Source organism: Saccoglossus kowalevskii, chromosome 12 (assembly GCF_978046115.1).
Source record: "Saccoglossus kowalevskii chromosome 12, keSacKowa6.1, whole genome shotgun sequence".
In the NCBI taxonomy this organism is placed as follows: Eukaryota; Metazoa; Hemichordata; class Enteropneusta; family Harrimaniidae; genus Saccoglossus; species Saccoglossus kowalevskii.
Window position 1 is genome coordinate 2407196 of NC_140652.1, and position 72089 is coordinate 2479284.

Sequence of the window (72089 nt, forward strand, 5' to 3'; positions counted from 1 at the left end):
AGAGAGAATACATTTTATATTGTATTTAGTATTCTATTGCACTCAGGACATAATTGTGCGTGGTACATCAGTACCACAACAACAACCCGGAAGTTGATGTGGTTGTTAACCTTAACGTACGCACGGGGAATTTAAAAAAAAACATGACGTTGGGTTCGATGGGAGGTATCACAGATATATTTATTCAATCGAGCATTCCATTTTATAATGTTACCGATTTTAAATGCACAGTATATTTCGGTCATGCTTTTCTTGTCTTGCGTTTGGTTATTTTGTGTCCTTTCAGTGATTTGTTATTTCATTACCTTAACACATTTTAGGTAAATTATTTAATGGCACAACTACGTATTTCGCTAGTCTAGTTTTTGTTTACTTATGTATTAATAATATCATGTAATGCCAAGTGTCGTAATTTGTGAATTTCGATAGACTCTGATGTTGTTTCTGGTAATTGCTGTTGGTTTCATAAAACCGCTGATACTGTGTGTATATTTACTATATGCATTCTTTAAAAATGTGTGCGCTGGGTAAAGTGCACATAGGAATAATTTCAATAATTGTAAATAGCATACTTTGTGCACAAATGCTAAAATATCACGAGTACCACCAGTACTAACCTCTTTTCAACAAAATTCGATTTACACCGAATATGTAAAAACCTAAAACAGCGGGTATTGCCGCTGGTGTATATACAATGCGATACGCGAGTATCATACAATCAATCGATCGCTCCAAGGATGACATGTGCATGAAGATACGGCGCTTTGGGTGGCATCATTATTTTCTGCACACATCCGAGGAAGGAAGGTCAGTAAATTGAAGAAAAGTGGCATATTGTATTCCCAGGTACAACCTTCAACAGTAATTATATAATAAATATGTTGCATAATAGTTTAGTTTCGATGAAAACATGTTTACTACACTACACTATGAGGTTATGACGTCAACAGTGACTGGGTGACAGAGCATAATCTGAAACCGACACACTACAACACCAGTTATTGTGATATGCCGCTATATCGTCAACAATGAATCAACGGCTACCGTAGTAGTTGTATTGCTACAACGCGCATTCGAAAGTAGAGTGAACACCAGTGCGTTCAGTAACACGAAACGTTTTCTAATTTTTTCGCTATTTTTGTTATCTGGCAAGGCAACACTTATGCTATGTAACACCCGTGGAAAAAAAATGTTCGATAGAAAGAAAAAACGTTCGGAACGCTCGCGAACGTTTTAATATTGAAACCAACCAATGTGCTATCGAATGTAATGAAGCTTGTTTTCTATTATTTCAATATTATCGATATGGAGCGGTGGGTGTTTGCCGATATGAAAGTCAAATGTATTATTACAAGCAAAGGACAGATACAGACACCGAGCCTTTACATTACTCAAGTATGGAATCCCAATTTTATTTTCAATGCAGGAAACTCTAGACCAGGTTAATAACAAATATAATATATTTTAATTCATGATGCCACACGCCCGAATTACACGGTCAACCGGTGTAACCAACGGTACGTTTACCACGGTAAAGTTACTAATCATCATTAGGAACACTCACAGCCAAACAAACTCAACTATTATAATACAGCGGTGTTAGGTCAGCTTTGTTGACACAGTTCAAGAATTTATTCCACATCTCACAAGACTGACAATATCTTTTCATACCATGAGTTTCAAAGAAAGCAGTTGTAACCAGCAAATGCAGCGAATCAATATTTCTATTAGCAGCCAATAATGAATATAATGAAATGTACATTTACAGCGTAATAAACATATTATGGGAAATGAACAGATAATGATATGTGAATTGAATGCAGCAATGTGCAGATGAAATATTCAATAAATAGTAATTGAAGAAGGAACGAGATATTTGTAATCTCCAATCAGTAATCCATTCGTGGAGGTGGGGATTATTTTATTTGTAATTATTAGACGAGGAAGTCATCAGGAATTAAACACAGCTTATTCAACTGTACTGATATAAACAGGAAACTAAAGATTGACTGCTAGTACCGCATGGATAAACACAATATTTTCTTGTGAGTTACTTGAACACAGACTACATTATTTATTTGTTGGAATGAATACATATTGGGCGAAAGACACCATACATCCTGGTACGCACATTAAACATGATATATTCATGTATGCACATTAAACATGATATATTCATGTACGTACATTAAACATGATATATTCATGTACGTACATTAAAGATGATACATTCATGTACGTACATTCCCGTCATACAAATTTGACAAGGTACGTATTCATAAATTTCTTATATCAACAAGAAAATTGTCAAAAGCAACTACACACATTGATATGTTCTGTCTCTCAACCCTGCCGACAAATCTAACTTTACAGATTACTACCTCCTTCCGCCCACAAAAAAGGATGCTGACCTACAGTGGCGTCTCTTGCACGCTGGATATCCTACAGGTGGCTTTTTATTGAAATCTCAAATACGTACGTTAGATGAATGTCTTTTCTGTAACGAACACGATGATTTGGTCCATATCTTTGTTGAATGTCCGAGACTGGCTCTTCGTTTTGAAAAATTCACTACAATAACTCACCAGCTACTCAACGTGGACACCATTCCATTGTCATGGTATATTCGTGGGCCACCCAGAAAGAAAACTATCACCCAACTCACCGATTGTTGTGCTACCTGATAACATCTCTGAAATGTGCTATTCATGTACCCGTTTTAATAAAATCAAGGGATAATCGCAAACAAACGTTCTACAGTGTTTTAAAGCCAGTATACGTTTCAGACTATCTAATGAGTTTAAGTACCTTCTCGTTACGCACACAATAAGTACTTTCACGGTATAATTTTGCATCAACGACGCCTTAGCCTCTGCTAACGAAGATATACTGAGATATCCAGAATATATGGACCTGACGTGACGTATCCAACTCCGCTGCGCCTTCATGGACAAATGTGTTTTGAACACAAGCTAGGACTGCATTGTCGACGCGACTCACCTATAATAGAACTTTGTATCGTCTCTAGGCGACCATCGATATATACTTTTGATTTTTGTAATGTATTATGAATGTATATTTACATTGCATAGTTTGTATATGAATTGATGTTATTTACTTATTTGCTATTTATAATATGGCAGTATCAAATTCCTTACTTTGTGCAATATTTCTTTCATTAAGCTTCATGTAAATATGTAAATTAGCAATGTAAATGTAAAACTGCGTAATAAAAAACAGAAACGTACATTAAAAATGATAGATCCTGGTACGCACATTAAACATGATATATTCATGTGCGTACATTCAAAATTATACATGCTGGTACGAACATTAAAAATTATATATTCATGTACGTACATTAAAAATTATACATGCTGGTACGTACATTAAACATGATACGTACTGGTACGTACAATAAACATGATATATTCATTACGTACATTGAAAATGATACATCCTGGTACGTACATTAAATATGATATATTCATGTACGTACATTAAAAATCATACATCCTGGTACGTACATTAAATATGATATATTCATGTACGTACATTAAAAATTAGACATCCTGGTACGTACATTAAATATGATATATTCATGTACGTACATTAAAAATTATACATCCTGGTACGTACATTAAATATGATATATTCATGTACGTACATTGAAAATTATACATCCTGGTACGTACAGTAAACATGATATATTCATGTACGTACATTAAACATGATGTATTCATGTACGTACATTAACAATTATACATGCTGGTACGTACAGTAAACATGACACGTACTGGTACGTACAGTAATCATGATGTATTCATGTACGTACATTCACAATGATACATCCTGGTACGTACATTAAATATGATATATTCATGTACGTACATTGACAATTATACATCCTGGTACGTACATTAAATATGATATATTCATGTACGTACATTAAAAATTATATATCCTGGTACGTACATTAAATATGATATATTCATGTACGTACATTAACAATTAGACATCATGGTACGTACATTAAATATGATATATTCATGTACATACATTAAACATGATGTATTCATGTACGTACATTAACAATTATACATGCTGGTACGTACATTAAACATGATACGTACTGGTACGTACAGTAAACATGATATATTCATAAACGTACATTCAAAATGATACATCCTGGTACGTACATTAAATATGATATATTCATGTACGTACATTGAAAATTATACATCTTAGTACGCACATTAAATATGATATATTCATGTACGTACATTAAAAATTATACATCCTGGTACGTACATTAAATATGATATAATCATGTACGTACATTAACAATTAGACATCCTGGTACGTACATTAAATATGATATATTCATGTACGTACATTAAAAATTATACATCCTGGTACGTACATTAAATATGATATATTCATGTACGTACATTAACAATTATACATCCTGGTACGTACATTAAATATGATATATTCATGTACGTACATTGAAAATTATACATCTTGGTACGTACAGTAAAAATGATATATTCATGTACGTACATTAAACATGATGTATTCATGTATGTACATTAACAATTATACATGCTGGTACGTACAGTAAACATGACACGTACTGGTACGTACAGTAAACATGATGTATTCATGAACGTACACTCAAAATGATACATCCTGGTACGTACATTAAATATGATATATTCATGTACGTACATTAAACATGATACGTACTGGTACGTACATTAAATATGATATATTCATGTACGTACATTCAAAATGATACATCCTGGTACGTACATTAAATATGATATATTCATGTACGTACATTCAAAATTATACATCCTGGTACGTACATTAAACATGATATATTCATGAACGTACATTGAAAATTATACATCCTGGTACGTACATTAAATATGATATAATCATGTACGTACATTAAAAATGATACATCCTGGTACGTACATTAAACATGATATATTCATGTACTTACATTGAAAATTGTTCATCCTGGTACGTACATTAAATATGATATATTCATGTACGTACATTACAATGTATACATCCTGGTACGTACATTAAACATGATACGTACTGGTACGTACATTAAATATGATATATGCATGTACGTACATTGACAATTATACATCCTGGTACGTACATTAAATATGATATATTCATGTACGTACATTCAAAATTATACATGCTGGTACGTACATTAAACATGATACGTACTTGTACGTACAGTAAACATGATATATTCATGTACGTACATTCAAAATGATACATCCTGGTTCGTACATTAAATGTGATACATTCATGTACGTACATTGAAAATTATACATCCTGGTACGTACATTAAATATGATATATTCATGTACGTACATTGAAAATTATACATCCTGGTACGTACATTAAATATGATATATTCATGAACGTCCATTGAAAATTATACATCCTGGTACGTACATTAAATATGATATATTCATGTACGTACATTAAAAATTATACATCCTGGTACGTACATTAAATATGATATATTCATGTACGTACATTAAAAATTATACATCCTGGTACGTACATTAAATATCATATATTCATGTACGTACATTGAAAATTATACATCCTGGTACGTACATTAAAAATGATACATCCTGGTACGTACATTAAATATAATATATTCATGTACGTACATTAAAAATTATACATGCTGGTACGTACATTAAACATGATACGTACTGGTACATACAGTAAACATGATATATTTATGTACGAACATTCAAAATGATACATCCTGGTACGTACATTAAACATGATACCAGTATATTCATGTACGTAAATTGAAAATGATACATCCTGCTACGTACAGTAAATATGATATATTCATGTACGTACATTCAAAATTATACAAGCTGGTACGGACATAAAACATGATTCGTACTGGTACGTACAGTAAACATGATATATTCATGTACGTACATTCAAAATGATACATCCTGCTACGTACAGTAAATATGATATATTCATGTACGTACATTCAAAATTATACAAGCTGGTACGGACATAAAACATGATTCGTACTGGTACGTACAGTAAACATGATATATTCATGTACGTACATTCAAAATGATACATCCTGGTACGTACATTAAATATGATATATTCATGTACGTACATTCAAAATTATACATCCTGGTACTTACACTAAATATGATATATTCATGTACGTACATTAAAAATTATACATGCTGGTACGTACATTAAACATGATACGTACTCGTACGTACATTAAATATGATATATTCATGTACGTACATTAAAAATGATACATCCTGGTGCGTACATTAAACATGATATATTCATGTACGTACATTCAAAATTATACATGCTGGTACGTACATTAAAAATGATACATCCTGGTAGGTACATTAAATATGATATATTCAAGTACGTACATTGAAAATTATACATCCTGGTACGTACATTAAATATGATATATTCATGAACGTACATTGAAAATTATACATCCTGGTACGTACATTAATTATGATATATTCATGTACGTACATTAAAAATGATACATCCTGGTACGTACATTAAATATGATATATTCATGTACGTACATTGACAATTATACATCCTGGTACGTACATTAAATATGATATATTCATGTACGTACATTAAAAATTATATATCCTGGTACGTACATTAAATATGATATATTCTTGTACGTACATTAACAATTAGACATCATGGTACGTACATTAAATATGATATATTCATGTACGTACATTCATAATTATACATCCTGGTACGTACATTAAATATGATATATTCATATACGTACATTGAAAATTATACATCCTGGTACGTACATTAAATATGATATATTCATGTACGTACATTAAAAATTATACATGCTGGTACGTACATTAAACATGATACGTACTGGTACGTACAGTAAACATGATATATTCATGTACGTACATTCAAAATGATACATCCTGGTACGTACATTAAATATGATATATTCATGTACGTACATTGAAAATTATACATCCTGGTACGTACATTAAATAAGATATGATCATGTTCGTACATTAAAAATGATACATCCTGGTGCGTACATTAAACATGATATATTCATGTACGTACATTCAAAATTATGCATGCTGGTACGTACATTAAACATGATTCGTACTTGTACGTACAGTAAACATGATATATTCATGTACGTACATTCAAAATGATACATCCTGGTACGTACATTAAATATGATATATTCATGTACGTACATTGAAAATTATACATCCTGGTACTTACATTAAATATGATATTTTCATGTACGTACATTAAAAATTATACATGCTGGTACGTACATTAAACATGATACGTACTGGTACGTACATTAAATATGATACATTCATGTACGTACATTAAAAATGATACATCCTGGTACGTACATTAAATATGATATATTCATGTACGTACATTCAAAATTATACATCCTGGTACGTACATTAAATATGATATATTCATGTACGTACATTGAAAATTATACATCCTGGTACGTACATTAAATATGATATATCCATGTACGTACATTGAAAATTGTACATCCTGGTACGTACATTAAATATGATATATTCATGTACGTACATTACAATTTATACATCCTGGTACGTACATTAAATATGATATATTCATGTACGTACATTCAAAATTATACATCCTGGTACGTACATTAAATATGATATATTCATGTACGTACATTCAAAATTATACATGCTGGTACGTACATTAAATATGATATATTCATGAACACAGATTGAAAATTATACATCCTGGTACGTACATTAAATATGATATATTCATGTACGTACATTAAAAATGATACATCCTGGTACGTACATTAAATATGATATATTCATGTACGTACATTGAAAATTGTACATCCTGGTACGTACATTAAATAGGATATATTCATGTACGTACATTAAAAATGAAACATCCTGGTACGTACATTAAATATAATATATTCATGTACGTACATTCAAAATTATACATCCAGGTACGTACATTAAACATGATACGTACTGATACGTACATTAAATATGATATATTCATGTACGTACATTCAAAATGATACATCCTGGTACGTACATTAAATATGATATATTCATGTACGTACATTCAAAATTATACATCCTGGTACGTACAATAAATATGATATATTCATGTACGTACATTGAAAATTATACATCCTGGTACGGACATTAAATATGATATATCCATGTACGTACATTAAAAATTAAATATGATATATTCATGTACGTACATTGAAAATTATTCTTCCTGGTACGTACATTAAATATGATATATTCATGTACGTACATTACAATTTATACATCCTGGTACGTACATTAAAAATGATATATTCATGTACGTGCATTAAAAATTATACATCCTGGTACGTACATTAAATATGATATATTCATGTACGTACATTCAAAATTATACATGCTGGTACGTACATTAAACATGATACGTAATTGTACGTACAGTAAACATGAAATATTCATGTACGTACATTCAAAATGATACATCCTGGTACGTACATTAAATATGATATATTCATGTACGTACATTGAAAATTATACATCCTGGTACGTACATTAAATATGATATATTCATGTACGTACATTGAAAATTATACATCCTGGTACGTACATTAAATATGATATATTCATATACGTACATTGAAAATTATACATCCTGGTACGTACATTAAATATGATATATTCATGAACGTCCATTGAAAATTATACATCCTGGTACGTACATTAAATATGATATATTCATATACGTACATTGAAAATTATACATCCTGGTACGTACATTAAATATGATATATTCATGTACGTACATTAAACATGATGTATTCATGTACGTACATTAACAATTATACATGCTGGTACGTACATTAAACATGATACGTACTGGTACGTACAGTAAACATGATATATTCATGTACGTACATTCAAAATGATACATCCTGGTATGTACATTAAATATGATATATTCATGTACGTACATTGAAAATTATACATCCTGGTACGTACATTAAATATGATATAATCATGTTCGTACATTAAAAATGATACATCCTGGTGCGTACATTAAACATGATATATTCATGTACGTACATTCAAAATTATACATGCTGGTACGTACATTAAACATGATTCGTACTTGTACGTACAGTAAACATGATATATTCATGTACGTACATTAAAAATTATACATCCTGGTACGTACATTAAATATGATATATTCATGTACGTACATTAAAAATTATACATCCTGGTACGTACATTAAATATGATATATTCATGTACGTACATTGAAAATTATACATCCTGGTACGTACATTAAATATAATATATTCATGCACGTACATTAAAAATTATACATGCTGGTACGTACATTAAACATGATACGTACTGGTACATACAGTAAACATAATATATTTATGTACGTACATTCAAAATGATACATCCTGCTACGTACAGTAAATATGATATATTCATGTACGTACATTCAAAATTATACATGCTGGTACGTACATTAAACATGATTCGTACTGGTACGTACAGTAAACATGATATATTCATGTACGTACATTCAAAATGATACATCCTGGTACGTACATTAAATATGATAAATTCATGTACGTACATTGAAAATTATACATCCTGGTACTTACATTAAATATGATACGTACTGCTACGTACATTTAATATGATATATTCATGTACGTACATTAAAAATGATACATCCTGGTGCGTACATTAAACATGATATATTCATGTACGTACATTCAAAATTATACATGCTGGTACGTACATTAAAAATGATACATCCTGGTACGTACATTAAATATGATATATTCATGTACGTACATTGAAAATTATACTTCCTGGTAGGTACATTAAATATGATATATTTCATGTACGTACATTGAAAATTATACATCCTGTTACGTACATTAAATATGATATATTCATGAACGTACATTGAAAATTATACATCCTGGTACGTACATTAAATATGATACATTCATGTACGTACATTAAAAATGATACATCCTGGTACGTACATTAAATATGATATATTCATGTATGTACAATGAAAATTGTACATCATGGTACGTACATTAAATACGATATATTCATGTACGTATATTAAAAATGAAACATCCTGGTACGTACATTAAATATAATATATTCATGTACGTACATTAAAAATTATACATGCTGGTACGTACATTAAACATGATATATTTATGTACGTACATTCAAAATGATGCATCCTGGTACGTACATTAAACATGATACCAGTATATTCATGTACGTAAATTGAAAATGATACATCCTGCTACGTACATTAAATATGATATATTCATGTACGTACATTCGAAATTATACATGCTGGTACGTACATTAAACATGCTACGTACTGGTACGTACAGTAAACATGATATATTTATGTACGTACATTCAAAATGATGCATCCTGGTACGTACATTAAACATGATACCAGTATATTCATGTACGTAAATTGAAAATGATACATCCTGCTACGTACATTAAATATGATATATTCATGTACGTACATTCGAAATTATACATGCTGGTACGTACATTAAACATGATACGTACTGGTACGTACATTAAATATGATATATGCATGTACGTACATTGACAATTATACATCCTGGTACGTACATTAAATATGATATATTCATGTACGTACATTAAAATTTATGCATCCTGGAACGTACATTAAATATGATTTATTAATGTACGTATATTAAAAATTATACATCCTGGTATGTATATTAAATATGATATATTCATGTACGCACATTGAAAATTATACATCCTGGTACGTACCTTAAATATGATATATTCATGTACGTACATTGAAAATTATACATCCTGGTACGTACATTAAATATGATATATTCATGTACGTACATTAAACATGATGTGTTCATGTACGTACATTAACAAATTATACTTGCTGGTACGTACAATAAACATGATACGTACTGGTACGTACAGTAAACATGATATATTCATGTACGTACATTCAAAATAATACATTCTGGTACGTACATTAAATATGATATATTCGTGTACGTACATTGAAAATTATACATCCTGGTACGTACATTAAATATGATATATTCATGTACGTACATTAACAATTATACATGCTGCTACGTACATTAAACATGATACGTACTGTTACGTACAGTAAACATGATATATTCATGTACGCACATTCAAAATGATACATCCTGGTACGTACATTAAACATGATACCAGTATATTCATGTACGTACATTAAATATGATACATCCTGGTACGTACATTAAATATGATATATTCATGTACGTACATTAAAAATGATACAACCTGGTACTTATATTAAATATGATATATTCATGTACGTACATTGAAAATGATACATTCATGTACGTACATTAAATATGATATATTCATGTACGTACATTGAAAATGATACATTCATGTACGTACATTAAATATGATATATTCATGTACGTACATTAACAATTATACAACCTGGTACTTACTTTTAAATATGATATATTCATGTACGTACATTGAAAATTGTACATCCTGGTACGTACATTAAATATGATATATTCATGTACGTACATTGAAAATTATACATGCTGGTACGTACATTAAACATGATATATTCATGTACGTACATTGAAAATTATACATGCTGGTACGTACATTAAATATGATATATTCATGTACGTACATTAAATATGATATATTCATGTACGTACATTCAAAATGATACATCCTAGTACGTACATTAAATATGATATATTCATGTACGTACATTGAAAATTATACATCCTAGTACGTACATTAAATATGATTCGTACTGGTACGTACATTAAATATGATATATTCATGTACGTACATTAAAAATGATACATCCTGGTACGTACATTAAACATGATATATTCATGTACGTTCATTCAAAATTATACATGCTGGTACATACATTAAACATGATATATTCATGTACGTACATTAAAAATTATACATGCTGGTACGTACATTAAACATGATACGTACTGGTACGTACAGTAAACATAATATATTCATGTACGTACATTGAAAATAATACATTCATGTACCTACATTAAAAATGATATATTCATGTACGTACATTGAAAATGATACATTCATGTACGTACATTAAATATGATATATTCATGTACGTACATTCAAAATTATACATCCTGGTACTTACATTAAATATGATCTATTCATGTACGTACATTGAAAATTATACATGCTGGTACGTACATTAAACATGATACGTACTGTTACGTACAGTAAACATGATAAATTCAGGTACGTACATTCAAAATGATATATCCTGGTACGTGCATTAAACATGATATATTCGTGTACGTACATTCAAAATGATACATCCTGGTACGTACATTAAATATGATATATTCATGTACGTACATTAACAATTATACAACCTGGTACTTACTTTTAAATATGATATATTCATGTACGTACATTGAAAATTGCACATCCTGGTACGTACATTAAATATGATATATTCATGTACGTACATTCAAAATTATACATGCTGGTACGTACATTAAACATGATATATTCATGTACGTACATTAAAAATGATACATGCTGGTACGTACATTAAATATGATATATTCATGTACGTACATTGAAAATTATACATTCTGGTACGTACATTAAACATGATACGTACTGGTACGTACATTAAATATGATATATTCATGTACGTACATTCAAAATGATACATCCTAGTACGTACATTAAATATGATATATTCATGTACGTACATTAAAAATTATACATCCTAGTACGTACATTAAACATGATTCGTACTGGTACGTACATTAAATATGATATATTCATGTACGTACATTAAAAATGATACATCCTGGTACGTACATTAAACATGATATATTCATGTACGTTCATTCAAAATTATACATGCTGGTACATACATTAAACATGATATATTCATGTACGTACATTCAAAATTATACATGCTGGTACGTACATTAAACATGATACGTACTGGTACGTACATTAAACATGATATATTCATGTACGTACATTGAAAATGATACATTCATGTACGTACATTAAATATGATATAGTCATGTACGTACATTCAAAATGATATATCCTGGTACGTACATTAAACATGATATATTCGTGTACGTACATTCAAAATGATACATCCTGGTACGTACATTAAATATGATATATTCATTTACGTACATTGAAAATTATACATCCTGGTACGTACATTTAATATGATATATTCATGTACGTACATTAACACTGATACATCCTGTTACGTACATTAAATATGATATATTCATGTACGTGCATTCAAAATGATACATCCTGGTACGTACATTAAACATGATACCAGTATATTCATGTACGTACATTGAAAATGATACATCCTCGTACGTACATTAAATATGATATATTCATGTACGTACATTCAAAATTATACAACCTGGTACTTACATTAAATATGATATATTCATGTACGTACATTGAAAATGATACATTCATGTACGTACATTAAACATGATATGTTCATGTTCGTACATTAAAAATGATACATCGTGGTACGTACATTACATATGATATATTCATGTACGTACATTAAAAATGATATATTCATGTACGTACATTAAACATCATATATTCATGTACGTACATTAACAAATATACATACCGGTATGTACATTAAATATGATATATCCTAGTACATACATTCATCACAATATATGCCCGTAAGTACGATCAGGTCTGGTTCATATATTCCTTACGAACAGATTGCCATAAATGAGTAAAACATAATGGCGGTTATTTTTTAATAGTGCGTGTATGTCTGCGAACGCAATGGTTCATAGTATAACATTTGTTGAGACCTATCTATATTATTATATATTATTATTATTATTATTTGAGAGATGCCATATGACAGAATATCATGGTTTTCGTCGTATATTACTTTCTCTTCTGTGTATCTTTGTAAAACTTTTTACACAAAAATACCAAGAATACACTTCTGTACGTCACACGAGTAAGAGCATTTTCATATGGTCTGTGTGATAACAATTACACATTGCAGTTGTTGGTCTGGTAAACAATACTAAAATATATATATTCATTAAAATGTGACCAAATATCTTTGAATAATTTACTGGAAACAACGCAAAGGGCGACGGACTCGACGGACCCTCAACATCGTCTGTTATTGAAGATCTAGCAACAATCGGTTTATTGTTCTAACAATTAGGATAAGAAATACTGCCATCTTAATTAAATCATTATTTTTAATGTAAGCGATGACAAACTAAATTTCGAAGGTTACTTAAATTTGGCGTTACTTACTATCAAATGAATTTATATGTCAGAACATGTCAAGTATAACAAACAAACTGAAGACAATTTAATTCATTAAATACCACCAACACGAATATTTTAGCATAAACATTCATACCCATGTGCTGCTGACTATCAATATTTTTTTATTTAGAAAGTGTGCAAACATTTATAACATCTGAGTCAAACGAATCAAACACTCACTGTATGATGCAGTCAAACACTCACTGTGTGATGCAGTCAAACACTCATTGTATGCTAAGTTTCACATCAACATTGTGATGCAGTCAAACACTCACTGTATGCTAAGTTTCACATCAACATTGTGATGCAGTCAAACACTCACTGTATGCTAAGTTTCACATCAACATTGTGATGCAGTCAAACACTCACTGTATGCTAAGCTTCACATCAACATTGTGATGCAGTCAAACACTCATTGTATGCTAAGTTTCACATCAACATTGTGATGCAGTCAAACACTCACTGTATGCTAAGCTTCACATCAACATTGTGATGCAGTCAAACACTCACTGTATGCTAAGTTTCACATCAACATTGTGATGCAGTCAAACACTCACAGTATGCTAAGTTTAACATCAACATTGTGATGCAGTCAAACAATCACTGTATGCTAAGTTTAACATCAACATTGTGATGCAGTCAAACAATGACAAATGTGCACATATATTACTCAATGTAAACCAAATGTAGCGAAGTAACCCAAGGCAGACTGGTCAATATATCAGACATATCAACTAGTTCAAAATGATATATATATCTATAGCTTCCTGTCCAATACAGTTCGTACTTGAAATTTATTTTGTTAGTGGTCGTGTCACTAGAAATCACTGAAATATTTATAGATCGATTCAATAGCTTGTGTTGCCCTATTGCTGCTTGCAGCTATATTAATATATCTCAATGCACTCAATTCTCAGTATTTATATACAAGGTCAGAGCGGGAACTATGGGTAATTTGGTAATTTAATCGACCACTTTTATATACTTAGATTGAGTGAAATACACACATAATTGGACCAATTTGAACACTGGAAAGCTGCTGTGAAATTGAACTTCCATGTTTGCCGGAAATTGTGTGAAACGAGAATGGCATGTTCATTGCTGAGGACTTACAGTTGCTGCAAATATCAAATAGTACTATAACATACTACTGTTACTGGAATACACTGCTCTACATAATGAAATATAAGGACCAGAAGCAACGCAAATATTAAATGTTGTGTACAAAAACAGTATTTATTTTTTTAGAAGGCATGGTTCGATCAAATTGCGGGCTGTAAATTGTGTACATACTCACATAAAAAACACAGTAAATTACATAAAGTAATGTAACTATTCACAAAGAAAACAATTTTTACAATTTATGTTTAAATAAATTAATAGTTTTTTTTTGTTTTTTTTTTTACATTTACTGCTATCTTTCGGCAAGTTCATGTTGTGATCTGGAAAATCTATTTAACAACGATTACGTCATATCATTGACATGCGCCCGCTTAAAATTATCCTAGCCCAACTGTTTTGTATTTTTTATAATTTATTAGCGTATTTACTAAAAAATATTAAAATGAAGCAACAAACCAAAATAAGATTTTGCAATTCAGGACATGTATATGAAATCGAGTGGTATAACCGCCTACGGTGGTGGTTTATTGTGACTATTAAAATGTTAACATGACAATTTTAATACATCACAAAAACCATGTAAAATATGATACAGCACCAACATTTTCTACATGCAAGAATGGTAAAATAATCCCTTAAATTAGCATACATCGATTTTAGACACACCGATCGGTAGAGAAATTTTCCAGCCCTATTTCGGAATTGCTTCATTCGAGTAGATTCTTCGGCAACTTTGATATATGTAAAATCGTCTCAATCAACATAATTTTAAGACAGTGCCGATTAGTGGCGTGGACCAACACTTGCGAGCCACTACACACTGTAATCTGCAATTCTGGAATACATTTTCTCATCATTCTATTTTGAGCGCAGAATACATAATTCACGTTTGGGGCCTACTTACGCTCTCACCCAATCAACGTGATAGGATAATTCAATTGCTGGTATAATGTAACATAATATGGAATAAAATAACAATTTACAGGTCTATCAAAAATCGGATTTTCTAATTTATACGTAAACATTGGTTTATCTCTTACTCATGTTTTTAATGAGAACTCAATTTTAAATTGTAATCCATAAAAATCTTTTGGTATTTATACATAGTAACTTCAATGGGGCTAAATTCATAAATATTTCTATCAATGTTGTAGTTTACTTTGCTGGTGCCGATTAGAAGCGTCATCTGCATAAAGTTAAGTTTTCCTGCAGGTAAATAGTCAGAGTAAATAAACTAATTTAGGTCATTGTCATTAGCTTTGTTAAATGTCTCTGTGAGTTAATGAGACACTATGCGAGTTAGGCAGCTAGAATCCGTATTTGATTAGATACAGTCTGTAATATTTACAAGGATTAGAAAAAGTAGAATGTTCTACGTGCAATTCAAATCGTGGTTTGCCATGTGAATGTATAGCAAGTTATGCACTGCTCCCTTAACTTAACACTTGTTCAAATGGCAATTGGTGTGAAATTGGGAGGATTACTACGTTGCTTCTCTTTGAAGAAGGAACTCACTTTAAAATATTTCACAGTCTGACTCAGTTCGGTATTTTAATTGCTAAATTGATGCATTGTAAAGGTACTTAAAAGGACTGAGATGACGGGAGCTGATTCCTTAAGTAAACGGACTTGAATGCAATCCAAACATCCAACTATTCTAATTGAGAGAGAGAAGGTAGTTGTTTCTCATAAAATCTGAGGTAATAGGTTTAATATAAATTGAAGAGCAGATTGGTTTAAGGGTTTTTAGGAATGTTTTTACTTGTTGAACCAATTAGTTATCTCAGATGGGTTATCAATCGTCTGTCCGTTACAATTCAATAATATAGAACAAGTAGCTATTTTGTCAGGTAATATTTGTTTACGAGTATTCCAGAGTTAATTCACCATTCTGCTTGATAACATTGTAAAAGTAATTCGTTTTATTTGCCCTAATTAATTTAGTAACAATATTTCTACTCCCCCTACATAGTTGTCAATCAGTATAATCTTTAGAATGCAAAACACGTGTGTTAAGTTTATCACACTTTAGCAAAGTTTTACTGATCTTCCCATTGGTATATGGATACAATTGTCCACGTACACGTCGTAATTTTATTGGAGCATGTTCGACACAGAATGTCTGGAATAAATTTTAAAATGCAATCATTACATCATTAATGTCAGTGAAACATATCATGGACTACATACATAATGGTTTGATCCGATATATTAACATCAATAAAATTTGACTGTAATACGTGAGATTTATCAAAGATATAAATGCGATCAATTACCGACTCAGACAGACTCACATTTTGATTTTTTTTTTTTTTTGATTTTTCATTGTAGTTAAAGGTTCTGGATATATAAACACCAACGCTGCAGTCAATCCGATCCGATCCGTCAAATCCTTATTGAATATTGTTATCAGGCCAGGATTCAGAAATTGATAACATGTCGAATGGTTTTTTTCATCAATATGTTTAAGTATATTTTTGAAGATCAAATGGAAAATCTTTAAGCCCGATCGAGTTTCACTTGTAAGTCTTGTTGTTGGTGGTGTATTGATACTGTTCGGATTGGTATCGTTCAATGAGTTGGTAGAGTTAATAGATCGATGAGTTCATGAAAGGCAAATTATTTATATCAAGCATTACATGTGTCTCCATCAATGCACACACTCCAGTACACATTATATAACACTTTAAAACACTTAAATTGGGGAAATGGTTGGCAGCATTAATATTCTAGTAATGTGGATAAAATTTACAAATACAGTATAAACTAATTACGTTTAGAGGCGTTATATACATATACATGTATTAAATGTTATGCTATGATAGAACACCATGGCCTAGCCCTGACAATTGTGGGGTATGTAAGCTGTTTTCAAGAGCGAGGCGAATGTAAATGCAGTATGATGACCAAAAATCATTTATTGCTACATCGATATTATTATTTTAATGTTAAGTACAAAACACATTTTTAAAGTGAAAAATGGGTTTCAAACCCAATCCACGCCAATTTGTTTTATGTGTTTAAAAGCGATGCTCTTCATTAAATTCTCATTCGCATACTCAAATACCCCGGTCTGCGTGCATTTCCGATAATGTATATAAGGCACATTTCTTATTCAATTGTCTTGTCTTTGACTACATTTCTACTATTTCTCGAGGAAGAGGAAGAGTGGACCATAGAGAACACATATTATCAAGTTTGTCGTATAGGATTGAGTTAGATACGAAATATATCTCTTCTGGTGTAGCTGGTCGCCGTGATCAACTGTGTACTGCACAATCACAGTAACTTGTATTATGGTCCATGAAATCACAAAACAATTCAGAAACTTTTAAACAGCGTAATTAAAAACAAATGCGTGTGAGTGCTGCGTGATTTCCTGTTCGGCCGACGCAAAACACGAGCTATATGGTTTCTACAAAACATTATTCAGATTCCCAAAACATGTGAAATACTTACCCGACGTTTCTCTCTCTTTGAAAACCGAAGCGTTGAACATGGGCTGGTCCGGAATCTGGTTCTTTAAAAAGTGTTGCCAGTTTTAAGTTTTCGGCACTTGCCTTTACATCTAAGTTGTTCTTTTATAAATGAGGACAATTGTTCCGGGTAAGAATCTACTAATGCTACACCTTTCGATCGTTTGAAAATGCCAAATTCCGACCGAAAAATATATATCGTTAATATTATCGTTATAAAAAAATATAATGCAAGTGTATGGCTTTCTCTCATATTTTAGCGTTTTACTTCGGCTAGTATAGAGTCAAAAAGCCGGAAACAGTCGAATGTTTCATGATAGGTGGGCGTGGCTACAACTGTCCACGAGAAGTATCTAACATTTACTCGTATACGAGTAATCATTTTCAAGCAAAAAATCAATAACTGTCTTATTCAGTTGAACACAAATCCGAAACGGGAAATGCGTGGTTGGGCATTTCACGGGCACTTTAATATAACTTCCATTGCCCACAACAGTCAGGGCATGGCCCTAGGCTCTTGTTATCATTATATAAGTCACGATACTTCATGAAATCCCTAAAAACGTTTGAATTACTGTAGCTACAATTTTCGTTCAAATGAATTGTGATCTACTTTAAATTATGTTCAGTATTTGGTTAATCCGGCGGGCCATTCTACTCATGAAAATACTCACCGTAATGCAGTAAAGTGAACAAATACAATACAAACAATATAATATAACCACCACCATTGTGTGACACATCGCGAACCTTTTTAAATATGGCGTTGTATGATTCAGTGGGCAAGTACATTCCTCTAGAAACCAGGTTTCTCCGCCGGATATTTTATTTGTATACAACACAATATATCAGAATTTGGTGTTCTTGATTATACATGAAGTTAACATATATTACATTGGAATTTGTACTTCCGACAATGATCGATAAACGGTCGGTAGTAATATTTATAGTCAATATATCCCAGGAACTTTTGACATGCTTTGTGACGATTTGTGAAGTTTCCACTCGCTGCAATTACTACTAGTGTATAGTGAGTAATCTACGCTAAAATAACCATGAGAAATCATTGTAACAATATATTACAGAAATAGCGCACGGTAATATAATCTTTGATGCTAAATACTTATACAAGTCTTGCAATTAGTACATCAGAGATCAAGCAACAAATCAACTTATCTTTTGTATAACGTTGACCAGTATATATAAATAAGCTGATAGCAGCCATTGGTGTTAAAATGAAATTAAAATATAGTTAATGTTGACATTAGTAATTATTTAATCCTATAATTATATTGACTAACAAGATTAGGCTAATTTCAAACTGAAAACTTAATCTCTTACTTAAAATTCGACGTTTTTTATTGTTTATCAGATGTAAAAACAAAAACATTTATTGGATTACATGCTTTGTATAGAAACATCAAATAAATCCGTACTAATGTATGTAATGATTGTTTGCAAAACACTGGACAGTACTTACATGTACGTATTAGGTTTGAGGCAACTAACGTGGTACATTTGTACATCATTAGATTGAGCTGATAATCGCATGGTCTAAGTAACGGTGATTTACACGATTAACGTTGAAATCTAATTAGAAGCGTGACATGAATGGGACAGGTATGTATCCCATGGCACGCCGGTTAATCACTTGATATCACGTTTTGCATTTCCACAGATTTATGGTCGCATTAAAGTGGTTAACGTAGCACAGTTCGCTCAGTAGCTGTGTTCACATCAGTGGCGGCGGCACCGTGGGGGCAGTGGGGGCGGTCGCCCCCCCCGAAAAATAGGTCTTGGGGCGTCGCCTCACGATAAAATAAGATGAAACACTCATCTATATTTGTAAGAGAAATATACCTAAGTGTACCATCAAAATTTGCTCCCCAAAATGCAGGAAACTACGTTTCAGAGAGTCTAGATTTAAACATTCTTATATAGTTAATGAGTCAAGACATTCTTTTAAATGTAATAATATGTTGTGAACTGTATAAAACGATGCCTTAAGATTCGTGATAAACTGAAACTCAAAATCAACATTCAACTTTGAGAAAAGTACAGACAACGTATGGATTGTCAGCTACATATGATATAATGCAATAACTGACATGTAATATACACTAAGATATAACTCAATCAGTGGTCCGAGAATGCTACTGTGTACAGATGTACCAAAACATGTCTTCTAAGTCTGGTATTTTAAACAAATAGTCATCTCAGATGGGTTATCAATCATTTGTCCGTCACAATTTAATAACATAGCACAAGTAGCTATTTTGTCAGGTAATATTTGTTTATGAGTATTCCAGAGTTAATTCACCATTCTGCTTGATAACATTGTAAAAGTAATACATTTTATTTGTCCTAATTAGTTTAGTAGCAATATTTAACAATATATATAGTTGTCAATCAGTATGGACTTTAGAATGCAAAGCACGTATGTTAAGTGTATTACACTTTAGCAAAGCTTTACTGACCTTCCCATTTGTATATGGACATTTTATTACACGTACACGTTTTATCTTTATATGAGTATGCTCGTCACAGACTGGAGTAAATTTTGAAATTACAGTTAAAAACATATTTAACATCAGTGACACATTCTATCATCAACCATGAAATCTTTAAAAACTATGAATTTTGAAATACTGCAAAACTTCGAATTAAGTAAATACAATTATGATCAGATATATTAACATCAATCACTTCACTAAACATTGAATTGTTTTTTTAAATATATCTTGAAATTAACCAGCCAAGCTCCTAAACGAGTGAAGTTGCTGGCAATTTTCCAAACGCTTTATTCATTGGCATTTATAAACAATTTTTGGTTTGAAAAACGTTATATGTGTATATGTATATGTAGTAAATTGGATGATTTTCATCATTGTTCATCCTTGCAAAGTTTGACAATGAAATGAATGATTCATTTTAATGTACATTCTACTTATAAGTGACCTTCAACATTCCAACACCAAGCATCAGTGTCTGGCCCATACAAATTATTTCAATCTATCTACAACTTAATCTTTTACTTGAAATTCGACGTGATTTAAAAAAAAACAATTATTGAATTACATGCTTTGTATAGAAACATTAAATAAATCCGTACTAATGTATGTAATGATTATTTGCAAAACACTGGACAGTACTTACATGTACGTATTAGGTTTGAGGCAACTAAGTGGTACATTTGTACATCATTAGATTGAGCTGATAATCGCATGGTCTAAGTAAGGGTGGTTTACACGACTAGCGTTGAAATCTAATTAGAGGCGTGACATGAATGGAACAGGTACGTATCCCTTGGTTAATCTAAGGATTCAATATATGCATAATATTCTGCTATGGTGTCTCGCCGCATTAACACCTGGATATTGTAACAATTGGTTCACATATACAATTGCTGAATGACATTGTTTGGATGATTTGAACTAATAACCACTTTTATAAAATATATAAATGTTTACATATGGGTTATCGATTATTCACAGTGAGACAGTTGTAATTGTAATGGTGTTATGTACAGAGCACATGAATATATGTAATACAAATATATAACAGATATATTATTTTAAATAAATTATATATTATATATGTATTATATTACATATATAATATTTGTAATATATGTATTTATGATATATACGAAAAACAAAATAAATTATAAACGTTTGAAAACAATTACAAAAAATTGACACAGTATAAAACACACTTAACATATTGGCATAGTTAGCAGTAAATAAATAAATACAACAATTGAAAATACATTACGTGAATACGTAAATGTGTGTCACATTTTGTAGTGCATATTTTACACAAACTGTTTGTAATACCTTGTATGGTTTCCAAGACCTGTTCTACTAAAACCTTGGCATATCTGTACTGGAAAAAACAACATGTTTATAATGTGTTGATATATGTAACCCTACTTTAAGTAAACACTATTGTAATATAATCATTGATTCAAGACATAAAAATTAAATTTAATAATATTTGTGTGAATTGTGTAGATGATGAGTCTAGAGCGTGACAAACTGGAACTCAATATTAACTCTCAACTTTGAAAAAAATACGGAGAAATGGATCAGCACATTCACGTAGTGTCATCCGGTACATGTTTTATTCATTAGCATAACACTCAATCTGTCTTGTGGGTACCGGGCACAAATACGTTGGGTTAAATGTATTTTAGTTAGTTATTTCTAATTGGATATTTATCATGAATTGTGCAATGACATTGACTGGACTGAAATGACCTCACGATTAGTTATTACGAAAGCATCCATAAGCCGGTGAATATATTGATGGATTTGTCATGATTTATATTTCCATGTGTTTAGATGAGGCCGCTTTTTGCAGTCATAGCGACTTTCACTGATGACTCCTGGATAATCCACACCTGCTCGTGACTTGTCATGATCAGGTTCATTCGTATGTTAGGGAATTAGTAAATGGAACAACTGGCTGATATAATGGTCGACTATGGAAGTTGGTTAAGTCAACGAGGCGCCTATAAATATGAGAGTTATGTCCCGACATCGGGAGCAATTAATCCGGCATACATGTTAAATACTTTGCGTGATATGTGTGGAGGCCACGCCTCGAGCTCTTAAACTTCTCTGTAATTGGTTAACAGTTGGAAAGTGAATAAAGCTGATCTCAGTTAGTTGTGGCAGCTCACCACGAGGCACGCAGTGTTGACGCGGTCTTGAGAGAGTTCCGACGAAGCGCTGAGATGAGAGGTTGAAACGATTCGATTCTCTGTGTGTCTTTGTTCGATAGAAAGGTGGAGAATTCCCCGAACTTGGTACCTCTGACGTGAAGGTTTAATAACACGACAATTAATCTTTCACAGATTTAACAATAAACACATTCCTCCATCGCCAAAGGCTCGAAACAAATGCAAATTACTATATGCGTTTAGTGTTTGTTTCTTTGTTTGACGTCATCAGATAAGAGTGATTTCCGTTTTGTATTAATGCCAGCTGATATAACCATGTGTTGCAGATTTTGTACACACATAGATATTCAGGTTTGGCGACCTGACCATTGTTCACATTTCACACTGAGAGTGACAGCTTGCAACACTACATTCTGCACTTCTGCACTGCAATAACCACACACCTGATAAAATCTACTTCGCGCTATTCCAACAATGTGTTAACGACATTCGTGTCATTCTGACTGAGCTGTGTAATTAATAATCTTGTGTTTGCAACGAGCGATGACAAACCTGTATAGTAATTAACCTCTGATCCCATCTAACTTTCCACGTAAGTTAACGCAATGCGTCATTTTACAAAGTTGAATAAAGGGTCAGATGGCACACAGTTCACACACCGAGTTTAACTAGTAAACATTGCTCCCAGCAACGCTTCAATCATGCAGCAAATATCCTGCGAATATTAGCAGGCTGTCCCGATGGGAAATAATTAAACAGAGTAACCCTCTGGTGTGCAAATACAGAATTGAGTATTGCTTTTTTACTGATTATTAAAGGTCTTGCAGCAAACATGGCTTTTAACAAGTATGTTTCTTTTCTACTGATTATTTGGCTTGCAGAAATGTTGTTGGTACTGACGCTACTTACTATTAAACGAGTTTACACTCCTAGAACTACAGTGTCGTTTGGTACATGTGTACCTCAGGCAGAATAGATCATCATTACTTAAATGTCTGGGGATTCGCTTAGTTATTTTATTTAATTGGAATTTGAATTATCTAGATAAATGCTTAAATTGTAAAAACATTGTGACGCAAGAAATGTATACCTTACCTAGCACATATTCTCATAACAGTAGTTAAATTACACTGACAATTTCTGTTTTGTAACACACAAAATAACGTGGATTTTATTGTACAGATGTCACAAGACGCAGTGCGTTGATAACAATTTATGCGATTTTATACCGCAAAAACAAACACATCCACTGACTTGCTACAACTGCGTGACATTTCACAGTGATAGTAACCTGTCTTTTCCATTACAAGGTGTAACGTAACCAGTAAATAAGAGTTTGCCTATAATCTAAATATCCTGTGAGGTAACAAAGAACCAATTCACATCAACACTCTGCCATAATAAATCACTTGGTATATACATTACTTATTGTCACACAAACAAAAGTTTGTGAACTATTTAACCGATCACAAACTCGATCAGATGCCGTTGGAACGTAACTGAATTACAATGAACTCGTTTGGGTATAAGTAGCGCAGTACACGTTGGACTTATCACATATATTAGTACGAGTAATATAAATTCTCCAAACAAGAATCACACATACTTATATACAGGCCGTGTGATGATGTCAGACTTGATTGATTTATTAGACGCTCACACGTTCTCAATAGTTGGAGGAAACCATTTGGAATTCAGCAAATACGGGAAACACCAAGAGTTGTTATTGATGCATCCACATTTTTGTTCAAAAGTGTCTCAGATAAGCATCTACCGTGGAAAGAGAAACGAGTAAAACGTGAAACAGTCATAATGTAAGGTGAAGTAGTTAAAGTTATTGTTACCAGTAACAATTACGTCATACTAAAGAAAATGCAGATATACACCATATTTTATAGGACATTTGTTCTAAATGAACTGAAAAACCCGAATACGGAAAAGACAATTGTACCTGGCAGTTTATTGCCAAACAAACTTTGGTATTTCAATAAAAAAAAATCCCCATTGTTTGCAAACCTGCTACTGATGGACCTATTGTAAAGGCGGTTATCTTGATGACAAATGTATTTACAGGTGAATGAATGTGCTTGTAGTCTTTCTACATTACTTGCATAACTACCAGCCTGTATAATTCGAAACATTTCAAATTGCTACACTTTACACGATCAGAACTTAGTAAAAATGCATTCATGTAAACGGCTCCGGTGTATATGACATCATGGGTGGCAAATATACACATATAGTTATAAGTTGAGTAAACAAACATTGCAATGATTCAACTCAAACATAGAGGGCAAAACACACTCAATCATTAAACAACATTTTGTTTAGAAACACAACTAATTAAACCACAGAGTACCACAGGGTTTATATCAGGCCTGCTTTTATTAGCTTTCCATCAGAAACAGCCCGAAACAAGGACTAGTAGAATGAACAATGCCTTTGGGTGTGTGGGTAATTGTATATTGATTGTTCAGCAATGAACAGGCGAATTTAAATTAAATTTTGCATGATCGTCGCACATGTCATGTTTTGCAATTCAGATCAAATTTTCTGTGTTGAATGAATTGGTATTCAGTGTTGAATCCAGAATAATTTGCATATAATTAGTCATATACTTGCTTTGAACAGGGTGATTTAAACCAAAAGTTCTACAAAGACAATATATAATGAGTAACAGAAGTGTATAACTTTTAATGATGATTTTTGCTTCATGCATGTTTACTATTCAATTTGTTGAGTTTTTTTTTGTAAGGCCGGGCTCAGATTTTATATCTGGGGTGTCCTTAAAAAGAATGCCGTGCTCAGCAATGCTTTTGGTATTTTGGTTAGATTTAAATTTGACCATGACATTATAAAATGTTAGATTATACTTTTATAATAATAAAAAGATAAAAAAAAAACTGGTTTGTTCATTCGCCCGCCCATAATACATTTTTTGAGCTCCCCCTAACAAGTTGACAAGAAATTGACGGCAATGCACATGTTCATTTCTCGTGATGCTTTGCTTCTAAAGTATTGCTAAACAATTCTTTGTTATAAACACTGGTCGTTCTTTACTTACTCCCGTTATTGTAACCCAAACAAATGAAGACAATGGTAAAAATGCAAGTTAGGCTTAGCATTATTCATACTGTCTCGTATTAGCCATCGTGAAAATTCAATATTACTGTAGGCTACAGAACATCATGTACTGTGTAAATAAACAAATCGTTATATTCACTAAGACATTTTTAGCTAAGGTGGCCCTTTCCTGGCAACGAGTATTTTTAGGCTTGGTAAAACATGCCGTATCGTATCATAACACAATTGCGTAGATCTGAGTAACTGTCTGGGTGCGTCATGGCATTATTAACCCCATGTATCCACTGATACTTGGTTACAACAGTAAAACTTCGCCCATTTCTTATTTGCATACTTTCTCACTGTACATAGAATAACAATACATTTATATTCTGTTTTCATGTTAAATAAGTTTATTCTTATTTATGATTTCACTTTGTTGCGAGTTATTCTGTAACTTGAATTATTGATGAATATAACCACTAGGTACGACATTTAACGTGTGTGTGTGTGTACTATTTTCAATGAAATAACAATTTAAGATTAAAAAAATATAAAATGAAAGATGTGTTTTGAAGCAGATTGTATATGTTGCTGAAACTCGCAGTATTGGCTTTTATTTCGTCTTATTCAACAGTTTCTGAAATCGACTCTGTCTGTACATGAACGTCTCATTATTTATCACATTGGAAATTAACTAATTAATTAGTAATTATGTTATTATGCATGCCGAAAACATAAATATAGTGATGGTTACAATAATAACTATATTTTTGTAATGACAATAAGGTGAACCAACAGATATCGGTGTTCACGACTCAAATCTATTATGCAAATGAGTCAGGACATTACGATGTCTTGAATATACTAACACAAATTATGATGCTCTCTTCTGGAGCTGCGAAACAAATATATGAGCGGGGACATGATTTGTGACAGTACATTATAAGATTTATTTACTAGTATAGTCGTATGTGCTGTTAGTGCTCATAGTTGGCGTTACTACAATGGTCACACCAAACGCATCCATGCATAAATGTTTTTGATATTATATAAAGCCGTGAATAGCATGGTGTAGAAGCATATATGTAATTCAGACTGCACTAGACTCGAGTGCGTGATTGAGTGGTCATGTGGTCTCATTCAAAAGCGTGCTAGTGATCACAGGCAAACCATCGTTGGCATTCCTGGTAACTATGACGATAGAAACCAACCAGAAAACAGCAATGTTGGTAAACATCTACATGATTGCCACTATAGGGAATATAAAAATATATAATGGAGATCTTGCATCCAACAACATCCAGGGCGATTTCTCAATAATTGTGGTCAACAGCCGTTATTTTTCACTGCTTGTGTCTGGTTCACGTACCCTATAATGAGAGTCATATATGATAATGTGTTTACTATGACACATTCAATTTGAGAGAAAACAGTTTTTACGATTTGCCAAAATAAATGCGTTATCGATCAATTTGCATTAAATGAAACTATATTTATGTGTTCCCGTGAAACCGTTTCGTGACAATTCACGTTGCTATTATCAAATGACTACCGTCACCACAACACCTTAGACTGCAAATGATAATACAAAAACATCATTGTCATATCGTGCCAACTCACAAAGTTTCGATTATATTTGCCAAGCATATTGGGCATTGTTTTACATTTATAAATATCATGATAGTATTTCTAAATGTCAGTTGGTTTCGGAATTCTGATGTCAAAATACATTGTGGGCTTAACCTTTGAAAAATACGCCATATAGATGAATGCAAATTTGATTTTGAATTTTAATTTCCTTCATAATATATTTGCCAAATAAATAGGACTGTCATATTAGATAATATAGCAGAGTGTTGTGGAGCGTGTCACTCACTCCATTTAATGGAATCAACAGTGGCTTCACTCAATGATGTCATTTATAAACGTTTTAACACAAAGTACCGTAACTAACTTGTAACTGACTTGATACCTCGTAAATCATTTCTTCGACATACAATTCAGTTATATTTTCACGGTGTCTTTGTATGTTAATGTTTTCTACTTTTGGCATTACGTATCAGTTCAGATACGGAACTAAGTTCACACCATGACTAATTAATAATTCCATCGAACTACTGTCGTTTTTTTAAATATGTATTTTTTTTTATAATCACTGATAAACACACGGAAAAGATGCACGTGTTTGTATTCGAGCTATCATATTGCATCATGTCACAATTACAATGTGATTGTCTTAGACCCTCAACGAAGTTATATATAATCTGTTTAAAGCCGATCCTAATACCAGTAAATACCAGATCCTAAGATATCTAAAGTAGTTATGATAGTTGTGTTTCATTTTTATTATTTTTGAGCTTATTATGCTTTAACTACATTTATGACCGGTAATAATGCTAAATCTCGAGTTTGTACACACATGCATGATATTATGATACTCTCTTTCTTTGGAAATTCGTCTATTAATCACGTATATTATTGACCCCTGAAACATACAGGTACGCCACGTTTAACTACCTATCTCTCTACTGTTGGATATTCTTTGCGAAAATAAAATTCAGGTAAATTCAGTCTCATTAAAAGTCAAGGCCGACTCCCTTTGACGAAAACCGGAACCTTTTATTTTACTATAAACATGCCTATGTGACTTGATACATTTCGACACTGATATACGCCCCATCGATCATATTGTGATGACTTATTCTGCACGTAACATTAAGCCAGTCCAAATACTTCCGTTGACATAATTATTAGCACATTGAATTCACGCAAATGGCTATTACCGTGTTTTTTATTCTACTATAACTTTACAAGCTAATGACAGATAAAGAAAGGCTATCGAAGCAATCTTGTACATTTCAAGTACATTGCAAATGGCCACATACATCTATTTGGTAATATCTGAAAATAGCAACACTTATGTTATATCACAGGCTAAAAATACTGGGTCATTACCGTTGAATTGATTTGTCGTTTATGTCAATTCTGTTGCTTCACTCAGTAATGTCGATAACATATCAAATATAATATATCAAACTAAAATCATTACATCATAAAGTTAATTGTTTATTGACTTATTTAGAGGGTATAAAATGACAAATGATTAACATGAATAACATTTTATTTTTTTATTTCATGAAAAATGAATATAGAACAATATATCCAAACCGGTAAAGCCTAAACAGTACGGCCTATTCTGCTCTGTGTGTTGCAAAAGGTTTCACACTGAATGTCAGTGCAAATCACTAAAATAATATACCAGATTTTGCGCAAACCCCGATGAGGAATGCATATGTAGACTACGTGTTTTTTTTATCTGACGAGTTATATGAATTAAATACGATACGATATTGTCTCTAATGTCAACAATTTCGTGGATTCTAATTCAGCATGTGATCTCGTCATCTACAGATAACATGTTACTGATTTGTGCTTTAATACCAGGAACTTGCGTAATAAAGTTGTAGAGTTTAAAATATTATCTTAACTTCAGACCAGTTCACATTGTTGGTATAACTGGGACTTGACCATGACCATGACAAGTGGAGATATTATGTTTTACGTGCATTCTAGCTTATAACTTCGTTGTCTGCTTCACCTCGAATGCCTGATTTGGAGACGATGTGGGGATGTACCCGACGCTATTCAGGCTCATCTTTATGACTATGTGTTGTTGTCTGCTTCAACGTGGCTTAATCAAGAACAACATTTTCAGCACTCAATTCATTAATACTACTCATGATTTGGTTGTCAATGTTGGTCCGAATTAAACCACCTGTTGTCCATGCTATTTTTCGTATTTTCTTCTTTAGGGCATTTGATATTATCCTTAATAAGAGCCATTCCCTTTTAACATCGAAGACGATGTATGGTACTGAATTTATCGTCTTCTACAACGAGTAAAATTTTGTGGTTTAACCGTTTTACAATGGAATTACTAGAGTATTTCAGTTCTCATTGTGCTTTTTTTCCTAACGACATTATAATATCGTTCTTTGCTTAGTAACTTCGATATAGTATAGTATCTGCTGTTACGTCAATCACATACAGCTGATCGATTCTATATCCAATGTAAAGATTCCAAACGCATTATGTCGTGGTTCGTTTTCCAGTATATATATTGTATATCTCTTACAGCTGTTGGAGAGATTAATTATTCTCAATATTTGTCTTACCTGTATACATCGCTAGGCCAATTTTAGAATATGGCCCGCAAACCTAGGATGTCAATACTATTCAGCAATTGCAAGAAGAAGAGTTCGAGCGTGTCCAGCGATGTACAAAGCGCAGAATGGATACACCATACAGTGACAGAATGCGTGCACAGAATAAATTGACTTTTTCATCTCGTCGCATTTGTTTATCTTTTACCTTATTGCTAAACTGTTTTCAATAACCAAGAGTAACATTGTTTGCACTTAATAAGCGTTATATTGATGATGTTAATGTATTCATCTATCTGCATATACAAGTCGGTTCATTATTTTATGTTTATGACATGATTGCTCTAGTGCAACTGTAATTGAGTTTACTTTGTCAGTTTTAACAGTTTATAACGTTGTATTATGCATAATTAATAAGATACTTTACAATTTTTTAAATAAAAAATGTTTCCACAATTGATAGATTGCTTTGCCGTCCTAGTTTTCTGTTACGATCAAATATATTAATTTTAATTGTACACTGAGGTTTCCATGACACTCAGATGTTATTGTTACACAAGTAATGTCATAGAGTAATTTATCATTACTATCGTCAACATTTCCATCCAACAGGTTAAGAGTCAACTCAAACTATGTATTTTGTTATCTCCGCTAGCAGTGCACATTCAATATATATGCATATGCCATTGTCAGCGAATACACAACAATGATATTTAACCAGGAATGTCCACCTTATAAAATATGCAGCCATTTTGCCAATACAGCATACTGATTCAATACATGTTGTATGTACCCCGAAAAACACTGCCGCCATTCCTATTATTTCTTGTTTTACTATAAATACCAATAAAACCATGATAAGCCATGACACATTGCGTCTAATAAGTTCTAATTGTGTTAAACTCTAATAAACGACAAAGAATAGATCAACAGCTCATAATCTATACATTGTGTTATTTGATAGTCAATGTAAAAGCTTTCATTGGTCTCAAGCGGCATCAGACTGGACGTGATTGCTGTGTTGCATGGGGGATATACCTGATGGTTATAAGATATAGATAATATAATAGTAATATGAACAGGTGTGTTGTATGTATAACTATATAAAAATACACACTTACTTTCAGTGAAATGACCCAGTATGAGTAGCAGCAACCCAATCGTCATGATGTAATCTCAGTATATATCACAATATCACTCAACGAGCAATTTGTACACATTAAGAGCAGCGTTCACTTAGTATTTCTGTCGTGATTTGATCTTCTTAATTATTTCTATGAATGCCGTAAAGTAACGTTCAGTAAGAGTAAAGAGGCTTCAGTAGTGTTACAGTTACCGTGCGTGTCTAGTGTTAATACTAGCGTCCGCTATATAGATGGCAGCTGTGTAAACTGATGATCCGTCAACATATGTGGTGACCAGCGACGGAAACACACATTTTATCTCTACGTGCACGTGAATAAAAATATATAGTGTTGAGAACAGATCACGAGTTATATAATAAACACATACATTAACGAAGATATTCAATTAAGCAGTCAACGATGAAAATTGTTATAATACCCGTGGTTTGTATCATATATCTTTGCAAAGACAGTTTTTATTATAATTCATTTTAAAACATTGCAATGCAGGCAAGTGTTTTATAATGAATAGGTCCGCAAAATTTTTATAAATATAAGTATCACCTCCTAAATCAATATCTACTGGCAGCCGACACCCATTATATGTTCAGTGTGTGACGGATAAACGACCTATAATAACCATGAATGACCTGAATACCACGCATGATTGTCCTTTGTACGTCACCGTGCAATTTATACAGATATGTGCCACATGTTTGAGATTTGAATCATATTGATAACCACTACATCCACTTTAACATACCATGAATAAAGACCAATACATGTTTTAACTTGTAACATTGGCGTAAATAATGATATTCTCAAAATTATTTTATAAAAATCGAATGAAAGAATGTGAAGCTTTTTCTCAGATTATGAATTATTTGAAAGTATGAATTGCTGTCACAGAAATTATATGTATCGGTGTAACTTATTCCACGACAATGCCGAGTCATTCCAAAATGATGCATTACTTCAATGACGCTCTTAAAATAACTTTGGGAAATATAGATATTACATAAATTCTTTGAAACAAATGACTTATGTTGTTTCAAAACGAACTGATTATATATATGATATTCGCTTTTCGCTTACCAATCTGGGCAATACAAAATATAAAATACTGGCTCGGACTGTCCTTGCATCACAATCGTATAAACTACAATTGTTAGAAACCTAAATACCATGAAGCTGACCGAGATACAAAATGTTTGTCAGGAAATGTACAATTGTTGTTATTCTCTATGGAAATGTACAATTGTTGTTATTCTCTATGGAAATGAGTTATGCAATGGATAACTAGGTTGTAGGTAATGGCTTATATTTCTAGAGCTATTTAGACAACGATGCCATGATATATACTTCCAAAACGAGCTATACTAACCGAATCTTCTAAATAAATTGGACACTTGCAATCAATTTAAATGTTTGTTTGGCGTTGAAAAATATCTATTATGTTTGAAAAACGATTCTCACATATATTCTATACCGAGATTTAGAATCTGAGCACGTAGCTTGCGTATTGAAACGGGTAGACATCAATATATACAAATAATCTCTTATGGCAAACACATTCTTAGAAGACGAATCTCATTTTTGCCAGGTTTTTCCATTTTTAATAATAATTTTATTGTCCATTTTAATAAATAATTTTAGAACTAATTACATTTTACTATACTATAGAATCCTCCTTCTATCCATAAATTCTGTACTTCAATGAAATCTAAAAATATTATTGCTCTTTGCAACCTTGCCAAAAATTCTGCCAATGCTGAAAATAAGTAGACATCAAATATGTCTTTTCATTAGTTTGTTGTATCATTATGCTCGCAGGCCTACAGTACACGAATACATAATGTATATAAATAGATGATGAAAGGCCATGCTTGCAAAACTCTGATAGCAGAGATGAATAGAGAGGAAGTTTCATTACATCATAGTTACAACAGAATAGTAGATTTGTTCAATCCACTGAAGATAGGTACCAATTAATATTGTTAATACGTGCTAACTATTACCGAAATATCTTTTTACCTAATTGTGAACCAAGTTCACAAACTTAAACTAGACAGTGCCGGGGAGAGGGTCTCTTCTTTCGAGAAATATTGATATATCACGGTAGAAAACCCTCATTGCCCGGCTGGTAAATTCAGAGGGTTCTAAACCACTGCATTAAAAGTTGTCAAAATGCTGGTGCCAGGAACTTTGAGACCTTTGAGTAATTCAAAACACTGCCAATAAACACAGTCCTCTATTTATCTGCTTTTCGTAAAGACTGACTAAATTACATTGAGTAGAATTGGGAGTTTCTATTCTATGTCGAGTGCTATGCATTTTTCAGTAATTTTCAGTAACGTAGATTACAATCTATAATTTAAGATTGTTATAGGACTAAAGTTTATAATGTATCCGTGGTGGTATTACCTGTTTTGTTATAAGTATGAGGGTTATTTTGTCAAACTCGCTTGTATGATCATTGTGACAAAGGGATCTAATATAAGACATTTTATTTTGACCTTTTTCTCTTCAAAGTGTATTGAATCTGGCTTATTCATTGGCACAAGATCAAAATAATTCAGGAAAGTGTTAATTAGAAGAAAATTGCGAGGACTTGGGAAGTACAAAAAAAGACAATAAATCTTATTTTAAGAGGAATTTCGAGTGAAAAATGATTTATATAACGTGTTATTTCTTGAAATTCCTATTTAACATAATTTTTCAAAAAAGTTCTTAATAAGGTTGAGACAAACATTAATTTTCTGGGAATTTGGATAAGTCTGTGCGATAATTACGCATGACTGATCTGATATGTAATTCCTCTAACTGATTTATAATATACGTCAGAAACACATTTAGTGCGCGTTCTCTATTTGGGAAGTAAGTATTTATAACGCGAAAATCAACCCTTTATACTTATTTGTTCCGTCATTATTGTGTCTCAATGTTTCTATTGAAGTAAAATCAAAACCACTCTCAATAGAGAATATATATTTAAACTCTAACAACGTACATTCACTGACCATCGAACAAGGCAATGTTGCAAGATGATCACGTTTACAACATTTGTTTTCCCGTTTTCAAGGTTTGGAAACCGTGCAATAATTATGACGCTTGTTATGATAAAAATAATTGTTCTTTTGTAAGGATCTTGGCCTGTTTTTACATGATTGATTATAAGCACTTGTCAAACATACGATGGGGCAACTACCCTGTATTGAATACAGGTTCAATCCGGATCTAAATATTTATATTCCTTGTGTAATATTTATTTATTTTATTGTCTAGTATTACCGTATTTCTGTATTCTGTGGCACATGGCTGATGTAATGGAATTAAACATGGACCAAAGTAACATTTGTTACAGTATACTTCAAATCGCACGTTCAGACAAATTATCGAAAAAGTCAAACTTACAAATGATCATTGTGAAAGTATGGAAAGCCACAGCTATCTTAAGTCGTACAATATCATATTATGTAGTGCATTTACCATGTTATGTGGTGCATTTATCGTATTATGTAGTGCATTTACCATGTCATGTAGTGCATTTACGATGTTGTGTAGTGCATTTATTATGTTATGTGGTGCATTAACGATGTTGTGTAGTGCATTTACCATGTTATGTAGTGCATTTACAGTGTTGTGTAGTGCATTTACCATGTTATGTAGTGCATTTACCATGTTGTGTAGTGCATTTACCTTGTTGTGTAGTGCATTTATCATGTTATGTAGTGCATTTACCATGTTATGTAGTGCATTTATCATGTTATATAATGCATTTACCTTGTTGTGTAGTGCATTTATCATGTTATGTAGTGCATTTATCATGTTATGTAGTGCATTTACTATGTTATGTAGTGCATTTACGATGTTGTGTAGTGCATTTACTTTGTTGTGTAGTGCATTTACCTTGTTGTGTAGTGCATTTATCATGTTGTGTAGTGCATTTACCATGTTGTGTAGTGCATTTACTATGTTATGTAGTGCATTTACTATTTTATGTAGTGCATTTACGATGTTATGTAGTGCATTTACCTTGTTGTGTAGTGCATTAAAATGTTATGTAGTGCATTTACCATGTTATGTAGTGCATTTGTCATGTTATGTAGTGCATTTACCTTGTTGTGTAGTGCATTTATCATGCTATGTAGTGCATTTACTATGTTGTGTAGTGTATTTACCATGTTATGTAGTGCATTTACGATGTTGTGTAGTGCATTTACCATGTTGTGTAGTGCATTTACCATGTTGTGTAGTGCATTTATCATGTTATGTAGTGCATTTACCATGTTATGTAGTGCATTTACCATGTTATGTAGTGCAATTACCATGTTATGTAGTCCATTTACCATGTTATGTAGTCCATTTACCATGTTATATAGTGCATTTATCATGTTATGTAGTGAATTTACCACGTTATGTAGTGCATCTATCAATTACGCAGTACCTATGAGCGGGGGGAGTACCGGCTGGTATCTAGTGTAAGAAATAGACAAGGGATGAAGGGTCCAGTGAGCCCATATATTTTAAACTCGAAAAACAGACGAAAAGAATAAAAAATAAATTCTATAAAAAATACGAGCTTGAACAATATTAGTTGCTCTTTCAAATTTCGCCAAAGACTTTTATTTTTCCGATATCACAAGAATAAATCAAGAAAACTACAAAAATTGAATCCATTTACGAACAATTAACGGTTACACAGAAATCACGTACAGGTGGCGTGGCCTGTTCAGAATTTGTCAAGAACCAATCACAAGACTGGTTACGAACCAGTTGAGCGAGGCTAACCGAGTCGTAAACTCGGCGTGGTTCGTAAGCACGCCTCCAACTGTGCCGCGCTTTCGGGGCAATGCAATCTGACAATGCTGTTCAGTGATTCGTTAGAGTTCATGAATGAATCCCAATCATCTGTTAATACTGCAAAATATATTTTCAGTTTTCAAACCTAAACAGATCCCTGTTCCTGTAACTGATTCTAAAGTTTGATTTTCAATGAAAATAGTATTTTTAGTTCAATTAAAACTACTAATCAAGGAAGTATGTACAGGCCAAATAATAGACTGACTAAAGTACAGATTTCTTCACAATTATGTGAATTATATTTATTTTTAACAATTTTTAAAATGGTAGCCTGGTTACAAACTAATTCACACAGGACTAAACTAGAAATGGCCTCATGGGAATCACACTGACGAATATTTAATATATTGAACATTCCATACACAATTCCATATGCCGCATTCCTCAAAACTAATTTAAAGGTCATTCTATTATTGGGGCAAAATTCTTTGCTAATTGATGAAGCTGCTCAGTACACCTGTCATGTGATAAATACACTACACAACATGGTAAATACACTACACAACATGGTAAATACACGACACAACAAGGTAAATGCACTACACAACATGGTAAATGCACTACACAACATGGTAAATGCACTACACAACATGGTAAATGCACTACACAACAAGGTAAATACACTTGTTATGATATTCTATTTTTGCTGTAAAATGAATGTATTTTGATAATGCCCAGTTAGCTAGTGAGGCTTGCCCAGCTGCGGAATTAGAATAGACAGCATGTATTGTCATTGCTAATTAATATTCTTTTGTTCGTGCTTGTGCAAGACGAACGTGAACACGAGTTAATCAAGTTGTCACCCAGCTCCCGACCAGTGCAGTGCAGCTCAGCTCAGCTCAGCTCAGCTCAGCTCAGCTCAGCTCAGCTCAGCTCCGGTGCAGTGTCAACGTGGCAGCCAACGTATGTCTCACGATAAGGCCTGACCAATTCGGCATGTGAGACTGATAGATGCAAAACAGCCTGCTGTGGTTCTGCGCTGTAAAAAACAACTTTATTCAAAGACCTGCGTTTCGCCAGAAAGCATGGTTTGCTGATCTTGGTCTTCTCTCTACACGGACGGTATGGAAGTCGCGTAACATTACGGTCAGTGTCATGTAATTTGCATTCCCCGAGATCTTAGTTTGGAGCTGTAGACCTGATATCGCCGTCGACGTTGCTGTGATTAACTGTACTATCGTTGAAACTACGCAATACGAGTTCTGCACTTAGGTAGGGTAGACAATTCCGAGCTGGGCTATTATCATTAATGTTATATTTATTGTGATGTATATTGTTGACCGGTTTGTGATTTATATCACTCCTGCTATTGGTTTATGCTTATTGTATTATTAAATTAGTATTATTGGACATATCCTGACTGTGTGCCTTTGTTTGACCTTTAGTGTTGCGTTCTGGAGTGCGAGATATTGGCAGCCAGGTTCGCGGGAGACTATCTCGTATTCCCGTTCGTAACAAATTGGCGAGCGTGCCAGGATACGACACGAATTGTTATGGTACATTCTAATATATAAATGCTTGAATTGCGTTTGGTGGCCGTACTAATGAATTTAAATTGTACTGAATTTTGTTTGGTTACGTACCATGGGTATGTATTGATCCGTACTGTCGTATTTCTGTAACAGGTCAAACAAAGCATACTGATAATTTGCTTACTATTGAATATATTTGATGAATATTGTGGGTATATAATTGGTCACTCTATTATATTGCGTAAATTTTGGATATTGTTTTGATACCTTTTATTTTAGGGCTAAGGTGCATTCGAGTCTTATTTGCGTAATATTTGTATTGTAAAATATTGTATCTGACACCTCTCCAATCATGACTTCTAGTGTAGAGTTTAATGCTGAAAGTTTTCTGAAATCTGCCAGTGTATGTGTTAAAGATGTAGAGGCATTGCGCAAAGATGAGTTGAAGGCCCTTGGGGAATACCTAGGTATTGGTGAAACACTGTCAGGTATGTTGAAATCTAAGATGGTGCGAGTATTAAGTGAACATTTGCGGTTAGTTGAGGAGGAGGAGGAAGAGGAGGAAGAGATGTCTGTTGACAGCCAGGTACTTCTAGCTAAGATAGCATGGGAAAAAGAGAAATTAGAAAGACAAGAACGGGAAAGGGAAAAGGAAAGACAAGAAAGGGAAAAGGAAAGAAATTTTGAGTTGGAAAAGATGAGATTAGAGCAGGAACTTAATAAAAGTGGTCCTAGTGGGTCAGAGTTTGGGTTTAGATATGGTGGTGGTAAAGTTCAGGAATTTGATATGGCTCGGGAAATTAAACTAGTACCGAGATTTCAAGAGCAGGACGTGGATACCTATTTTTTGTCATTTGAGAAAATTGCCAAACGACTTGCATGGCCTGAACGTTATTGGACCTTGTTGTTGCATAGCGTGTTTACTGGAAAAGCTAGCGAAGTATGTTCCACTCTTGATGAGGAGCAGTATTCCGATTATGAATTTGTGAAAGCTGCAGTTCAGTCAGCCTATGAATTAGTGCCCGAAGCTTATAGACAGAGATTTAGGCATTTGCAGCATACTTGTGGGCAAACATTTGTTGAGTTTGCTAGGGAGAAAGAGCTAGTTTTTGATAAATGGTATAGGTCCCTCCAGGCAGAGAAAGATTTTTGTAGTTTACGGGAGGTAGTGTTGTTGGAGGAATTCAAAGATAGCATTCCCCTAGATATTAAAACCCACCTTGATGAGCATAAAGTGAAAAATATTAGAAATGCAGCTGCTGTGGCCGATGATTATGAATTAACCCATAAGAAGAGTGTAAAGTCCTATTCCTCCAGATGGAATAATAGGCGTTCCCGTGGTGCTAATGGTGCATTGGACGGTGAGGCTAGTGGTGAGAGTACTAAAAGTCAGTCTGTAACACCTAAACCAGCTGAGAACAAGAGAGTATGGGAAAAACCTCTTTGTTACTATTGTAAGAAGCCAGGGCATGTGAGGGCAGAGTGTTTCAAGTTGAAGAATGAGAGGCAGTGGAGAAAGCCAGTAGCATTTGCCAGGGTTAGAGACCCTGTTAGGAAAGTAGTAGGGAGTTCAGCCATGCCTGGAAAAAGATGTGGAATTCTTGATGTACCTGAAGAGTATAAAAACTTCGTGTCAAAGGGTGAGGTATCCCTTGGTAAGGTTAGTGATAGTAAGCCTGTAGTTATACTCAGAGACACTGGGGCAGCTCAGTCTTTAATGTTGGCTGGTGTATTACCTTTAGATAATGTAAATACAGATGCCAGTGTGCTGGTTCAGGGTATTGGAGGTGGTTATGAGTCTGTTCCCTTGTATAATGTCAAGTTGAGGTCTGATTTGGTCACTGGAGATGTGACTGTTGGTGTGGTCAAGTCCTTGCCGATAGAGGGCGTTACTTTTCTACTGGGTAATGACCTGGCTGGGGGTAAGGTGAGTGTACTCCCCGTGGTTTCTTGTAAGCCTGTGGTTAATGACAAGACTGAAGAGTTGCTTGAATTATATCCTGGTATATTCCCTGCGTGTGTTGTTACTAGGTCACAAACTAGTAAGGAGAGACAGGATGAGCTGGTGTCAGAGGTAGTGAAGGAAGACTCTGGTGTGTGGTTAGCGGAGACTTTCTTTGGTGATTTGAAGGATGGTAGTGAGATTAAGACTGACTTCAGTCACTCTTCACTAGTAGAGCAGCAAGAAGCAGATTGCACCTTGAAAGAGCTAATGGCGAGTGCATTGAGTGAGAATGAGGCTGAAAATCTTCCGAAGTGTTGTTACATGAAGGATGGTGTTTTAATGAGGAAGTGGCGACCTCCCAGTTCCCCAGCTGATGAGGACTGGACGGTAGTTCACCAAATAGTGGTGCCTCACTCTTATCAGCATGAGATACTTAGAATAGCTCATTCTATCCCTGTGGCTGGGCACTTGGGTATAAGAAAGACTGATGCCAGAATAATGGCACATTTTTACTGGCCCAAATTACATAGAGACGTGGTTGACTACTGCAAAACGTGTCATACTTGTCAGGTTGTAGGAAAACCCCAGCCTGCTATTAAGCCTGCCCCTTTGGTGCCTATCCCAGCATTTGGTGAGCCATTCAGTAAGGTGTTGGTTGATTGTGTTGGCCCATTGCCTAGAACCAAGACAGGTTTTCGTTTTATGTTAACAATCATGGATATGGCCACTAGGTATCCTGAGGTAGTGCCTTTGAAAACTATAACTGCTAAGGTAGTGGTGGAGGCATTGGTGCATTTTTTTACAAGGTATGGGCTTCCTAAAGAAATTCAGTCTGACCAAGGGTCAAACTTTATGTCTGGGCTATTTCAGGAGGTTATGCATCAGCTGGGGGTGAGTCAGCTTAAATCCTCTGCTTATCATCCTCAGTCTCAGGGAGCATTAGAAAGGTACCATCAAACTTTGAAGAACATGCTCAGATCATACTGTACAGAGTGTCCGGAGGATTGGGATAAGGGAATACCCCTTGTATTGTTTGCTACTAGGGACACTCCCAGTGACTCTACAGGGTTTAGTCCATTTGAACTTGTGTATGGTCATAATGTCAGGGGTCCCCTGAAGCTTCTAAGAGAACAGTTTCTAGTTGCTGAGCCAGAGACCAATATGTTAGATTATATATGCAAGTTTCGAGAACGCCTTTTTAAAGCAGGCGAGACGGCTGCTGAACATCTTAAGGTGTCCCAGAATGTTATGAAGAAGAAGTTTGATAGAAATGCAAAAGCACGCCAGTTTAGTCCAGGTGAAAAGGTCTTAGTATTATTACCGCTAGTGAGTGAGCCATTAGCTGCTAAGTTTAGTGGGCCCTATGAGATTAAAAAGAAACTTAGTGAGGTCAATTATTTAATCAGTACCCCTGATCGCCGTAAACATCAACGAGTTTGTCATGTTAACATGATAAAGAAGTATTTTGATTGTAAGGGAGAACCCCCCAAGATGACAGGTGTAGTTGGTTCTGGTAATCAGACTTTTGAGTGCGAAGATGAAAATGAAGATGATCCTGATCCTGGAGAGTTTGATATGTCACAACTGGATCCACAAACTGCTGTATTATCCAATTCTGAGACCTTATCCAACTTGTCGTCTTTGTTGAGCTATTTACCCGAGCCTCAAAGAGAAAGTTTTTGCGAGTTGATTTTTGAATTTCAACATTTGTGTTCTGATGAATTGGGTCGTACCACTTTGGCTTGGCATGATGTGGATGTCGGTGAGGCTATCCCCATTAAGCAGGCTCCATACAGACTCAACCCTGATAAGTTGGCAAAGGTGAGGAAGGAGGTTCAGTACATGTTACAGCATGATATAATCGAACCCAGTCAGAGTAGCTGGAGTTCTCCCATTGTTCTCATCCCCAAACCTGATGGGTCTTTGAGATTTTGATGGGTCTTTGATTTTGTATTGATTTCCGTAAGGTAAATGCTTTAACTGTTACTGACTCTTATCCTCTTCCCAGAATTGAAGATTGCATTGACAAAGTTGGGAAAGCAAAGTACATCAGTAAGGTAGATTTACTTAAAGGTTATTGGCAGGTTCCTCTGACTAATAAGGCCAAAGAAATATCAGCCTTTGTCACGCCTGACGGTTTGTTTCATTGTAAAGTGCTTCCATTTGGCATGAAAAACGCTCCAGCAACCTTCCAGCGCCTAATGGATAGAGTAATACAAGGTGTACCAAATTGTGTTGTGTATATTGATGATGTGGTCATCTATAGTGAAAATTGGGAAAGTCATTTGCTCCATCTCAGAAAATTGTTCGAAAAGCTCACATGGGCCAATTTGGTTGTAAACTTGACCAAAAGTGAGTTTGCTAAAGCTAAGGTGACTTATTTAGGTCATGTCATAGGTCAAGGTAAAGTGTTGCCACGACTGGCCAAGGTTAAAGCCATTGTCAACTTTCCGGCTCCAAAATCAAAACGAGAAATCCTTAGATTTTTGGGCATGTCTGGTTTCTATCGAAAGTTTGTGGCAAACTATAGTGAGGTTGTGGCTCCACTTACCAATTTGCTAAGTACGAAGGTGAAGTTTATTTGGGCAGATGAATGTGAACAGGCATTCGCAAAGATTAAAGCTGTGTTAATAAGAGCCCATTTTGGCTGCTCCAAATTTCAGCAAGTCTTTTAGTTTAGCGATTGATGCTAGTGATATTGGCGTTGGGGGAGTGTTGCTCCAGGAAGATGACTTTGGGGTTGAGAAACCAGTTATTTTTCAAGAAAATTAAATGTACACCAAAAACGGTATTCTACAATTGAGAAGGAAACTTTGAGCTTGGTATTGTCTCTCCAACATTTTGAGATATATGTGACGAATGGCAATGGTCCTACCACCATTTATACGGATCATATTCCACTTGTGTTTTTGGAAAAATTTAAAACCAAGAGTCATCGTTTATTTCGCTGGAGTTTGATGCTACAACCATACTCTTTGAAAATAGTACATATAGCTGGAAAAGATAATGTATTAGCTGATGCTTTATCACGAGTTTGAGATTTGTTATGTAAAATTGCATTAATAGTTTGGATTTGTAGTTTGAAGAACGCATTTCTTTAGAAAAGCGTTCTTTGTTGTATGGGGGAGATGTTATGATATTCTATTTTTGCTGTAAAATGAATGTATTTTGATAATGCCCAGTTAGCTAGTGAGGCTTGCCCAGCTGCGGAATTAGAATAGACAGCATGTATTGTCATTGCTAATTAATATTCTTTTGTTTGTGCTTGTGCAAGACGAACGTGAACACGAGTTAATCAAGTTGTCACCCAGCTCCCGACCAGTGCAGTGCAGTGCAGCTCAGCTCAGCTCCGGTGCAGTGTCAACGTGGCAGCCAACGTATGTCTCACGATAAGGCCTTACCAATTCGACATGTGAGACTGATAGATGCAAAACAGCCTGCTGTGGTTCTGCGCTGTAAAAACCAACTTTATTCAAAGACCTGCGTTTCGCCAGAAAGCATGGTTTGCTGATCTTGGTCTTCTCTCTACACGGACGGTATGGAAGTCGCGTAACATTACGGTCAGTGTCGTGTAATTTGCATTCCCCGAGATCTTAGTTTGGAGCTGTAGACCTGATATCGCCGTCGACGTTGTTGTGATTAACTGTACTATCGTTGAAACTACGCAATACGAGTTCTGCATTTAGGTAGGGTAGACAATTCCGAGCTGGGCTATTATCATTAATGTTATATTTATTGTGATGTATATTGTTGACCGGTTTGTGATTTATATCACTCCTGCTATTGGTTTATGCTTATTGTATTATTAAATTAGTATTATTGGACATATCCTGACTGTGTGCCTTTGTTTGACCTTTAGTGTTGCGTTCTGGAGTGCGAGATATTGGCGGCCAGGTTCGCGGGAGACTATCTCGTATTCCCGTTCGTAACACACTACACAACATGGTAAATGCACTACACAACAAGGTAAATGCACTACACAACAAGGTAAATGCACTACACAACAAGGTAAATGCACTACACAACAAGGTAAATGCACTACACAACATGGTAAATGCACCACATAACATGGTAAATGCACTACACAACACGGTAAATGCATCACATAACATTGTAAGTGCGTCACATAATATGATAAATGCACCACACAACATGGTAAATGCACCACACAACATGATAAATGCACCACACAACATGATAAATGCACCACACAACATGATAAATGCACCACACAACATGATAAATGCACCACACAACATGATAAATGCACCACACAACATGATAAATGCGCCACACAACATGATAAATGCGCCACACAACATGATAAATGCGCCACACAACATGATAAATGCGCCACACAACATGATAAATGCGCCACACAACATGATAAATGCGCCACACAACATGATAAATGCGCCACACAACATGATAAATGCGCCACACAACATGATAAATGCGCCACACAACATGATAAATGCGCCACATAACATGATAAATGCGCCACATAACATGATAAATGCGCCACATAACATGATAAATGCGCCACATAACATGATAAATGCGCCACATAACATGGTAAATGCGCCACATAACATGGTAAATGCGCCACATAACATGGTAAATGCGCCACATAACATGGTAAATGCGCCACATAACATGGTAAATGCGCCACATAACATGGTAAATGCGCCACATAACATGGTAAATGCGCCACATAACATGGTAAATGCGCCACATAACATGGTAAATGCGTCACATAACATGGTAAATGCGTCACATACCATTGTAAATGCGTCACATAATATGGTGAATGCACTACATAATATGGTGAATGCACTACATAATAAGATAAATGCACTACATAACATAGTAAATGGACTACATAATAAGATAAATGCACTACATAACATTGTAAATGGACTACATAATAAGATAAATGCACTACATAACATGGTAAATGCACCGCACAACATGGTAAATGCACCGCACAACATGGTAAATGCACCACACAACATGGTAAATGCACCACACAACATGGTAAATGCACCACACAACATGGTAAATGCACCACACAACATGGTAAATGCACCACACAACATGGTAAATGCACCACACAACATGGTAAATGCACCACACAACATGGTAAATGCACTACGTGACATAATATTTCACGACTTACAATAGCTGTGGCTTTCCATATGAAAGTGAATACTGATAATATACTTTTTGAAAACAAATCTATTGTTTATCTACCTTATTGTATTTGAGTGCATTACGATCATGTTGTCTTTTTAATACTATCAGGTAGCATCACACAGACATTACAACATAGCTTGGAATATAACCGGTGTTCCACTCTGTACACAAGTTACTAAAGCCTAGCTACAACGCTAACAATATATTGCTTTAGTCAGCTATCATAGATTTGATTGGATAAATAATCATGTCAATTTAAAATTGTCAAATCTCTGAAATCACGTGATGTGAGTACTTTCTCACCAATGAACAAAAAATTTACTCTAGAGACGAGTATAACTGGGAAATAAATAACTTAAATTATTTTTATTACATTGTAATGTTGTACATTAAACAACCCAGGCACAAGCTCTGATATTGATGTTACTTATAATAAATAAGGATTACCCTAAGTAACCGAAATGACCCACACGTGAGTGAATAAATACCCCCAACGCTATAGCGACAATCTAAGCTTACCACTTGCCTCGTTCCAACCATACTGAATTCTATTATTGAATGTAAGCCATCGTGAAGGTATAAACTCCGTACTGGGTTAAACTTATACTCACAATATATTGTAACCTCGTAACGGTGTATGAGTGGTCGTTGATATCAGTTGTATATTAATAGCCACTTTGCTATTATAGATAATGCACAGGAAATTATTTTGTGTATGATGTGACTTGATAAATCAATTTCAGCGCGACACTGAACGACATACAATAAATTCAGTGAATATTTACTGTGTCATAATATAATACTAAAACATTGAAACGGATATAAGTATGTTTACTCAGGCATCGCGATTACAATACATGTACCAGGTTGTTCTTATGATTACCATAGTGTATAGATTAGATAGATTGCTCTCACGGAATATGCGAAACAATAGTATGACCTTTACCCGGTCATTAGGACATTCCAACCAAGGACATATGGGTCATATCTACCCTGGTATGTAACTCCGTCTGTATACGGTGCAGCCGTTACACATAAATTCCCTCATAGAATAAATCGCTGTATTTTCACAAGCTGCTATAAATAACAGGCTCAGTGCACCAATACTCGTATAGACACTAAGACGTAAGCATCATTCATTTGAATCAGAATATACAGTTTCTGTCTTCTGGACACATCATAGGGGACACCTAGAATACACAGAGGACATCTATTAATGTGTTGATTATGTTGCAATGTATTGTTACTGCAATGAAAGATAGTTTAATAATAGCAGGCAAATTTTAAAATGGCAAATCGTACTGATATATATATATACTCGCCGTGAATAAATAAATAAATAAATGCGAAGGTGGTCTTAGAAATCGAGAGTTCTGAACTCCGCTACACGTTTTAGATTATGCTAATCCACGTCAGTCAGTTTGGCCTCCTCGTCTCCATCACAACTGTGTTGCCGTGTACACGGTATCAAGGAATCTATATTTTATCTGTTGATTTCTATACAGTGTTTGACTTTTTCCGAATAAAGGAGCATGCTGTATATGAACACAATATCATCATACGATCGGTGAAGAATTGTGCCTCGATAGTAATAGAGCATATTTAGTGAAAAAATAGTAAGATAAATAATTCCCTGAAGACGAACTTTCATGGGAACTTAACAGTTGGTGGAAAGGGACCAGCTGTGTATGATGGCAGAGTTTGAATTCATGAATCAGAGATATAAGCTTTTATGAGGGTATACGAAATTGTTACTAGTGATTGAAAAATCACAGACACGGGTATTAAATCAGTACATCGAGTTGTCGATGAATGGAATAAAATTTTTGACAATATCATGTCAAATGAAGATCAAGTGTATTAAGGTACATATACGTACTAGTGTTTTTTTGTTCCCTTGGAACGAATTCAAAAACTACACTGTTTCTGCATATGAATAAAAGTAATTCAACAAAATGATTGTTCCCTATCTGTAATCTTTTGTCATAAGTCAACGTTTGATATATCGCACACTTTTCTTATCAACTATCAGACTTCAAACACGAAATGTCATCAAAGGTAGGCACAAACATGGAAATTATGGTCGGGCCATGTCAGTATGTATTGAGTCAGTAGACGAGTTCAGTTAGTCTAGTAAGTCAGTTAGTCCAGTCTGCTAGTTAATGGACCAGTTAGTCAGTTAGTACAGCCGTTTAGTTAGTTCAATTAGTTGGTTAGTTCAGTTAGTCCATTTAGTCAGTTAGTTAGTTCAGTTGGTCGGTTAGTTCAACTACTCCAATCTGTCAGTTAATTCGGTTCGTCCAGTCATTTGTTTAGTTCAGTTCGGCGGCTAATCATTCAGAAATTTCATACATGTATTCATAATAGTTCAGGTCAAGCATTCAGATATTTTTGTATCAAATGTCATAAGTGCTATGATATTATGTTTCCCTGGCAACAAGCGATATGTGAAACAGTAAATGTGAAAAATCTATTTTGCAAAACAAAATTATAAGCGGCTTATGCTTTAATATTGAATGGATGATAATGGATGTAATAGACTACGTTTGTTTGGTTCTAAATAGATGGAAACTGGCAATATGCGTGGCATAAAGATGGCTTTAATTGTGACCGATATTGCACATATACAGTACATGACGCATCTGCAAATGGTAATAACATAGGTGTCTACTGCTGGTATTTTTTTTAAAAAACTATAAAAAGTCCTTTTTATTGTTTTATTTTAGTTAAGTTGCCATAACGACACAAGCAAAGAAGGTAGAATGTAGCAATCGTTTTAACTTACACGTATTTCTCACTCCATCTAATATCGATGTTAAACATACACAGAAAAGCGATGAAGGAATTACTACACAAATATTGCGAACATTTGATGTATGAATTAGTATCTACTTGAAGAAGAAGTTCAGCACGTACGACTAAAACGACAAAACATTTGCAATAAACGCAATGCAAGATCTCTTTCGATGTCTACATGACAGTAGGTGATCAACAATGTCGTTATCATAAGTCATCATGTTGTAAATAATAAAATTGCGGTTTGAAATGCACATTTACAAAATACACATTGTATGTATACTTGCCATACTGAAAAAGCCTTATATCACGCTTCTGCACTGCAATCGCGTCTGACTCACAATCTGTGTTTTGTTTCGAGAAGGTTCAGAAATGTTAAGCTACTGCATCAAGAGAATCTTAAGAATAGGTTTCACAACGAAAGGAGGGGAAAGTACTATTCTACGATTTTTACTCAAAGAAAATAAAAAAATAACTTCTTGTGTATATGAATGTATATAGTTAGAAATCCTATCTGCAATTTCTGATTCATTTTGAGTCCACGTAGACACGATTCAGAGACGTGGAATTGTTTCCGTGGTTCACAGAGACACGATACCGATGGCTTAAAGTTACTTGAAGTTATTACCCTCCCGAAAGTATTAACTACATCTATGTTCACTGGGTGACTTACTAAAATGTTTTGACCAATTTCGTAAATGATTGAGATTTAGTGAAAATATATTTGTTATTACTTACTTATTCAACCCACACATTAATGAATATAAAGCAATATAAATTCACTTGTATGTTTACTTGTTGTTCACGTTTCGGTGCCAGTGTCTTAGACATTTGAAATTAAAGGAATGCTGTTGTTTTTTTTCCCATTTTGATGACCAATTTTGGTGTTTACGTTTACATATCTCTATGATATGACAATATATTCTGAGACGAGTTACGGGTTCAAGTAGTTCTTTTTTTGGGTTTGAATTCCCGTTCGGGAGTAGTCCAAACACAAGGACTTCTAATTGCACATTCCTTTGTTAGTCCGAGAGTCTGTGCGTTCGTCCGTCTTCACTTATTACTGCATGGATGAACATATTCAAACCCCACTAACACGTCACACATTATTTCATGCACATGGACATACATTTGTTTGATAATCTAATTTGAGATATCAAAAGGTAGCAATTTCAGTGCTCAATGTTTATCAAAATCAAGCCTTTATATTTCTCCGAAATCGGTTTTCAGTCGCAGTAGGCATATTGGGATTTTGCTGAACGTCATTTGTTGCCAGGCCGGTAAATGGCCGACTGGTGGTCATTTTGTTTTAACAAATGCCGTTGACTAAACACATTTATACATCATGTCACACTTGTGTACGTCCTTTATATGACATTGTAGTTTAGGACGCCCTCTTGTGGCGGCGATACTATTTGGTCTCATTGGTAGCAACAAATTCCACTTAGCGACAGTCATAATAGATAATAAAAGCATTAATGTATTGCACCAGCAGTTATACCATCAGCAAAAAAATTAACACCACTCTGTTGATGTAATCCATTATCATACTAACTGTCATCTTCAATTGACGTTTTTAAATAGGTCATTGCTTTCTTCTTCAATTGCATCCTTTTACAACTGTTTCAATTTTATTTTCTTTGGGATATCGAGGACTGTGTAATTTTAATGTCTTGTTTTTATTTAATTTCATGATGTTGTGACGTTTTTTTCTATGTTTAAGTGATTTATTCTTTTATACCACTTTCTGAATAACAGACAGATTGTAAAAGAACATCCCTGTCTTATTTCTTGATGAAATAACAAATATTTGCTCTCAATCTTAGTGTAAATATATCAAACCATTTATTAAAATCCGGTTCCCACACATTTTTAGCGAGACAACTAATGTTCCCATATAACACTGTATAAGTTGTTTTTTGTAATCTATGTAATGTACATGTAATGCATCCACGTTGTTTTGTATTTTGTGTAATGTAATACATCGTTGGTCAGTTTTATATTTCCTATCAGACATAACCCTGTTAAATGCTTTGATACTATGAGGTGAATAGTCATATTGACGGCAGTTATCTCAATCGTCAACTCCACATTGTTAGCGACTTGTCTCTGAAAATGCATACGTTATTTATTAAACTGTTTGCATAAAGCATTTGTCAGTCTAAAACTGTGAATTCAAGTTCATTGGGAAACATTCGGCCTGAGTAATTTGTTTTATACTAAATATTGATTCAATGCATTTGTGTTGTATTATTTTCTACACATTTAATTTTTCTATTCAAAAAAATATTGAAAGTTTCTGTTCTTCATTTCGATTCAAATTTTAGATTGAAGTATAGATTCCGTATTAAACACCAGTCTTTGTGATAATCGCGTAGTGAGTGTCATACAATATATATTATAACCCGTACATGCATTGAATAGAAGTACAATATTCACATCACGTGGGTTAAAACCATGGTTGTTCAGCAGATTATAATACTATGAATTCCCTCGGATCCACCAACACTATTATATTAGGTAGAATTCAAGGTTTCTGTTCAAGCAATCTGCCAATATGTCTTTGACTATATATACTTGGCTATTAATGGCAAATTCAAATAAAAGGAAAGCATCCACACAGCCACGGGGAGAGTTTTCTCGCAATATTGTATATAGGTTATGAAAACGCCCTTCTCTTTACAAAGATCGACATGACAAGACTAACATCAAACAGTTATTCAATAGAACATTTAATTGTGTGTGGTGTGTTTACATTATTAAGACTAATGTGAATAGATGTATAAAGAAAGAGTTTGTTTAAAGTTTGAATCCTAGCATGGACTGGGTCGTTGCCCTAACATATTTGAGATGTCATTTCCGTCAACAGTTTTTTGTGGTCGTTGTTCAAAGAAAATATAAATGTAATTGTGTATTGAATGTAAGTTAACTTCTAATTATTTACTTTTTTTCCTGTATCACGCATGTACATCCGGTACACGATATATCTAGTGACAATGAGTAAGACAGAAGATTTGTAAAGCAACATTGAAATCAACCTCGGCCAATAAGAATTCTCTATAGTAGATTTTACATCAACAACTGAATGCCTAGTTCTCATGTCAGAGATTTGCTCTTAGTATAGGTCAAGTCAGGTCGTGTGGCTTCTTAACACATACATACCATAAGTACTTTATAGAGACCACGTGCATAATGGGATTGGTGTGGTAGGCATTGAAACAATGTATGAGAACTACAATTTCAATTAAATACAAGTGATGTATGTATGAATATGTAATAGTTTCAATAGTTGTATGTATGAATATTGAGTTACAGGACATGCTTGTAATCGTTCCGAATGTTTGCTTTGAGGTTGTGTAATAGGAACATGCAATTTGAAGAATTCACATCCAGTTAAACTATCTTGCATGAACATGAACTCAAGCATGAACATTAGGCTTTCAAACCTAATATTGCAGTACACTAGAAAACAATTGTGGAGGTTTTAGATAAATCATATCATGCATTGCCTAATACACGCAGACAAATTGTCGCTATTCACTCATACACTACGGTGCGTAATTAGACTTCACAATAACCAGAAAAACGAATTTCAAAATAGTTATTCTTGCTGATATGTTACTTTGATGTGTGTACGTGTAATTGACTGTTTCTTATCATTCCAACTCAGCATCAAATACGAGGTTTATTTATGAAAAACAAAGTGGATAAATACAACCTTAGCAAAGCTTTACATGTTATGTGTCAATGGAACAACATTATTATCCGTCATTTTGTCGTCCAGTTGGTTGTTAGTAGTTAGTAGTTGCTTGTGTACAATTTATGTATATAAACCGTGCTATATTTGGCAATACGTGTGTGCGTGTGGTTTGCTTTTATTGTGACCGATATCGCACATATACAGTACATGATGCCGCAAAGCACGTGCAATTCAGTACTTGTAATAGCATAGGTGTGTATTTCTGGTCATTGTTTGATCGTGTTATTGTTTTATTTGAGTCAAGTAGCCATAACGATACAAGCAAAGAAGGTAGAATGTAGAAATCGTTTAAAGTGGCACGTATTTCCTACACCATCCACTATCTATGTTAAACATACACAGAAAAGCGATGAAGGAATTACTACACAAATATTGCGAACATTTGATGTATGCATTAGTATCTACTTGAAGAAGAAGTTCAGCACGTACGACTAAAACGACAAAACATTTGCAATAAACGCAATGCAAGATCTCGTTCGATGTCTACATGACAGTAGGTGATCAACAATGTCGTTATCATAAGTCATCATGTTGTAAATAATAAAATTGCGGTTTGAAATGCACATTTACAAAATACACATTGTATGTATACTTGCCATACTGAAAAAGCCTTATATCACGCTTCTGCACTGCAATCGTGTCTGACTCACAATCTGTGTTTTGTTTCGAGAAGGTTCAGAAATGTTAAGCTACGGCATCAAGAGAATCTTATGAATAGGTTTCACAACGAAAGGAGGGGAAAGTACTATTCTACGATTTTTACTCAAAGAAAATAAAAAAATAACTTCTTGTATATATGAATGTATATAGTTAGAAATCCTATCTGCAATTTCTGATTCATTTTGAGTCCACGTAGACACGATTCAGAGACGTGGAATTGTTTCCGTGGTTCACAGAGACACGATACCGATGGCTTAAAGTTACTTGAAGTTATTACCCTCCCGAAAGTATTAACTACATCTATGTTCACTGGGTGACTTACTAAAATATTTTGACCAATTTCGTAAATGATTGAGATTTAGTGAAAATATAATTGTTATTACTTACTTATTCAACCCACACATTAATGAATATAAAGCAATATAAATTCACTTGTATGTTTACTTGTTGTTCACGTTTCGGTGCCAGTGTCTTAGACATTTGAAATTAAAGGAATGCTGTGTGTTTTTTTTCCATTTTGATGACCAATTTTGGTGTTTACGTTTACATATCTCTATGATATGACAATATATTCTGAGACGAGTTACGGGTTCAAGTAGTTCTTTTTTTGGGTTTGAATTCCCGTTCGGGAGTAGTCCAAACACAAGGACTTCTAATTGCACATTCCTTTGTTAGTCCGAGAGTCTGTGCGTTCGTCCGTCTTCACTTATTACTGCATGGATGAACATATTCAAACCCCACTAACACGTCACACATTATTTCATGCACATGGACATGCATTTGTTTGATAATCTAATTCGAGATATCAAAAGGTAGCAATTTCAGTGCTCAATGTTTATCAAAATCAAGCCTTTATATTTCTCCGAAATCGGTTTTCAGTCGCAGTAGGCATATTGGGTTTTTGCTGAACGTCATTTGTTGCCAGGCCGGTAAATGGCCGACTGGTGGTCATTTTGTTTTAACAAATGCCGTTGACTAAACACATTTATACATCATGTCACACTTGTGTACGTCCTTTATATGACATTGTAGTTTAGGACGCCCTCTTGTGGCGGCGATACTATTTGGTCTCATTGGTAGCAACAAATTCCACTTAGCGACAGTCATAATAGATAATAAAAGCATTAATGTATTGCACCAGCAGTTATACCATCAGCAAAAAAATTAACACCACTCTGTTGATGTAATCCATTATCATACTAACTGTCATCTTCAATTGACGTTTTTAAATAGGTCATTGCTTTCTTCTTCAATTGCATCCTTTTACAACTGCTTCAATTTTCTTTTCTTTGGGATATCGAGGACTGTGTAATTTTAATGTCTTGTTTTTATTTAATTTCATGATGTTGTGACGTTTTTTCTATGTTTAAGTGATCTATTCTTTTATACCACTTTCTGAATAACAGACAGATTGTAAAGAAACATCCCTGTCTTATTTATTGATGAAATAACAAATATTTGCTCTCAATCTTAGTGTAAATATATCAAACCATTTATTAAAATCCGGTTCCCATACATTTTTAGCGAGACAACTAATGTTCCCATATAACACTGTATAAGTTGTTTTTTGTAATCTATGTAATGTACATGTAATGCATCCACGTTGTTTTGTATTTTGTGTAATGTAATACATCGTTGGTCAGTTTTATATTTCCTATCAGACATAACCCTGTTAAATGCTTTGATACTATGAGGTGAATAGTCATATTGACGGCAGTTATCTCAATCGTCAACTCCACATTGTTAGCGACTTGTCTCTGAAAATGCATACGTTATTTATTAAACTGTTTGCATAAAGCATTTGTCAGTCTAAAACTGTGAATTCAAGTTCATTGGGAAACATTCGGCCTGAGTAATTTGTTTTATACTAAATATTGATTCAATGCATTTGTGTTGTATTATTTTCTACACATTTAATTTTTCTATTCAAAAAAATATTGAAAGTTTCTGTTCTTCATTTCGATTCAAATTTTAGATTGAAGTATAGATTCCGTATTAAACACCAGTCTTTGTGATAATCGCGTAGTGAGTGTCATACAATATATATTATAACCCGTACATGCATTGAATAGAAGTACAATATTCACATCACGTGGGTTAAAACCATGGTTGTTCAGCAGATTATAATACTATGAATTCCCTCGGATCCACCAACACTATTATATTAGGTAGAATTCAAGGTTTCTGTTCAAGCAATCTGCCAATATGTCTTTGACTATATATACTTGGCTATTAATGGCAAATTCAAATAAAAGGAAAGCATCCACACAGCCACGGGGAGAGTTTTCTCGCAATATTGTATATAGGTTATGAAAACGCCCTTCTCTTTACAAAGATCGACATGACAAGACTAACATCAAACAGTTATTCAATAGAACATTTAATTGTGTGTGGTGTGTTTACATTATTAAGACTAATGTGAATAGATGTATAAAGAAAGAGTTTGTTTAAAGTTTGAATCCTAGCATGGACTGGGTCGTTGCCCTAACATATTTGAGATGTCATTTCCGTCAACAGTTTTTTGTGGTCGTTGTTCAAAGAAAATATAAATGTAATTGTGTATTGAATGTAAGTTAACTTCTAATTATTTACTTTTTTTCCTGTATCACGCATGTACATCCGGTACACGATATATCTAGTGACAATGAGTAAGACAGAAGATTTGTAAAGCAACATTGAAATCAACCTCGGCCAATTAGAATTCTCTATAGTAGATTTTACATCAACAACTGAATGCCTAGTTCTCATGTCAGAGATTTGCTCTTAGTATAGGTCAAGTCAGGTCGTGTGGCTTCTTAACACATACATACCATAAGTACTTTATAGAGACCACGTGCATAATGGGATTGGTGTGGTAGGCATTGAAACAATGTATGAGAACTACAATTTCAATTAAATACAAGTGATGTATGTATGAATATGTAATAGTTTCAATAGTTGTATGTATGAATATTGAGTTACAGGACATGCTTGTAATCGTTCCGAATGTTTGCTTTGAGGTTGTGTAATAGGAACATGCAATTTGAAGAATTCACATCCAGTTAAACTATCTTGCATGAACATGAACTCAAGCATGAACATTAGGCTTTCAAACCTAATATTGCAGTACACTAGAAAACAATTGTGGAGGTTTTAGATAAATCATATCATGCATTGCCTAATACACGCAGACAAATTGTCGCTATTCACTCATACACTACGGTGCGTAATTAGACTTCACAATAACCAGAAAAACGAATTTCAAAATAGTTATTCTTGCTGATATGTTACTTTGATGTGTGTACGTGTAATTGACTGTTTCTTATCATTCCAACTCAGCATCAAATACGAGGTTTATTTATGAAAAACAAAGTGGATAAATACAACCTTAGCAAAGCTTTACATGTTATGTGTCAATGGAACAACATTATTATCCGTCATTTTGTCGTCCAGTTGGTTGTTAGTAGTTAGTAGTTGCTTGTGTACAATTTATGTATATAAACCGTGCTATATTTGGCAATACGTGTGTGCGTGTGGTTTGCTTTTATTGTGACCGATATCGCACATATACAGTACATGATGCCGCAAAGCACGTGCAATTCAGTACTTGTAATAGCATAGGTGTGTATTTCTGGTCATTGTTTGATCGTGTTATTGTTTTATTTGAGTCAAGTAGCCATAACGATACAAGCAAAGAAGGTAGAATGTAGAAATCGTTTAAAGAGGCACGCATTTCCTACACCACCCACTATCTATGTTAAACATACACAGAAAAGCGATGAAGGAATTACTACACAAATATTGCGAACATTTGATGTATGCATTAGTATCTACTTGAAGAAGAAGTTCAGCACGTACGACTAAAACGACAAAACATTTGCAATAAACGCAATGCAAGATCTCTTTCGATGTCTACATGACAGTAGGTGATCAACAATGTCGTTATCATAAGTCATCATGTTGTAAATAATAAAATTGCGGTTTGAAATGCACATTTACAAAATACACATTGTATGTATACTTGCCATACTGAAAAAGCCTTATATCACGCTTCTGCACTGCAATCGTGTCTGACTCACAATCTGTGTTTTGTTTCGAGAAGGTTCAGAAATGTTAAGCTACTGCATCAAGAGAATCTTATGAATAGGTTTCACAACGAAAGGAGGGGAAAGCACTATTCTACGATTTTTACTCAAAGAAAATAAAAAAAATAACTTCTTGTATATATGAATGTATATAGTTAGAAATCCTATCTGCAATTTCTGATTCATTTTGAGTCCACGTAGACACGATTCAGAGACGTGGAATTGTTTCCGTGGTTCACAGAGACACGATACCGATGGCTTAAAGTTACTTGAAGTTATTACCCTCCCGAAAGTATTAACTACATCTATGTTCACTGGGTGACTTACTAAAATATTTTGACCAATTTCGTAAATGATTGAGATTTAGTGAAATTATAATTGTTATTACTTACTTATTCAACCCACACATTAATGAATATAAAGCAATATAAATTCACTTGTATGTTTACTTGTTGTTCACGTTTCGGTGCCAGTGTCTTAGACATTTGAAATTAAAGGAATGCTGTGTGTTTTTTTTTTCATTTTGATGACCAATTTTGGTGTTTACGTTTACATATCTCTATGATATGACAATATATTCTGAGACGAGTTACGGGTTCAAGTAGTTCTTTTTTGGGGTTTGAATTCCCGTTCGGGAGTAGTCCAAACACAAGGACTTCTAATTGCACATTCCTTTGTTAGTCCGAGAGTCTGTGCGTTCGTCCGTCTTCACTTATTACTGCATGGATGAACATATTCAAACCCCACTAACACGTCACATATTATTTCATGCACATGGACATACATTTGTTTGATAATCTAATTTGAGATATCAAAAGGTAGCAATTTCAGTGCTCAATGTTTATCAAAATCAAGCCTTTATATTTCTCCGAAATCGGTTTTCAGTCGCAGTAGGCATATTGGGTTTTTGCTGAACGTCATTTGTTGCCAGGCCGGTAAATGGCCGACTGGTGGTCATTTTGTTTTAACAAATGCCGTTGACTAAACACATTTATACATCATGTCACACTTGTGTACGTCCTTTATATGACATTATAGTTTAGGACGCCCTCTTGTGGCGGCGATACTATTTGGTCTCATTGGTAGCAACAAATTCCACTTAGCGACAGTCATAATAGATAATAAAAGCATTAATGTATTGCACCAGCAGTTATACCATCAGCAAAAAAATTAACACCACTCTGTTGATGTAATCCATTATCATACTAACTGTCATCTTCAATTGACGTTTTTAAATAGGTCATTGCTTTCTTCTTCAATTGCATCCTTTTACAACTGTTTCAATTTTATTTTCTTTGGGATATCGAGGACTGTGTAATTTTAATGTCTTGTTTTTATTTAATTTCATGATGTTGTGACGTTTTTTTCTATGTTTAAGTGATTTATTCTTTTATACCACTTTCTGAATAACAGACAGATTGTAAAAGAACATCCCTGTCTTATTTCTTGATGAAATAACAAATATTTGCTCTCAATCTTAGTGTAAATATATCAAACCATTTATTAAAATCCGGTTCCCACACATTTTTAGCGAGACAACTAATGTTCCCATATAACACTGTATAAGTTGTTTTTTGTAATCTATGTAATGTACATGTAATGCATCCACGTTGTTTTGTATTTTGTGTAATGTAATACATCGTTGGTCAGTTTTATATTTCCTATCAGACATAACCCTGTTAAATGCTTTGATACTATGAGGTGAATAGTCATATTGACGGCAGTTATCTCAATCGTCAACTCCACATTGTTAGCGACTTGTCTCTGAAAATGCATACGTTATTTATTAAACTGTTTGCATAAAGCATTTGTCAGTCTAAAACTGTGAATTCAAGTTCATTGGGAAACATTCGGCCTGAGTAATTTGTTTTATACTAAATATTGATTCAATGCATTTGTGTTGTATTATTTTCTACACATTTAATTTTTCTATTCAAAAAAATATTGAAAGTTTCTGTTCTTCATTTCGATTCAAATTTTAGATTGAAGTATAGATTCCGTATTAAACACCAGTCTTTGTGATAATCGCGTAGTGAGTGTCATACAATATATATTATAACCCGTACATGCATTGAATAGAAGTACAATATTCACATCACGTGGGTTAAAACCATGGTTGTTCAGCAGATTATAATACTATGAATTCCCTCGGATCCACCAACACTATTATATTAGGTAGAATTCAAGGTTTCTGTTCAAGCAATCTGCCAATATGTCTTTGACTATATATACTTGGCTATTAATGGCAAATTCAAATAAAAGGAAAGCATCCACACAGCCACGGGGAGAGTTTTCTCGCAATATTGTATATAGGTTATGAAAACGCCCTTCTCTTTACAAAGATCGACATGACAAGACTAACGTCAAACAGTTATTCAATAGAACATTTAATTGTGTGTGGTGTGTTTACATTATTAAGACTAATGTGAATAGATGTATAAAGAAAGAGTTTGTTTAAAGTTTGAATCCTAGCATGGACTGGGTCGTTGCCCTAACATATTTGAGATGTTATTACCGTCAACAGTTTTTTGTGGTCGTTGTTCAAAGAAAATATAAATGTAATTGTGTATTGAATGTAAGTTAACTTCTAATTATTTACTTTTTTTCCTGTATCACGCATGTACATCCGGTACACGATATATCTAGTGACAATGAGTAAGACAGAAGATTTGTAAAGCAACATTGAAATCAACCTCGGCCAATTAGAATTCTCTATAGTAGATTTTACATCAACAACTGAATGCCTAGTTCTCATGTCAGAGATTTGCTCTTAGTATAGGTCAAGTCAGGTCGTGTGGCTTCTTAACACATACATACCATAAGTACGTTATAGAGACCACGTGCATAATGGGATTGGTGTGGTAGGTATTGAAACAATGTATGAGAACTACAATTTCAATTAAATACAAGTGATGTATGTATGAATATGTAATAGTTTCAATAGTTGTATGTATGAATATTGAGTTACAGGACATGCTTGTAATCGTTCCGAATGTTTGCTTTGAGGTTGTGTAATAGGAACATGCAATTTGAAGAATTCACATCCAGTTAAACTATCTTGCATGAACATGAACTCAAGCATGAACATTAGGCTTTCAAACCTAATATTGCAGTACACTAGAAAACAATTGTGGAGGTTTTAGATAAATCATATCATGCATTGCCTAATACACGCAGACAAATTGTCGCTATTCACTCATACACTACGGTGCGTAATTAGACTTCACAATAACCAGAAAAACGAATTTCAAAATAGTTATTCTTGCTGATATGTTACTTTGATGTGTGTACGTGTAATTGACTGTTTCTTATCATTCCAACTCAGCATCAAATACGAGGTTTATTTATGAAAAACAAAGTGGATAAATACAACCTTAGCAAAGCTTTACATGTTATGTGTCAATGGAACAACATTATTATCCGTCATTTTGTCGTCCAGTTGGTTGTTAGTAGTTAGTAGTTGCTTGTGTACAATTTATGTATATACACCGTGCTATATTTGGCAATACGTGTGTGCGTGTGGTTTGCTTTTATTGTGACCGATATCGCACATATACAGTACATGATGCCGCAAAGCACGTGCAATTCAGTACTTGTAATAGCATAGGTGTGTATTTCTGGTCATTGTTTGATCGTGTTATTGTTTTATTTGAGTCAAGTAGCCATAACGATACAAGCAAAGAAGGTAGAATGTAGAAATCGTTTAAAGTGGCACGTATTTTCTACACCACCCACTATCTATGTTAAACATACACAGAAAAGCGATGAAGGAATTACTACACAAATATTGCGAACATTTGATGTATGCATTAGTATCTACTTGAAGAAAAAGTTCAGCACGTACGACTAAAACGACAAAACATTTGCAATAAACGCAATGCAAGATCTCTTTCGATGTCTACATGACAGTAGGTGATCAACAATGTCATTATCATAAGTCATCATGTTGTAAATAATAAAATCGCTGTGTGAAATGCACATTGACAAAGTACACATTGTATGTATACTTGCCATACTGAAAAAGCTTTATATCACGCTTCTGCACTGCAGTCGTGTGTGACTCACAATCTGTGTTTTGTTTCGAGAAGGTTTGATAAACCAATTAATAAATGTTAAGCAACGGCACCAAGAGAATCTTATGAATACAGTTTTGCAACGAAAGGAGGGGAAAGCACTATTCTACGATTTTTACTCAAAGAAACTCATTGTGTATATGAATGTGTATGGTTAGAAATCATATCTGCAATTTCTGATTCATTTTGAGTCCACGTAGACTCGATTCAGTGACTTGGAATTGTTTCCGTGGTTCACAGAGACACGATTCTGATGGCTTAAAGTTACTTGAAGTTATTACCCTCCCGAAAGTATTAACTACATCTATGTTCACTGGGTGACTTACTAAAATGTTTTGACCAATTTCGTAAATGATTGAGATTTAGTGAAATTATATTTGTTATTACTTACTTATTCAACCCACACATTAATGAATATAAAGCAATATAAATTCACTTGTATGTTTACTTGTTATTCACGTTTCGGTGCCAGTGTCTTAGACATTTGAAATTAAAGGAATGCTGTGTGTTTTTTTTCCATTTTGATGACCAATTTTGGTGTTTACGTTTACATATCTCTATGATATGACAATATATTCTGAGACGAGTTACGGGTTCAAGTAGTTCTTTTTTTGGGTTTGAATTCCCGTTCGGGAGTAGTCCAAACACAAGGACTTCTAATTGCACATTCCTTTGTTAGTCCGAGAGTCTGTGCGTTCGTCCGTCTTCACTTATTACTGCATGGATGAACATATTCAAACCCCACTAACACGTCACACATTATTTCATGCACATGGACATGCATTTGTTTGATAATCTAATTCGAGATATCAAAAGGTAGCAATTTCAGTGCTCAATGTTTATCAAAATCAAGCCTTTATATTTCTCCGAAATCGGTTTTCAGTCGCAGTAGGCATATTGGGTTTTTGCTGAACGTCATTTGTTGCCAGGCCGGTAAATGGCCGACTGGTGGTCATTTTGTTTTAACAAATGCCGTTGACTAAACACATTTATACATCATGTCACACTTGTGTACGTCCTTTATATGACATTGTAGTTTAGGACGCCCTCTTGTGGCGGCGATACTATTTGGTCTCATTGGTAGCAACAAATTCCACTTAGCGACAGTCATAATAGATAATAAAAGCATTAATGTATTGCACCAGCAGTTATACCATCAGCAAAAAAATTAACACCACTCTGTTGATGTAATCCATTATCATACTAACTGTCATCTTCAATTGACGTTTTTAAATAGGTCATTGCTTTCTTCTTCAATTGCATCCTTTTACAACTGTTTCAATTTTCTTTTCTTTGGGATATCGAGGACTGTGTAATTTTAATGTCTTGTTTTTATTTAATTTCATGATGTTGTGACGTTTTTTCTATGTTTAAGTGATCTATTCTTTTATACCACTTTCTGAATAACAGACAGATTGTAAAGGAACATCCCTGTCTTATTTCTTGATGAAATAACAAATATTTGCTCTCAATCTTAGTGTAAATATATCAAACCATTTATTAAAATCCGGTTCCCACACATTTTTAGCGAGACAACTAATGTTCCCATATAACACTGTATAAGTTGTTTTTTTGTAATCTATGTAATGTACATGTAATGCATCCACGTTGTTTTGTATTTTGTGTAATGTAATACATCGTTGGTCAGTTTTATATTTCCTATCAGACATAACCCTGTTAAATGCTTTGATACTATGAGGTGAATAGTCATATTGACGGCAGTTATCTCAATCGTCAACTCCACATTGTTAGCGACTTGTCTCTGAAAATGCATACGTTATTTATTAAACTGTTTGCATAAAGCATTTGTCAGTCTAAAACTGTGAATTCAAGTTCATTGGAAAACATTCGGCCTGAGTAATTTGTTTTATACTATATGTTGATTCAATGCCTTTGTGTTGTATTATTTTCTTCACATTTAATTTTTTGATTCAAAAAAATATTGAAAGTTTCTGTTCGTCATTTCGATTCAAATTTTATATTGAAGTTTAGATTTTGTATTAAACACCAGTCTTGTGATAATCGCGTCGTGAGTGTCATTCTATATATATAATACTAACCCGTACATGCATTGAATAGAAGTACGATATTCACATCACGTGGGTTAAAACCATGGTTGTTCAGCAGATTATAATACACCAACCACCAACACTATTATATTAAGTAGAACTCAAGGTTTCTGTTCAAGCAATCTGCCAATATGTCTTTGACTATATATACTTGGCTATTAATGGCAAATTCAAATAACCGGAAAGCATCCACACAGCCACGGGGAGAGTTTTCTCGCAATATTGTATATAGGTTATGAAAACGCCCTCCTCTTTACAAAGATCGACAACGTCAAACAGTTATTCATGTTATGTGTGGTGTGTTTACATTATTAAGACTAATGTGAATAGATGTATAAAGAAAGGGTTTGTTTAAAGTTTGAATCCTAGCATGGACTGGGTCGTTGCCCTAACATCTTTGAGATGTTATTACCGTCAACAGTTTTTTGTGGTCGTTGTTCAAAGAAAATATAAATGTAATTGTGTATTGAATGTAAGTTCACTTCTAATTATTTACTTTTTTCCCTGTATCACGCATGTACATCCGGTACACGATATATCTAGTGACAATGAGTAAGAAGATTTGTAAAGCAACATTGAAATCAACCTCGGCCAATTAGAATTCTCTATAGTAGATTTTACATCAACAACTGAATGCCTAGTTCTCATGTCAGAGATTTGCTCTTAGTATAGGTCAAGTCAGGTCGTGTGGCTTCTTAACACATACATACCATAAGTACGTTATAGAGATCACGTGAATAATGGGATTGGTGTGGTAGGTATTGAAACAATGTATGAGAACTACAATTTCAATTAAATACAAGTGATGTATGTATGAATATGTAATAGTTTCAATAGTTGTATGTATGAATATTGAGTTACGGGACATGCTTGTAATCGTTCCGAATGTTTGCTTTGAGGTTGTGTTAAGAACATGCAATTTGCAGAATCCATATCCATATTGCCTGAACTTGACCACTAACTTGAACATTGGGCTTTCAAAACTAATATTGCAGTATACTAAACAACAATTTTTGAGTTTTTAGATAAATCATAATACGGGCAGACAAATTGTCTCTATTCACTCACACAGGACGGTACACTCTTGGAAATGTGAAGTAGTTTAAAATAAACACGAACCGTCGTTGTGCGCGTCATGCAAAAGCTTCGAACAAGCCTGTACCTCCGCTGACGTAAGCGAACAAGCCTGTACTTCCGCTGACGCAATCGAACAAACCTGTACTTCCGGTGACGTAATCGAACAAGCCTGTACCTCCGCTGACGTAATCGAACAAGCCTGTACCTCCGCTGACGTAATCGAACAAGCATGTACCTCCGCTGACGTAATCGAACAAGTCTGTACTTCCGCTGACGTAATCGAACAAGCCTGTACCTCCGCTGACGTGAGCGAACAAGCCTGTACCTACGGTGACGTAATCGTACAAGCCTGTACCTCCGCTGACGTAATCGAACAAGCCTGTACCTCCACTGACGTAATCGAACAAGCCTGTACCTCCGCTGACGTCATCGAACAAAATATAAAGCGCATTGGAAACTTTGAAATAATTTATTGACAACTCGAAAAAACATCTAACCTTTTAGTTGTCAAGAGTCAGGGGTTCAAAATATTATAACTTCATTATAAAAAAAATTAAAATAATAAATTACTAGAATAATGTATGGGAAGCGAAATATAGTACTTGTTTGTACCTGTATGGTATTTCAGCTTATCTCAAATTCGGATTATTATCAATATCTTATTAATATAGAATTTAAAATAATGATACTAAAGGATAGATTGACACTGAAGGCAACAATTTAATCTACGAACGGCGTAAACTATAATTATGACTATATGTTTAACATATTGTACACACCACCATGATTATCAATGCATTTCTTTAACATGTGAACGAGACAGATAGTAAATATTGAAATGACCAAATAATTGCTGATCAACTCTTATAAATATATCTCAATCCCAGAGTAAATATATCAATCCATTTATTACTATTTGCATCGTGAATTCTTTCTTTTTAGTCTCATTTCTCGATGACATTATTATGGAGAGAAATTATCATAAACTCAAAAATTATTATCCCGCAATATGACAAACAACATAAATCGCACTATTTAGCAATATATTTAGAGTGTATAAAATGATTAGTATAACGACTTCTCAAAGATTGTGTATGTTATAGATTAGTACAATTCAGCTCTGATTAACGTCATTAATATTTCAGTCGTGTCTAACAAGATGTTATGAATGTGATAAGCTCACAGTCGCTGCATTCAATAATTCATTCACATGTGCGTGTATGTTCTATATGAGGGATGTACGCGTCACATTCGATTTCATCTTCGGGATGCGTTTATTTTGAACGAAGAGTATTCATAAAAATTGTCACGATTGACCTCGGAGTTGATGATAATCTGTTTAGCAACATGTCGATAAACTTGCCGTTCTAAAATTAAAGATTAGCTCCAAAGTTATTCATATTTATATTTATTATCTGTGATAGGACTGAAATTCATCCTTGTAGAAGGAGATCTCTCTGTGTACATTGCATGCAATATGAAAACAACTATTGCAAGTATTCGGTGAATACTAATTAATCAGTAACAAACACTACATATAACTTTTTGGTTTGATATTGACCCCTTTTTTATTCTCGTGATATAATAGAAAATTAAAGATACTGATTTTATATATCTATTATCCGATGTTAGATTCAGTATTCAAAGGAATATAGATACCCGATAATAACATTTGTGATAGTATACAACAGAGTATTCTGTCAAATTTAGTTTTGTAGGCATGGAAAGTATAATGTCATCCCTTGCTTCCACTCTTTATTTCATTCATTTGTGACATTTATAATTCAATTCATCTGACAATAACTTTATTGATTAGTGCATTCTAAAAAGAACACTGCTACGTTACGCTGTCCCACAAATCAAAATATTAGCAACTTCTAAAATATTTCAAGCTATTTGCATTTGTTGTATAGCGGTACGAACGAGCAAAGTAAATTCCCTTAATCGCCTTACATAAAAATACAAAAATAACTAAAAAATTATCTCATCACAACGCAAAAAACAGTTCCGCTGCATACGCGATTTACAACTACCACGTCATGAATATCGAATCCACATCTTTAAAAACGTCGAGAGGCAGCGATTCCAAATAACTATACATGTATTATTTTAAACAATGGGTATTGAGTACATTTTAATTAAATCACACACAAATCGACTTTTTGCGTGTTATAGCTAAACAATCCATTTACGTCGTCAATACCATTGGTGAATACCTTCTCGGGATATCAATAACAAATTGACAGAAATGTAGGGATGTAAGCACGTAATTCCTCACACATTCTCTGAAAAATATTGCCTTGCTGTTATTTTTTACAACTATTTACACTAGCAATTGAAATTCTGAATTGAAACTTTCACTGTGTTTAAATGTTTCCATTTTCTTAACTTGATATACTTGACTTACGAAATTTGCATAATTGTCTTAAGATTCACGTGTCACATTCCATAACACAACATACCTTCTTAAAAAAAAAGTTTTCTTTTACATACTTTCCGACATTTGTGATAAATTATTAAAACTGTTATTATCTTCAATTATATTATAATTAATTTAATTTTTGAAACGTAAACTCTTATAATGTACACAAAATAAACATTTTAAAAGATTCTTGACAGTGGTCGGTTTGCGTCACGTGGTATTGTGTAAGCAGTGTTCAGGAGTGACCTGACACGATTCCAACGTTGGTGGCTTAGTATACTCGAAATAAGGAAAAATTCTAAGATAGAAATAAGTGCAAAAATTACCTAACGCTATAATATTGTCGGTAATAGATGTTTGATAGTATTATATGTTTTTCGATATTGTTGTAATGGCCGTGTCTGGTTTACTTCAATTATACCACATCATTGGGCAAGTCATTCCTTTGATTTTAAAAAGTTGATCGTTATTTATGGAAGCATAAAGTCGTCGCGCAGCGCGTGTTCAAATTTCATATAAACAATCAATGTATTTTACATTCGTTGTTACGTCACTATGACTCCCATATCGAGCAGGACGCGGTGCGACGAGTTGATGCTTCCAGATACATTCGATCAGCGGTTGAAGGTTTATACAAGTTCGCTACTCCCAGTAGAATCTGGAAAAATGTATACAGGATCAATACTTCCCGATAAATTTAATCGAGGGTTGAATCAGGGGTTGAAATTCAATAACGGGATGATACTTCTAGAACCATCCTATCAGGGATTGAAATAAGACGGTTAAAATTGTTGCAGGTATTTAGCTTTATTTTAAGGTAGAGATGCAGCAGTTTACCTGACAGATATTTTAATTAGTTAATTAGGAAACCAAGATGACCTCCCTTGTCCACAAAACTATATATTTTCGGAAAGCCTATTGTATGAATTTAAAAATGTTATAATTATTTTTTTTATGGACACTTTAGTTTGAAATATGCACAAAAATGTGCTTTTTTGGTCAAAAGTGATTTGAAAAAAAAAATAGCTTCTAAACCATGCCTCTGTTTCCTGTCAAAATTGGTTTACGGGTACATATGTTTTTTATGAAGAAAGTGCCGTCTTGAAAACTGTCTACCAGTTGTCAATTTTGCTAGGCAGCAGCTCAAATTTCACTAATTCAAGTTTATGCATAAATTAACACCCAGGCTAGTTGTCTGTACGAGTGTTCAACCAAAAACAATGCCCTGATGGCCTTTTGAAGATAAACACATTGTCAATCATTTGTGAAAATTTCAAAATAAAAGGTCAAAGCGTCTAGGAGCTATTTTTTAAGTTCTGGGATGCGCACTAAAAAGAAGCTGAGATAATTGTTAATTTGCATAACAATTCACTCAGTAAGAAGTTTGCTAATGCTCATAATTAAAATGGCTGTAACAGTTCCAAATTTAAATGCATTATCGTTTTGTAAAAAGTTAAATATAGTGCATAATATGGAGATCCCGTCATTACTTTTTTCACCATGTTTTTTTTTCATTATTTATGTACAGCCTTGCTAAATCTTGCTAAGCATTCAAAAGAGAGAATGTTTGCACCTCTTATCTATATATTAAAATCGTTTTTTGAGTATGTTCAACTATTCACAATTCTACAAAATTTTAACAGTCTATCGCCAAGACTGTTTGGATAATAATAAGCTAAAAAAATGTCACTCCCAAGTGAACCTGCACATTGTAGTAGCATATTAAGTTATAAACTGCTGTAGTGCGTGCAATATCACTGATGACTACTACAAGTATACCTCTTGTATGTGTTTGTATTACAATAGTTATATTCCTGTGACTAGTGGTAACACTTACATCTTGTTATTAAAATGTCCTCAAATGATTCAAGATTGGTAATAAAATAACTAGATCAGCATCATTAATTTCGCGATCAATATTTTTTACACTGGATACACGGCTATATAATATCATTAGCAGCAGTTTTTGCACAGAATGTATGAAGCGGCATATTTTATTAGTATACCATTACTTGACATGTTGTTGCCATGGGAATAATCTGATATTCCATATAAAAGAAAACATGTTTATGGTAATTTCACAAAATCCAATCCCTTGCATCACAATTTTCATTAAATATCAGTTCAGCATCCACACAACAATATTAATCAATTATTTATCCATAATATTTTAAATAGAACAACATCATTTTTGATACTGACTTCCAAACATATGAAATCTATTGTATACTAGTAATAATTTAAAAATTGTAGCACGGACGTATTCAATCTTAAAATTTCTAAATTATATTATTTTGTGACGATGCGTTAAAACAGCAATAATAAATGATAAAAATGTGTTCGTGTCATTGAAATTGGAACAGGTATCATAAATAGTTAAAATTAAAAAATAATTTCCGTGTAAATACCAAGAAGTAACGTGATTCTCGTTTCACGATGTAATCTGTGTCCAAACCAGACTAGTAACTAGTCTGATTGTCATGTTATTCTTTGGAGCAACGATACAAACTAGCTGGTCATATTCATACAATATTACGATGCCAATTCGCATTTTCCTCTTTATTCCTTTGACCAAGCAAAGTATATGAGTGGATTGAACTGTGTACCAACTGTACAATCTGTAGATTAGATTCAACGTAGATAGAACAGCTTTTTAAAAAAGCATATATCTACTTCTCCCGTGAAGGCAACAGATTACATCTGTATCCCGAAGGGGTTTAGGTAATCGACGGAGACATGGAGCGCATTACGGAGATATAATTGCATCACTGGAAGCAAACGATGGTGCAGGTACGAACCTTGTAAAACGACATTTGCTGGCTTCCCGGGCTTTTATCTCTCATTAAATTATTACTACATGAAGGTGAAGTGTATACTAATAATAAGGTTATCACGCGAAAACTGCGCCGGTCGATTCGATAACTGTAATTACCGTCATTCATGACGTCACAACACCACACCTTAAGGTAACAACAAGGTAACAGTGTACTGACGATTTTCTATTAGATTCCGAAAATATTAAGATCACCTTAAATAAATAAGTAAATTTAAAGCGGGGAGTCGTCACCTGCGCATGCGTCAGATTGACATAGCGTGCCGTTGTTTACAAACAAGCCATGAGCCTTTGCGTTTTTAACCTGTGTTGTCATCATTGCCTGGGACTCAATTCCCGCGCGTGCGCAGGTGACGACCCTCCCGCTTTAACTAACGGTCTTCACTATTTGGGCTTTGTGTATTTTACAGCCGTATCAGTGTACCAGCATAACAGTATTGATTGTGATCGAATATCCAAAGCAACATTCCAATGCATTGGTAGATGTATATTGTGCTTGCAGGTTTCCCGATGAGAATAAATTCATATATTTTTTATCTCATCGGGAATGCAATTACGTACGCAATTTTATTCATTTTCAGATATCAATATGTACAACTATACTCATTTTTAGTAATGCGAAGTTTTAATTAATAGTGTACACTCTCCTAGTCTCCACTGGTACACAGAATTCAGCAATTCGCAAAATTATGGGGGTGAAGAAAGACATACATATAAACGACAAGTTTGAAAAATTTAGTTTACGTAAAATAATACAGTTGGATCAGATTACATCAGTATTAATGACCACACTCACAGCTACTAAACAGATCTTCATCCAATATCTATCTTTTTGCAATTGAAACGCATTATATGAAACACCGGGCACTTCAATATCATCTGATATTTAGTCACTGTTATGTTATTTAAAACCTGTAAGCGAAATCAACCACAAATTTAAATTGAATTTTATATTTTGCGTATTTTTATATTCACGGTCTTCTTGTAAATAAGTACCAGCTACTCTATGGGCTACAGAAATTAAATAAAATTAACTGAACTGAACTGAAACACTGTAATAGAGGCGTCCGTAAACATACATAAGCACCAGATGCACACCCTTAACGTTTGTACGTACACGTTTTGTTTATCAAGCACAAACCGAATAAACAATACAATCTTGCACTTGTATTTGTTCATTTCCATTTATTATAAACCTTTACATTACAAAAGATATTTCAATGGGAACTGTCGTTCGTAATTTAACATTGCAGATATATATATAATTATATATTATTAGAAAATAACATAGAATGAGGAAAGGAAAACAAATATTAATATAATTGTAACACAATTCAATCATATCAAAATAATATTCAAACAATAGGTCATGCCGGTGTTATTTTAACGAACCATATTGGGGTACGAAATGGAAAGTTATGCAGCTATTACTATTATTACAGCCTGTGACGTTAAAATATGCCCATCACATAAACCATGTATCAAATTTAAACATCTTTTTCAATTAGAATTGGTGTATATTTATATGCTTGTTATACGCGTGGTTAATCCAGCCAGTGCGTGAAACATCTACAAAAACAAAAAAGACAATATCACCGCGGATTAAACACCTAACACATGGTGGCGCTATGCCATTTAACAATAGTGAAATCAATACAACGTCATATGTGATTCCTCATTCCATATGGCGTCTGATATCAAGTACAACGTGATCGCAATTGATAAAGTCCGGGTCATATATTCCGTCTAATATCGAGAAAAGCATAAAGCAAAAAATCAAAGCTCAAACCATACATTCAGCTGAATATTTCATAAAGGGAATAGATAATATCTTGTCCACACATTCACATTAATATTTCGTAAAGCTAAAAAGGCAAAATTAAAACCCAGACCCTATATTGAGCTTAGTCTCAAATAAAGCATGAAGGGCTTAGATATACTCCATACCTTAGTAAACATCATCTAGATATGTCAGACAGTATGGACCAAGAAATAATCAAGATCCATTTCACATGATAATACAATTATCTCTACATTAAGCATGATTTTCTTTGACATGTATTTAAATAGATACCCGTATACAGCGGTGTTCGGGTGAGGGCGACGTTGCGACATAGTGTAAAATTAAACCTTGATGTACAGCTTCAGAGACTACAGAAATCAACGTTCATTTTACAATTGGCCGGGTATTTAGTGTAAAAATAATACTATACGTTATTGTCCATTACCAATGAATTATTACATCGACTAATTGTGTGCTTACGTGTAACAGTTAAATAATAACATATGTTTGTGAGGGCAATATCACGATTTGTTGCCTGCCCAAGGGATGGTGATCATGACCGTGATATTGATGATGCCAGAGCATGTTACGCATGCTGTGACTGGTTGAAACTCAGTCACATAACATTGAATAAAAATGGATATTACTAAAACAACGCATCTGGGATCGCTGTGGCGTGTTCTACGCTGTGACGGGTTCTACACTGGTTTCTAGGCGTGCCATGTAGATGCTCACCGAGAACGCTCTATACTGAGTGACTTTTGAATGCAAATAGAAGGTGTGGTACGTTCGTAAGAAAGTCATAGCATCCATTTCCATTCAGACATTTGTATCTGGCGAGTGGTGAAATAACGTGTATTTGAGAAGTTCTCAA

General features: G+C 33.9%; 1 protein-coding gene across 1 annotated transcript; it reads left to right on the forward strand.

Moving 5' to 3' along the window:
- Window positions 1-38889: 38889 nt before the first annotated feature.
- Window positions 38890-43157, forward strand: LOC100372062 (uncharacterized). The gene is made up of 2 exons (XM_006813776.2): window positions 38890-42303; window positions 42450-43157. The coding sequence occupies exons 1-2, from the start codon at window positions 38890-38892 to the stop codon at window positions 43155-43157; spliced, it is 4122 nt and encodes a 1373-aa protein (XP_006813839.2).
- Window positions 43158-72089: the final 28932 nt, after the last annotated feature.

Excerpts from the sequence above, each read along its gene's own strand:
- LOC100372062 (XM_006813776.2), top strand. The coding sequence starts at position 38,890 with ATGACTTCTAGTGTAGAGTTTAATGCTGAAAGTTTTCTGAAATCTGCC. Across the intron at positions 42,304-42,449 it reads ACCCTGATAAGTTGGCAAAG|GTAAATGCTTTAACTGTTAC; the intron begins GTGAGGAAGGAG and ends GATTTCCGTAAG.